The sequence below is a fragment of the Schistocerca americana genome, chromosome 7, assembly GCF_021461395.2.
Source record: "Schistocerca americana isolate TAMUIC-IGC-003095 chromosome 7, iqSchAmer2.1, whole genome shotgun sequence".
Classification (NCBI taxonomy): domain Eukaryota; kingdom Metazoa; phylum Arthropoda; class Insecta; order Orthoptera; family Acrididae; genus Schistocerca; species Schistocerca americana.
In genome coordinates this window covers 379,819,873-379,891,961 of record NC_060125.1, presented here as the reverse complement: position 1 = coordinate 379,891,961, position 72,089 = coordinate 379,819,873, and the positions used below count along the sequence as shown (strand labels likewise).

Below are 72,089 nucleotides of genomic sequence, written 5' to 3'. Positions count from 1 at the left end.
AAAGCCAAATTGTTGTATTCGTGCTAATTCAAATTTCTTCATTACAGGCAATGCTGTTGTAAATACAAAAATAAATTGTCGCATCTGGTTCAAAGCTAGTTTCTCCATTACCGATAATAGCGGTGAATGTACAAAGATAAATTGTCGTATACAGTGCAAATCGTGTATCTGTGTTCTGTCATTATTAAATTCTTTACATTTGCTTACAAATGCAAATTGCTCGAAATCTACGTTCTCGTCACTCAGTTTGATAACACGTTCAGGTTTGTGTGTGAATCTGTTCGTCTGTGTCATTTCGGATTTCAAGTTGCGTAGCTTTTCAGATTTTAAGTCGCGTGGCTTTTCGGATTTTAAGTCGCGTAGTTGCTGTAAATTGCTCACATTATACACGCTGCGTGACTCTGACACATGTTCATAAAGTGGCGTCTGTTGTGTATTATTAACAGAAGTGTTTTTCATTTCTGTTACTTCTTGTTGTAAATTTGATAACTTCCTACGTAACGTGTTGTTAGATGAATCGATCTCATTAACTGTCTGCTGTAAATTTTGAAATTCAGGCGTTTGGATAAATGAAACCGGTGCAGTATCGTCTGATTTATTGTCATTAGTATTTTCGATAGCATCAATACAACTGGCCAATTCATCACATTTTTCAGTCAGTATCTTAACCTGATCATCGGTTTTAGAATCAGACGCATTAATCTGTTTTTGCAACTTGCGCGTAGTTTCGCTCAGTTTCTTAACATCAGCTTTGATGACATCGCAATCCTGTGTTAGATCTAGTTGTTCGAATCTATCTGTCACTGTTTGAATATTTACTGTGTGTGTATCCGTTTTTGCTTTAAGATCAGAAATTTCATCCCGTAATTCCGCGTTCAATTGTTCTATGGTATTAATTTTGTCGGACACTGTAGTAATATTATTGTCTACATACGTCTTCGCTTTCGCGAATATTTTACGTTTGTCCTCTTGTCTCTGTGCAGTGATTGTTTCCATGACTTGTCGTTTTACTTTGTTTTGATCTTGAATAAATCTGCGGAAACGCGTATCACTGTTCTGTATGTGCTGACTAAAGCGCTCGTTAATCTGAGTGTTCTGCTGTTCGAATTTCGCGTCTATCTTTGCGTCCATAGTGCGCGAAAGTTCTACCGTCATTGCTTTAAACTCGTCCCGTAATTGTGCAGCTTTTTCAGAGCATTGTTTAGCGACTCCGCTAATTTCGTCTCTGAGTGTTTCTGTTGCGGCTGTTTGCATTTCTCTTAATTCTTGCGCAACAGACTTAATTTCTTCGCTATTTTTTTGAGAACAAGCCTCAATTTCCACGCGCAATTGTTCCTTAGTGTCATGGCACTGCGCGGCAACGGCTGTAATTTGTTCACTAAGTTGTTTGAAATTTTCGTCATTATTGTCAAGTTTCTCATTAATTTTATTAAATTTTTTATCCTGTTCACTAAATTGTTGTTTGATATCTTCACTCTGTTGTTGTAGCAATCTTACCATGATTTGTTCAAAGCCAAAGTTAGCGTTTATACTCTCTGTGCTGTTTAGTGGTGGATCTGGAACTTTCACGCTTACTGTAACCATTTGGTTATTCTGAGATTTAGAAAAAAGTTTGTCAGTCGAATGCACATTATCAGTCATTATTTCGCAATTAAATAAATCCGTCCTACTTTCTGTGATCTGTTCATTTTCATTAGACAGATTTGTCTGTACATTACTTGAGTTTTCCGAATCGGGTATGTTAAGCTGGGCAGCGCTCATTACAATAGAGCGTTCTGCGTCATCAATTGTCAAATTAACAGACGAGACAATTGAGTTCGTTTGTTCATCATCAAGGTAGAAGTCATCATTAGTGGTTGGAATGCACTGATTGTTAGTGAACGCAGGATTGTCATCACCACGCTGCGTATCACAATTACTATCGGTCACGTTGTTTAAGTCGGTAATTTCATTCACAATACTTCGCGATACACTATTCACAGTCTTTCGCGGCATTTTTGCAATAGTCACAATTATTCACAAAACAAAAAAAGCACAATGCAAAAGCAACACACAAATACAACAAAGCAGCAAATTGCCGTTGACCTGTAGAAAGAAAGTCACAATATTATTAAAAGCGTTGCGCCAAATCCTAATTATATCTAAGCAAATAAGAGCAGATATCTGACTGTTGTTCAAAAGACTCTCAACGAAATACGATCCTGGACTGGGTGTCGCCAAGTGTAACCTCCCCACCGTAATTTTAAAAGAAATTAAAGTGACAATACTTAATAGAAATGGGAGCCGAGTGTAACCTCCCCGCAAAATTTATAATAATTGACAATATTATTTAGGGATGCTAATGGACATTGCTCTTTGCGTAACCTGCCCACAATGAAATGTATTGACAACGGCAACAAAAATGTGAAATACGCAATCTGACTCAAATATAAATTCTTCACAAAATCTAAAGTCCGTTCAGTGACAAGAAAATACAATTAAACCGAAATATCGGTCTTTGGCCCTGTGTAAAACAATCAGAATTAAAGTCTTACCTCAGAATAAATGGATGTCACATATCTGCTCTTGTTGTTGCGCACCGCTTGGAGGAACTGCATTGCAAATAATAATATTCTCCTTTTTTTTTTTTTGATTCTAGTGGAATTTTTCTTCAAAAGAAGTGGAATGAAATGGGAAGTGCAACGAAATCTTGAGTTCAATAAAAAATTAAATTTTTGAAAAAAATGCTTTTGAAATAAAAAATTATTATTGAGAGACTTGTTGGAGAATAATTACAATAAATAAAATTTTTCATTATCTAATGATTATATTAATTAACAGTATACCTTATTCCTCATCTTGACCATTGTTGCCGACCGCCTACATCACACAACCGCACTGGGCTGCTACTACTGACCGACCGCTTTGCATGACGACTACAGACCGAGTACTGCTCTCAACTAGACAGAGCTACAGACTCGCAACGACTGACTGACTGCTACTCTGCATAGCGACAACTAACTCGCAAAGACTACTACTGACTGAGAACCGCTCGCAACACTCGCGCGGTCAAGCGCATACTCTCTGGTCACAGATGCTACAATGCCTCGCCATCGCTGCTGCGTTACATACGTGTTTCACATGACTGTGCTTAAACCGGCACACAGTACTTTTAGCGCAACGCAATCTGACTTTCAATAATCCCTACAAAAGAATGGCCCTGACTAACATTTACCTATACCTTTCATGAATCACTTATCTCACAATAATCTTCGTTACCCAAACTACTGCAATACAGCGAGCGCCACTACTGCCAGCTAAATAAAAGATTCTAACTGCCGAAGCCCCCCCATGAACCATGGACCTTGCCGTTGGTGCCTTGCGTGCCTCAGCGATACAGATGGCCGTACCATAGGTGCAACCACAACGGAGGGGTATCTGTTCAGAGGCCAGACAAACATGTGGTTCCTGAAGAGGGGCAGCAGCCTTTTCAGTAGTTGCAGGGGCAACAGTCTGGATGATTGACTGATCTGGCCTTGTAACATTAACCAAAACGGCCTTGCTGTGCTGGTACTGCGAACGGCTGAAAGCAAGGGGAAACTTCAGCCGTAATTTTTCCCGAGGACATGCAGCTTTACTGTATGATTAAATGATGATGGCGTCCTCTTGGGTAAAATATTCCGGAGGTAAAATAGTCCCCCATTCGGATCTCCGGGCGGGGACTACTCAAGAGGACGTCGTTATCAGGAGAAAGAAAACTGGCGTTCTACGGATCGGAGCGTGGAATGTCAGATCCCTTAATCGGGCAGGTAGGTTAGAAAATTTAAAAAGGGAAATGGATAGGTTAAAGTTAGATATAGTGGGAATTAGTGAAGTTCGGTGGCAGGAGGAACAAGACTTTTGGTCAGGTGATTACAGGGTTATAAATACAAAATCAAATAGGGGTAATGCAGGAGTAGGTTTAATAATGAATAAAAAAATAGGAGTGCGGGTTAGCTACTACAAACAGCATAGTGAACGCATTATTGTGGCCAAGATAGACACAAAGCCCATGCCTACTACAGTAGTACAAGTTTATATGCCAACTAGCTCTGCAGATGATGAAGAAATTGATGAAATGTATGACGAGATAAAAGAAATTATTCAGGTAGTGAAGGGAGACGAAAATTTAATAGTCACGGGTGACTGGAATTCGTCAGTAGGAAAAGGGAGAGAAGGAAACATAGTAGGTGAATATGGATTGGGGGGAAGAAATGAAAGAGGAAGCCGCCTTGTAGAATTTTGCACAGAGCATAACTTAATCATAGCTAACACCTGGTTCAAGAATCATAAAAGAAGGTTGTACACCTGGAAGAATCCTGGAGATACTAAAAGGTATCAGATAGATTATGTAATGGTAAGACAGAGATTTAGGAACCAGGCTTTAAATTGTAAGACATTTCCAGGGGCAGATGTGGACTCTGACCACAATCTATTGGTTATGAACTGTAGATTAAAACTAAAGAAACTGCAAAAAGGTGGGAATTTAAGGAGATGGGACCTGGATAAACTGAAAGAACCAGAGGTTGTAGAGAGTTTCAGGGAGAGCATAAGGGAACAATTGACAGGAATGGGGGAAAGAAACACAGTAGAAGAAGAATGGGTATGTCTGAGGGATGAAGTAGTGAAGGCAGCAGAGGATCAAGTAAGTAAAAAGACGAGGGCTAATAGAAATCTTTGGGTAACAGAAGAAATATTGAATTTAATTGATGAAAGGAGAAAATATAAAAATGCAGTAAGCGAAACAGGCAAATAGGAATACAAACGTCTCAAAAATGAGATCGACAGGAAGTGCAAAATGGGCAGGGATGGCTAGAGGACAAATGTAAGGATGTAGAGGCTTGTCTCACTAGAGGTAAGATAGATACTGCCTACAGGAAAATTAAAGAGACCTTTGGAGAGAAGAGAACCACTTGTATGAATATCAAGAGCTCAGATGGCAACCCAGTTCTAAGCAAAGAAGGGAAGGCAGAAAGGTGGAAGGAGTATATAGAGGGTTTATACAGGGGCGATGTACTTGAGGACAATATTATGGAAATGGAAGAGGATGTAGATGAAGATGAAATGGGAGATAAGATACTGCGTGAAGAGTTTGACAGAGCACTGAAAGACCTGAGTCGAAACAAGGCCCCGGCCCCGGGAACTACTGATAGCCTTGGGAGAGCCAGTCATGACAAAACTCTACCATCTGGTGAGCAAGATGTATGAGACAGGCGAAATACCCACAGACTTCAAGAAGAATATAATAATTCCAATCCCAAAGAAAGCAGCTGTTGACAGATGTAAATTACCGAACTATCAGTTTAATAAGTCACAGCTGCAAAATACTAACGCGAATTCTTTACAGACGAATGGAAAAACTAGTAGAAGCGGACCTCGGGGAAGATCAGTTTGGATTCCGTAGAAATGTTGGAACACGTGAGGCAATACTAACCTTACGACTTATCTTAGAAGAAAGATTAAGAAAAGGCAAACCTACGTTTCTAGCATTTAGAGACTTAGAGAAAGCTTTTGACAACGTTAACTGGAATACTCTCTTTCAAATTCTGAAGGTGGCAGGGGTAAAATACAGGGAGCGAAAGGCTATTTACAATTTGTACAGAAACCAGATGGCAGTTATAAGAGTCGAGGGGCATGAAAGGGAAGCAATGGTTGGGAAAGGTGTGAGACAGGGTTGTAGCCTCTCCCCGATGTTATTCAATCTGTATATTGAGCAAGCAGTAAAGGAAACAAAAGAAAAATTCGGAGTAGGTATTAAAATTCACGGAGAAGAAGTAAAAACTTTGAGGTTCGCCGATGACATTGTAATTCTGTCAGAGACAGCAAAGGACTTGGAAGAGCAGTTGAACGGAATGGACAGTGTCTTGAAAGGAGGATATAAGATGAACATCAACAAAAGCAAAACGAGGATAATGGAATGTAGTCATATTAAATCGGGTGATGCTGAGGGGATTAGATTAGGTAATGAGACACTTAAAGTAGTAAAGGAGTTTTGCTATTTAGGGAGTAAAATAACTGATGATGGTCGATGTAGAGAGGATATAAAATGTAGACTAGCAATGGCAAGGAAATCGTTTCTGAAGAAGAGAAATTTGTTAACATCGAGTATAGATTTAATTGTCAGGAAGTCGTTTCTGAAAGTATTTGTATGGAGTGTAGCCATGTATGGAAGTGAAACATGGACGATAACCAGTTTGGACAAGAAGAGAATAGAAGCTTTCGAAATGTGGTGCTACAGAAGAATGCTGAAGATAAGGTGGGTAGATCACGTAACTAATGAGGAGGTATTGAATAGGATTGGGGAGAAGAGAAGTTTGTGGCACAACTTGACTAGAAGAAGGGATCGGTTGGTAAGACATGTTTTGAGGCATCAAGGGATCACAAATTTAGCATTGGAGGGCAGCGTGGAGGGTAAAAATCGTAGAGGGAGACCAAGAGATCAATACACTAAGCAGATTCAGAAGGATGTAGGTTGCAGTAGGTACTGGGAGATGAAGAAGCTTGCACAGGATAGAGTAGCATGGAGAGCTGCATCAAACCAGTCTCAGGACTGAAGACCACAACAACAACAACAACTGCCGAAGGCACTAACTACTGATAGGCACAGTTAGCAAATGAAAGATTTTGATGGAGAACAAACAATGTATTTACCTTAATAGTGTTCAAAAAATATATATAGCAGTTCATGACATCCATTCTTACAAATTTACTGTCTCTGATGGACACACGTCCAGATCATCCACTCTCAAAACTCCGCCGTTTCTCTCCCCACGTCCACCACTGCTGGCGGCTCACCTCCAACTGCGCAACCCTCTGCGCTGTTAACATCCAGCTGCCCAACGTTACAATGGCGAGTATTACAATAATGCCAACCAGCCACAGACTGCACACAGCACAGCCAGTGATTTTCATACAGAGTGCTACATGGCGTTACCAATATAACAACCTAAACACCCTACTTACAAATGTTGTTTTTGGATGACGCTTGAGTTTGTGTCCGATGATGTCCCATAAGTGCTTAATTGGAGACAGATCTCATTGTCGAACATGTCAGGGGAAATGTTGACACACTGTAGAGCACGTTGGGTTACAAAAGCGGTACGTGGACGAGTGTTATCGTGTCGGAATACATCCCATGGAATTCTGTTCGTGAATAGCAGCACAACAGGTTGAATCACAAGACTCACGGACAATTGTTCAGTGATGTGCGTGCGATAATCACGAGAGTGCTCCTGGTGTGATAGAAATTGCAGCCAACCCCATAACTTGAGGTGTAAGTCCAGTGTGTCTAGCAAACGGGTAGGTTGGTTGCAGGTTCACGACTGCCCTCCTAACCAACAAACGGCCATCACTGGCTCCGAGGTAGAACCAGCTTTCATCAGAAATCGTAACAGACTTCCACCCTGCCCTCCAATGAGTTCTCACTTGACACTACTGAAGTTGCAAATGGGGGTGCTTTGGGGTCCGAGAAAAGCACTCTGTAGTCTGGCTCAGAGGTGTCCTTGAAGTAAGCGATTTCTAACAGGTTCATTGTGTCACTAGGTGCGATCTGCTGCTCAAATTGCTGTTTCAGATGCAGTACAATGCGTCAGAACCACACGCCGAATACGATGGTCTTCATTCTCGATTCTGCCGTATGACAGTCCGGATCTTGTCTTCTTGCGACCGCTGCCAGCACTCCTCTGAAGCCTTTCTGCAATATCACACAAGGAACATCCAGCTTCTCGTAGTCCCATTACACGGCCTCGTTCAAATTCAGTGAGGTTTCATTAACGTTGTCTTTGTAGCCTTAAAGGCATTCTTGACTAACATGAACTCACAACGTCCAATCTCAAAGGTAACCAAAGCTCACGAACGTTACAGCTTGTATTTAAAGGAAATCTGATTTGCATCCTGATATTGGCGCAGCTACCGCCACTCTTACGCGACTGGCACGATATATTGTACTGTGAAGACCTGACTTGATATTTGTGCATCTCTTTCTCACAGTATTTGATTATAGAGAACTGCATAACATTCGAAAAGTTGGAGTTTACTATTAACATTACCTGCTACGTTAGTAAAATACAACCTAAATAGAAAGGTGCAAATACTCTTACCTGCAGTACACTTGAAATTATTTCTACATCTGTCGAAATCCACCTAAGATAAAAATCCTGCCTACTCCCTAACACGATTCCTCAATCCAGTCACAAATTTTGCTTTGTGACCAACGTAATAGTACTTTTGTTAATGATCGCTGGTGAGGTACTGAGTCAAATACCAGTCAATTCAGTGATACGTTACATTTCATTTCCAACTACTAAGAATAACTGGCGTGATTACCCTTGCATGCAACACGTCTAAACTATCTTACGAAGAACATCGCAACTTACGAATGTCAAAGGAATAGGTAAATTAATGAAGAGAAACAGAAATAAAGAATAAAATGAAATATTATTCGACTCCAGCATACAGCTGCCAATGAAACTGACAGAAATTATTTACTTGTGTCCGTAGTTGCTTTACAGATCGTGAGAATATTTTCGTTGTATCGTTAGAACTACAAGAAAGTGCATCGAAGACAAACTGGGTGGCAATGTTATATCGGCAACACTACTAAACACAGACCACAACATACACTTAGAAGTATGAAAATAAACAGAAAATAGTGGTGTGCGATAAAATGTGCTGTGTAAAACATAAGAAACGCATAGTTCTGCAGAGCAGCTAAAAATTAGACTGCAGGTATCAGTGTCTAATGAAGAGAAACACCAAAGATGTGCTAGCAGACGACATTTATAGATGTAGGAAATCACCGTAAGTAAAAAGCAACATATCGTTAGCGAACTGTTTACCGAGCTTAAAAACAAATCAAACTGCAAGTATCTTTAATTACAGACCACTGTTGATGCTTCGCCTCAATAAAGCTAAACGAGTCTGTGAAAAAAACAAAAAAGCAAAAAAAACGCATTTTCTTATAGTTACAACGGTAGAACGAAAATGCTGTCAGGAAACCGACAGACATTAGTACTGTTTCCCACAAATTTTTATCAGAAATGAAGAACACATGTTGCGCTAATGGGAACACCGCAACTGCTGATATGAGCTTGAATCTTTACAGTGTCTTACTGTAAGTATAAAACAGTACTTATTTGCGAGCAAAATTTTTGGATAGCCTTTGTTTATATTTTGTTTCCTTTTTTTTGTTTTCTTTAATTTAACTGTATGTTTTGCGAATTCCGTAAGATTGAAATAAAAGTTGATGATATGTCACCCGTGTGATTTCTCTCTTCCTCTTCGCAGAAAGAACAAGCGCTCCGAGGGAACGGCGTCTCACGACTCGTGGTGCGGATGAAATAATCACTTCTGGAGCTGTTGAGTAAATAAGAGTTTTTTTCTGTTTATCAAAGCAGTCAGACGAAAGCTGGTCGAGCCTAGTAATTACTATAGGGAAACTTTTTATGCTGTCCGATAAAACTCGTCCATTTTGTAAATTACACCTCGCAATCCAGAATATTGGATATCAGTGATCTGACAGAAGAAAGAGTGAGAACTTTTATCTAATTAAAAGTCACCCCCAACCCTACTATGGATTCCTGTTCCCGTATAGAAGGGAATAAAATTCCTTTGAAAAAGTGACTATGATGAGGACGTTTGTTATGAACGAGAGTTTTTCAAAGCATAAGCCAATGAAAGTATACAGGAACTCAGTTTCGCTTACTATGAATTATTGAAGAGGGTGCTGTCACCTCTCAAGCTATTGACACAGTTTCAGGTAAACAACGTTTCGAGATACGCAAACGACAGACCAGTGCGTCACTAAAACAGAAAGCAACTCCCGGCCTGATACTGCCGTGCTGCCACACTACAGTAACGTGGTTGTCACAGAAATCGACGGAAGGAAACAGGCTTCTAACGTAGCAGGTGAGTCTCGCTTGTTGAACAGCACCCTGAGGTAGCCATCGCCAATTATTTTGTGTTCGGAATTGGGTTCTTAAGAACACGTTCTACAAGTAATTTCTTGTCATGTGGGTTCACAGCTTCTACCAATTCTTTAAGGGGAACGGATGCGAAATTGCAATATATTGCCGGCCGGTGTGGCCGTGCGGTTCTAGGCGCTTCAGTCTGGAGCCGCGTGAGCGCTACGGTTGCAGGTTCGAATCCTGCCTCGGGCATGGATGTGTGTGATGTCCTTAGGTTAGTTAGGTTTAAGTAGTTCTAAGTTCTAGGGGACTGATGACCACAAATGTTAAGTCCCATAGTGCTCAGAGCCATTTTGCAATATATTATAAAGTTCAAAGTTTTCAAGACAGTGTCACGAAATTTGACACAGCTGTTATGAAATGTTATATAGAAACACACATAAGTTTTCATTATATATTATTGAAACTTTTTCAACCGGGTGCGTACAGATGTTCCTTTTAATGCATTTCTGTACTGAATTTGATTACTGTTATAAATATCTGTGGAACAGAAGTCTGATATCTTGTTTTACTGAATTTTTACAGCTCTCCAAATATCTGCGAAAAATGCAAACATTTTTACGACTTTTCTCTTACACAAATGCCTAACTATTTTATTAAATGAAAATGCCTTCCAGAGAATATTTCATTATAGTATTGACTAGTTCCAACCCAAATTTATGTACTCTAACGTCACTGGTTTGTGAGGAAAAGGTAGGGTACATAAAGTTTTCAAAACGTAAGTTACCGGAAAGCTAAATGAAAGACTTCACAGAGTTTGTATAAGGTCTTACCTTCTATGGGTGGCTTAGTGCAAACCATATGCATATCCTTTTCATCCTCGAGCAGTCTTTTCCTCTCTTGTCTTCTTTGGTTTATCTGATTTTTAAACTTAGTAATGTCAGCTGCAGTAGCTATCCTGTTATTGATTGGCAGTGTGCAAGCTCTTGGATCAAACCCTAGGGTTCGCAGTCCGCAAAGATTATTGAAGTGTAGTAATTACACATTACTGGAATGAGGCTTGCTGAAGATTGTAATAACAGATCCACACACAACTTTCGGAAACTTTACTCCGTTGATATCATTTTTAAACAAACACCATAAATCAAAGAACACAATATGAGTGGCAGAGATTCTATTCCACAGCGTTTCTGATGTACTACACAAACATTCCGTGCATGGTGATCGTAAAAAAACTGGAAAATTATATCACCTCCGCTTCCCTTCTTGTAGACTGGTGTGAACAGTGCTTTCTTCCTACACTCGGCATTGTTTCATGTTCGATCGATCTAGAATGTAACTTATTTCAGTAAGAGAGAGCTATCATATGACATTTAAAGCAGTTTGTTTTGATCTGAAATCCATCCGTTCTTTACTGGTGGGTAAGCATAAGTGGAAACATTATAATTCGTCCACATTACTCAGGGTAGTTCATGTATTTACTATTGGCATTGAACACATCTGAACTATGTTACCAACAACGTCGTATCTTACCAATGTCAAAGAAATCAATAAATGTATAAACAGATGTAGAAATAAAGAATACAATGAAACATTTTATTAGACTCCAGCCTACACTTGTCCACGAAACTGACTGTCCACTATTTGTTATTAGAAACGAGGAACACATGTTACGCTAATGGGAACATCGTAATTGCTGATATAAGCCAATAAATTAAAACTGTACACTGTATTTCTGTACTTAGAATGCAGTACTTCCAAGCGAGCAAAATTTTAGGGTAAATTTTAGGACAGCCCTTTTTTTTTCAATTTTACTTTAAATTTTGCCTGTTTCGTAAGATTCAAATAAAAGTTTATGATTGTCACCCGTGTACCTTTCCGCAGTAATGAATAACCTGAGGAAATAATTAAAGACCAACAAATGGGCGTGGTTCCGTGCTTTAGCCAGTTATTATTTTTATCACAGTTAGGAGTTGAATAGGAACTTAATATTCAGGAACTGGAATTTCAAAGCAAAGTACTAAATGAGGAGCCAATAACATTTTTTCACAAGTTTTGTCACTTTCACCTAAGTCCCCATTGAAATGTCGTCATCTTCCGCTTTTAGCTGTCAACTGTTCGTATTTTGATAGGGCAATTTTGGCTTATATGCCGTCAACAGCGTAATATTCTGTCGCATTATGGTAATGAAACATGTTAAAAATAACAACGTCCTTGTGGAGCTGTGCTACCCTAAACAGTAGAAGAGTCAAGGACCATTATAAGTGCCGCGAGTAACGTCATCTGCAAAATGGTTTTATTTACATGCAAGTTGAAATACAGCTGTGACTACAGATTTTTTTTTAATACAGCTGCGGTATGAACGCATGCAGTATATAGGGTGTATCATGGTTAACAGCGGACAGGGATACGACTGAAAGTGTACTATGATAGAGGTAGCAACTTCCTAGTAAATACGGGAGACAGTTGCGAATGCGTGCTTGCGAGCTGTTACTAACTTCATCCTGAAATACTGAATTGATTTTCTAACAAAAGGTTGAAATGGTTCAAATGGCTCTGAGCACTATGGGACTTAACTGCTGTGGTCATCAGTCCCCTAGAACTCAGAACTACTTAAACCTAACTAACCTAAGGACACCACATACGTCCATGACCGAGGCAGGATCGAACCTGCGACCGTAGCGGTCGCGCGGTTCCAGACTGTAGCGCCTAGAACCGCTCGGCCATCTAACAAAAGGAGAGGAGGAAATGAAATGAAAGTTCACGAATTGAGAGGGTATGGGTATGTGACTTTTTTTTTCAGTGATTACAAGATCGAGTCAAATTCACAAAGAATGTGAGACAATGACAAAGATTTACAACATACTGCACCCCATTTTACCTTTATACATGCACTTACTCGCTTGGCAAGACTGTCATAAAACCGTTCCTCTCCTGAAGCCAGCTGAACCACAACTGTTATAACTATCCCTCGATATCCGAGATACTGGCAATGGGACGGAGCTGACTGCGCTGGTCCCACACGTGTGCTATTGGGGACATATCTGGGAATATTGCTGGCCACTGGAGTACCTCTACATCACACAGATAGTTCATAGAGATAACTATATGTGCGGACGAGAAGTGTCTCGTTGAAAGATGACAACAAGATAGAGTCGCGTGAGAAGTAACACTTCAGCACGTAGGATGTTCGTTTCATACCACTGCGCCCTTAGAGTTCTAGCAATCGCTACCAGGCGTGACCAACGTCATACCAGATGGTTCTCCACACCATGACGTCAGGCGTAAAATTGCTGTGCCTCACCAAAGCGCTGGAAGAGTGGAACCTCTCCCCAAGTCGCCGACGATTGTCATCCGTGGTAGTGCAGGAACGCGATACATCACGAAACACAACGCGATTCCATTCATCTCAGCAGTCCGAACTCCCCGGTCACGGCATAACTCAAAACTCAGCCGTTTATATTGCGGTGTTAACTGCAGCTTAAGCGTAGGACGGTAAATGTCTAGTCCGACTGCTGCCAGTGTCCGACCAGGGGCACGGGATGACACACACTGAGGCGATGAGTCCATTACTTCTTCTCTGATCACAACCCCTGATATCAAGAGGTTACGATGTGTTTGGCTCACAAAACGGGTGGCCTCCGATGTGGTGGTCAGAAGTGGTAGATCGAAATCTTGGCGACGAACACGGCTGCCTTCACGTGTCCGTACAGTCCGACATCGGGCCACTGTCACATTCGAATATCCGACAAGTGTAGATACTGCATGATTAAAATTGCTGTCCAAATAGAGATACACAATGAGTCCCTTATCCTTGGTAACGTTATCTCAAACGAGTAAGCAGCACAGTGATAAATTAACATCTGTTGCTGTTCACATCTCCTGTGTACCCTACCAAACTTGGTAACAACATTAATGTACTCTACTGGCCGTTGTACCTGTCATAGAGATATGCAACACTAATCGTTCGCATTCCCGCGATCAACGGGTAAATCCGCTCGAGTTGTACTTGACTAATTCTTTTATTTTGGTAAACTCCTACAGGATCCGGGTCTCAAAATGTGATTTCCTTCTTCAGGTGGTTGAATTCGACTTTCTTGTACGCAGTCAGGCGCCTGAAGACGGAACTTTAGTTGATGATCTATGGTTAGTCCGACCGCCCGGTTAGCCGAGCGGTCTAACGCACGGCTTTCCGGAGCGGGAAGGAGCGCCTTGTCCCCGGCACGATTCCGCCCGGCTGACTTGTGTCGAGGTCCGTTGAGCCGGCCAGGCTGTGGATGGCTTTTAGGCGGTTTTCCATCTGCCTCGGCGCATGCGGGCCGGTTCCCCTTATTCCGCCTCAGCTACACTATGTCAGCGATTGCTGCGCAAACACGTTCTCCACGTACGCGTACACCACCATTACTCTGCCGCGCATAACGTAGGGGTTACACTTGTCTGGTATGAGACGTTCCCTGGGGGGCCACCGGGGGCCAAATCGTACAGCACTATGGGACTCAACTTCTGAGGTCATTAGTCCCCTAGAACTTAGAACTAGTTAAACATAACTAACCTAAGGACATCACACACATCCATGCCTGAGGCAGGATTCGAACCTGCGACCGTAGCGGTCTCGTGGTTCCAGACTGCAGCGCCTAGAACCGCACGGCCACTGCGGCCGGCACTGCGATAGTCGTCGTGGGGTTGTGGACCACTGAGGCTGCGGCGGTGACGGAGCCTCTCCGTCGTTTCTAGGTCCCCGGTTAACATACAAGATACAACGTGGTTAGTCCTATTCGTATAATTATTTTCAGTCCGTGATCTTACTTGATCTTAACCGTTGTTTTGCGGAATTCTCTGGTGAAAGATACTAATAATTTTCGGCCCCTTTGTTCCAACCATGCCCGCATCTGACACACTTTTACCCACGTTTGAATCAGGGCTATTAGCATAAATACATAAATTATCTGTAAATTTGTGAAGGTAACAGCTTCCTGTAAGTCACTTCCTGTACGTCAATTGCATACGACGAACACCAGGTGTGACAATCAGAGCCCCTGAAGCAAACCAATGCTAGAAAACCGGAGACTTGGGTCTTCGAAGTGCCCTCGATCTTTAACTGCTGGTTACAGAGGATGTGTAGTAAGTTGTGGGCATATCGTTCGCAAATTACTTACTTATTGGAGTGAGAAGAGATACATTATCACAGGCATCCCTTATGTCGGTATGCTAGGATACCATTAAGTTGTTATTACCGCTGAAACACCATTGAACATAAGTTGTTAGTTGAAATAAATGGTCAGCTGTTCCTATACCATGTCCGTTGCCAAACCGATCTTTGTTTTCAGCCCACCAATCTAACCTACATTTTGTAATATGCTCATATTGTTTATGAGGAAAACAGAAAAAAACTGACTCGAGTTAAGGATTTGAATTATTCGACTTCTCGACAGGCACTATCTTCAGTAGAAGGATGTTCTCCAATAAATCTATACTTCGTTATGAGTGTTAATTACTCTGGCTTATATTCTAATGTACTTTAATGGTCTTGGCACTGTTTAACGCCCAAGAAGTAAAGTCTTCTCCATCCCTGGCATGATATATCATCTTCCGCGATCGATCGGGATATGGTATAAACTTCGTTCTGTGACATTTTCTTGCGTTAATGCAAAAAAACATATCATCAAACAACGCAAATTCACTGACTGAAAACTGCATTATGGGCGTTTGCACTATCGTCCACCTAACTGATACCTTCAAATTTACTAGTCCTGCAGAAACGGGGATATATTGTACAGGTCTTTAGGACAGGGTCGTGTTGATTCTGATTCTTATTTATGGAATTCAGCTGCCACATCCGTTTTCCCAAGTAACTGAGATTCGTATTAATGATTCCCAAGTCTGGAGAGGTAAAGCAAAGGAAAGACTAAACATAGAAAGACTCAAAGAGGTAGGAAAGGCATCAGAGTTGGAGAACAGATTTATGGAAAAATGGCAAAGAGGTAGTGTTGATGAAGGTGTTAATGACAAGTGGATTAAAATGAGGGAAGGACTCATGGACTCTGCCGAAGAAGTACTAGGAATTAGAGTACCCCAAAGCACCGGAAAGAATGGATAACAGAAAACATGTTGAAAAAGGTGGAAGAGCGCAGAAAGTGGAAAAGTGTAGAAACTGAAGAAGGCAAAAAGAGGTACAGGAAACTGAATAATGAATTAAGAAGAGAAACTGAAGAAGCAATGGAAAATGGATGAAACAGAAATGTGACGAAATAGAGAAAATGGAGAGAGAGGGAAAGTATGAAATGATGTACAGACTGGCTACTGAGATAGTTTTTGAACGTAAAAGAAAGAGGAATAACATGGAAATAGAAAGAGCGGATGGTACTCTAGCAGAACAACCACAGGACGTTTTAAACAGATGGCAAGAATATATTGAATGTCTGTATAAGGGGGGATAAAATGCAAAGCGAAATTAAGGTTGAACAGGAGCAACATGTGCCGGAAGATGGAAAGGGATTTACCATCTTGGAAGCAGAAGTAGAAAAGGCGCTGAAGGAGATGAAGAATAGGAAGGCATGTGGAATAGATGATTTGCCAGCAGAACTGTTGAAGAGTCTGGGAAACAAGGCAAGAAAAAAAAGAGAAATACTAAAAAATGTGAAGAGCACCGGACCATCAGTCTAATTTCTCATGCAGCTAAAATCTTGCTGAGAGTGTTGAGCAGAAGGTTATATGGCAAGCTAGATAGAGGGATTGCAGAGGAGCAGTTCGGATTTAGAAGAGGAAAAGGAACAAGAGATGCTATTGGCCTGCTAAGAACTATAGGGGAAAGGTATATGGAAAAGGGTAGAGAAATCTTTGCTGTGTTTATAGATTTAGAAAAGGCTTTTGACAGAGTTCAGTGGAACAAGCTGATGGATATCTTGAAGAGGAAAGGAGTAGATTGGAAAGAGAGGCGACTCATACAGAATCTATATTTACACCAGAAAGTAAGGATAATGATTGGAAATGAAATGTCAGAAGGAAGCAGCATTGGACGAGGTGTTAGACAAGGGTGTTGCCTTTCCCCACTGTTGTTTAACGTATACCTTGAAGAGATTATTGCGAAAAGTTTAGATGGAAAAGAGGAATATGTATTGGTGGAAAGAGAATAGAATGTATAAGATTTGCTGATGACATGGTATTAGTGGCAGAAAGTGAGCGGACAGTGAATAACATGCTCAAAGATCTGAATGAAGCTTGTGTGGAATATGGGATGCAAATAAACACAGCAAAAACAAAGAGTATGGTCATCAGTACAAGACGCAGACTGTCCAATATTAAAATAGTACAATCTACCATTAGCCAAGTAAGTCAATTTAAATATCTCGGAAGCACAATAACTGAAGACTTGAGACGTCACCAGGAGGTGAAAACTCGAATTGTCATAGCAAAGGAGGAATTCAACAGAAAGAGGAGACTCTTATGTGGCAAATTATATAAAGGACTAAGGAAAAGGCTTGGCAAATGTTTTGTCTGGAGTGTGGCACTATATGGGGCAGAAACATGGACACTGAGACGAGAGGATGAAAAAGGTTAGAAGCATTTGAGATGTGGATTTGGAGGAGACTGGAGAGAATAAGCTGGATGGAAAGAGTGAGTAATGAAAGAGTATTGGAAAGGGTTGGTGAGAGAAGATGTCTGCTGAAGGTTGTAAGAGAAAGGAAAAAGAACTGGTTGGGACATTCATTGAGAAGGGAGTGCTTGCTAGTAGATGCTTTGGAAGGATTGGTTTGTGGGAGAAGACTGAGAGGAAGAAGGAGATACAAGGTGATAGACGACATAAAGGGAAGAGGAAATTATGCAGACCTGAAGAGGATGGCAGAAGACCGGACAGCCTGGAGAACTACCATGTGGAAACCTGCCTTTAGGCAGAACACTGATGATGATGATGATGATGATGAAGTTCTACATCATGATTCAGTACCTAAACAGTGAGTGACCGCGCGTTTGGCCGCCATTAGTCTTTTTGAAGGATAGGACTACGTCGGAAAGAGCTATTGGGATCTTTTAAATGTCATGTCATGTCTAAATTTGCTGCTACGGTTTCCATTCGGCTTCATTAAATTGTCCTTCCGTTAAAACTAGTAAGGCTAAGCAAGACCTCGTATCTAACTTGCCTCCGTCTCCTCGAGCATTTGAAGGATTGCGTACAGCCTTGTTCCTCCACGCTGTCGAGATATGCTGGTAATTGTGAGACCCCTAGTTTCGTAGCATAGCAATCTAATACTTGGTTTCCAACGATCGTAATTAGTCACGAACGCTGTTGAGTATTCGTTCGGGACCTCTATGGCGTGATTCTACTCCTTCATCTCAGAAGTATTTGGATGGTTAAAGATTCAGTGCGCACTGCACCTTAGCTTTCATCGCGAAATTCCTGGAGGCAGGTTCTTAAGGCAAGTCGGTTTTCCACAATAACAATATTTCTGTCAATGTAATTGTCTTCTGAAAGGCCTTTTGTATAGTAATACCACAACAACTCTATACATGGGCCGTTATTAACGTGCTGCTAATCTTGGTCTATACAGGGGCCGTCTTCCAACGCTGGTCAAGAACAGCATTTGCTTTCTCATGCATTACAAACTGTTGCTTTAATATTAAGTTAAATAGACAAGCATCAGGCGTTGTTACGGCATGTCACTAATACACTTCATACGTAACTTACCTTTGATGTCTCTTCTGTGTCAATGCATAACTAGTAATTTGAATTTCTGGTTTATTGAAAATATAGGCGCTTGTTTACCAGTTGCAAGGACATATCCACTGCAGCTTTGATGTTTCCGTTAGACGTATAACCTTTTCTTTTGTATAAATTACCTGGTAATTTTTTCCACCCTTTCACGGCGTTGATTCTGAGTGCATTTCTTCGAACTGGAACCACAATGACGCCCACGCTAACAGCTTGCGGTTTCGCTCTGTCCTTCAGACGTTTTATAGGTAATTTCAGAACATTACGTTCACTGGACCGTATGAAGATTTTCTGCGCCAGTGGACCCTTTCTATGCTCGGCCATTGTTATAAAAAACTGTCTCCAGAGTGAGTCCTCCAACCTGCCATGAATACTGAATTCTCAGCTACAAAAGATGCGCTCCCGGAGGCTACGATGCTTTCAGACAATTTAAGATAAGAATGTACATAGCAAAATCTCGTTAGGTGGGTATGCTTCGCCGTAAAAGGTTTTAGTAGAGAAAGATTTATCAAAAACAGCACTGACTCGCAATAGGAAAAGTTTAAGTACACTAGTTAATTGAATGGGCAGTTGTACCTCCCACATGGTAACTTCCTTTTCCCATTATCCTTGTAATTGCCGGCCGAAGTGGCCGTGCGGTTAAAGGCGCTGCAGTCTGGAACCGCAAGACCGCTACGGTCGCAGGTTCGAATCCTGCCTCGGGCATGGATGTTTGTGATGTCCTTAGGTTAGTTAGGTTTAACTAGTTCTAAGTTCTAGGGGACTAATGACCTCAGCAGTTGAGTCCCATAGTGCTCAGAGCCATTTGAGCCATTTGAACCTTGTAATTACGTGGAATCAGTGCTTCAGCAACTTCACTGCACCTTGTAAAGCAGTGTTCTCCTTTACTGAATTATTCATACAGGTATGCAAAGTGTAGGTACAGCATATTCAGTAATTTTAGTGATCAAAAAGTTAAATCGTGTCAAATTACGAAACGCTCGCGTGTATGGTGCATGAAAGATCCGTTGTAAGGTGAAGGGACGGCCTTCCTAACTGTGTTTTCCTTACACGAATGTACCGTTAATTATACTGCTCTACACATATTCATCATGTACGGTTCCACGGCAAAGATTGCGCCCCACAACAGTGATGTAAGTCAGGAGAGAAAGAAAGTCAGCATTGGTTGGAATGTCATCTGCCTTTTTCTTATTGCATCGCGGATCCAGATTTCAACTAAGTGTGCAGCTACCGTCAGTGCTTTAAATACAAATAATATAAGAATCAGACGTAGAAACAGTGCATTGGTCAAACCCCATGTCACAGTTGTACACAATTACAGTTCTACAATCACATACCTTTATAATTAGTCATGTAGACTGAACGTAATTATAAGGCCACGTCTTCCAATCTAACTTAGACATGTACAAACATTAGCCTAACTGAGGCCGCTGTTTACAGATCCATATAGCTAACCTCCTTTTACGTCATACTGCATAGCCAACGTCGTCTACTTATTGTCTATATGCAAATGAATAGTTCCAGCTAAAAACATTTTATACCTAAAAAATACAGGGAATCCCGACAGGATTTATAATAAGGGACAATTTTTTCTGCAGGCACACAAATCAAAAAATCATTATGACAAGAGTTACATTACGTCGTATTGGGGAGTTAACGTCCACTACTTTTATTGTCCATATGTGAAGGAATTGGTTAAACTAATATATATAGCGAATTCAGTTACTAATTATAATAAATTTCGCCTGGAGGAAGACTTGAGCCGGTGGAGAAGACAGAAGAATAGTCTCGAACAGAGCAGTGTACTTGCCCCGGTGCTTTTTTAACATTTTTATTTTTGACCAGCCTCTCTCATAGTACACTCAAAGTTTTATATTTACTGACAATCGCTGCCAAACGAGATAACTCCGAGGTCGTGGAGATCTGTCAGCAGCCCTGGAGCAGTCTGTTACCTATTACAGTCACCTCACACACTATCATCCCGACACTGAAATGTGTGTGTGTTCCCCCTGCAGAACAGAAAGGCTACAAGGACCTTGCTATTGACTTTGGAGGGCACTCCATTAGGACACTGTGCGAAACCGTCGTATCTGAGTGGCACGTTGGATAGAAGGTACGAACATTAAACAGAAAATTGCAACGGAAACAACGTAAACAACAGATTAGCAGAAATTAAAAGGGGTGTGCAGCCTTCGGTATTAAGAACTACAGCCCTCGTTTTATTGAGGGTGTCCCACATAAAACTGGTATGCTTCACATTCGAGATTCAAGTAACGCTGAACTAACTAAAGAAGAATAAATAGTAGTAACGTTAAATAGATGGTAGATGTAGTGGAAATGGGCAACCGGGCATCGCTCACTTCGTGTAGTATTGTTAACAACAACACAGTGTAATTCTGCTGGCGTGATGTTGTTAATTTCCATACTAACGTTCCGTTTAAGAACGTCTTTTGTGCGAGGATTGTCAGCATAGACTTTATTTTTTAGTGTGCTCCATAAATCAAAATCTTACATGGTAAATGCGGGGACCTAGGGGGAACAGAGGCTTCCACTGACATGTCTGTCTTCAGGGTACACGTTGTTGATATGGACCATAATTTGGTTGGATGTTTGAGCGGTTGCTCCATCTTGTACAGCATACAGCTTCTCTGCATCTGTTAATTGTGCGTAGAAAGAGTCAAAGACCTCTAGATATCAGGCCCTATTTAGGGTGTAACTGAAAAATGAGGGGCCAATTACGCGCATGCTAGACAACGCTCGCCAAACACATATCTTCTCTGAGTAGAGAGCTCTTCATGCAGCGACCAGTATCTGCAGTTTTGTGGTTTACATAGCTTGAGAAATGAAACCAGGCCTTATCTGACAACATGAAGTAAAGAAAGGGGTGCAAGTAACCTTACCAATTGATGTTGACAGTCAGTTACAATACTGATCCCCGAATTTCAACTCTTGCGCCACATTCACAAGACAGGCTTTTAATTTCATATCTTTACTAAAAGCCTGTCTTGTGAATGTGGCGCAAGAGTTGAAATTCAGAGATGACACGATGTACGAGGTACACCAACCTGTTGCGATAACCTCCTTACCGACTTGAGGGGGGTTCTCGTAATGTCTATGAGAAATCTCTCTATAGTTTCAGGGGTCCTCACTGTCGGCCGCCTATTCCCCTGCACATTCTGAGCGGATCCTACTGCCCTCCATTTCTTGCACAGGTCTTGAATAGTACTGGTCGTAGAAAGTTTCCTTCCAGGATTGTTCGCTCGAAACATTTCTTTACATTTCTTGTTGGAAGCTGACTTTATGTAACACAACACAATGTCAATTCGCTGCTCTGATGTAAACTGCCCCATTTCTGTAACAACTCAAAAATATGACCTTCTCACAACTGACGTAGGAACACAGAGAAGCACTCAACTTCCCGATAAAATGCAATGCATCGAAATTTCGAGACAATGTTGCCAAGCACTTCGACTAGAGATAATTAATCGGTACGTGAGGCTTACCGGTTTTATGTGGGACACCCTGCACTATTCAGCAGCAGAGTTTGCGTGCCTGATATGGAGTAGGTTGTGTAGTGCTAAGCAGGTCCACATACCTCTCACGGAACCGTGCCGTATCGTGACATGTTGCCAGAAAGGACCTAGACATAAGCGGTACTGTTTTTCTGGTACTGCACCACTTGTTATCACACGGGAAGTGTTGGTCAGAAAGGGGGAAACAGACGCGTTAACCTTGGCGATAAATCCGCTATACGGCCTCCTGAACGCCCACCAACGGTTGAAATCTAGGAAAAGCTTTCTTTTTATCTCATAGAGCGTCACAGTTAGAACACAAAGCACAAGACAGCACGTAGGAAGAAAGGATCTCGCACCTCGAAGACAGACCAATAGCCACAGAAGAAATCCCTCCGAGTCGCACCGAGAAGGAGTAAAAGACCCGGAAGTCTCTCAACAGTCTGAGCTCTGAAGCTGCAGACATGTGGGGGTGGGGGCTGTTGGACGACAAGGCTCCGTATGACTGGGGCACCTGCACCTGCAGACTACTTCCCACCCTTGCTGCGTGATCTGTGTCCAGACACCTGCTCTATGGAGGATCTACACAAGGCTAGCCTATACGCACTGCATTTGGTTCAAGACAATATAATCTAAAACACTAATATGCGAGGTGTCCAAGAAGTACATTTATAAATTTTGGTAACAGTTTCCTTACACAAAAACAAGAAATAATTCCTGGTAAACATGGGCTCTAAGATGCATACTTTAAGAGCTATCGACATTTGTTCAGTAGAAGAGAGAAGTTCACAATATCGAAGATGAAAAAGTGCTTGTAGCTCTTAATGTATGAATTTTATAGCCTACGTTTTCTGGACTTTTTTTCGATGCAAGGAATGTGTCCCCAAAGACTGTATAAAGTATTTTTCTAACACGTTGTATAATAGGGTGTAAAACAACTACATATGCATGTTTGTAGAGTTATTAGGTTAGATGAAATTAAACATTTTTGTATTTGACAGAAATGTCACAGGCGCACTGTTTCGCCTCTACGGATCCTAGAGGGTTTTCACGCTGTACTTCCCTTAGGCCAACGTTTACAGTTTCTTAGACTACTTCGTATGCAACACGTTGGCAGAGTCAAATCAGACTGCAACACTATTACGTCTTACTGCTAAGAAGGGAAAGTTTTCATTACTACTAGCAGTGTCCACGTCCCTGAGTGAACAATTACATTATTGTTGTTTATATTTCACTTACATGAAAGTTTTCTTGCACTTGCTGGCTGATTACGCTACAGTGAAGCTAACTAACATGCATCTCATTTATGGGTAGGCACGTTGCAACAGTAAGGTTGCAAGGCGCTTGTATGCAGATTTCCGGAGAGGAAGTTAATAAATCACGTAATATTTCAAAGATTTGGTTGCTGTCTTCATGAAATAGGATCCTTCATACCAGACGGATGGGAAGCTGGTAGATCCGGCAGTCCACGAACTGTTCGTTTGGAGGGAGCTGTGTTATAGCGAACTGACGTCAACACCAGCAATAGCGTACGATCCATAGCCGAGGAACAAAATACCTGCGACACCAATGCATGGAGCGTTCTGCATGCGTCCGTTGAAGTACCAAGACGAACAAAACTTACCGCCTAACCTACATAGAGGACTAACTGAAAGAGACTTCTGAAAAAGATACTAAAACCATGTAAAAGCTCAACATACAAACAATTACGCTAAATCAGCACTAACCACCCACATTAAGGACACTGCTCACCCATTACACGATAACGCGAATGATATTAATGCATTACATACATACATTATTGATACAATGCAGAATAGAAGGATTACATTTTTCGGCCCAATATCTCGCCTACCAAATACTATAATCCTGAAGCTACTTTTTGACTACTTCTGGAACAGTAAAACCAAAAACATCTGGTTTAAAGAAGTACAAAGTGATCTAGATGAACTGAAATCAGCACACACCAAATTCAACAAAGAGAATAGAAACTGCTTCAGAAAACAAATACACACGGCTGAAATTCAGACAGTCAGAACGGAAGAAGTATGTCATATCTGCAGAAGAACGAGTAGCCAGATCACAGCGAATGAAGAAATTTTGGGAAACGAAGAAATTGCTGACTGCTAAGACCTAAACTTAATTATCGTAGACTCTGTTGTATTATGTTTGATTTTAGTGCTCCAATGTGGGCGTAAGCTACGTAAATAAATAAATAATTAATTACATACAATTGAGAAGGGACACACAATGGACTTGTATGAAGAACTAGCCATTTTCATTTATTGTAGATGTTGTGTGATATATGACAACAAGTTGCTAAATGATAAGCCAGAAACTAACTATAAATTTCTTCAAAAATTGTTCAGTGTGCAAATATTATTTTAACATAGCAACTAATAAAGAACTACCAAATACAGTAAAATAAATGTGCTTCTATAAAACGTTTTTATTTCCATTGTTTGCACTATCTTATCAACTGAAATTTATCTCAGCGATTTAGAGTAAACATTCGAATGTAGAAGTGTCAGCTGATGTTGTGTTTTTTACCGTGCTCTATGCGCCAGACAAATAAATTTCCAGAATAAAATATAAGTAAAGACATCAATGAAAAGATTTTAGTATACAACTCCTGCACTGAAATAGCGTTAAATTTCTATGCGTAGTCTCACTGGCACACCCAGAAAATAATCCTCAACACACTTTAGATTAATGTACACGTAAATGTGATGCCTTTGACGATTACAGCATGCAACCAAAACACTTTGTGCCAGTAAATATTATTTAAAAATCGCTGAAGCAGTAAAAATTATTTAAAAAATAATAATCACTACTACTTATCACTTTTAATCTAAGAATGGTCTAAAATCGTAATATTGACACTGTCCTTTAACTTCACAAAGTAATTGTTATTGTGCATCTATGCTGATACACCCATCAGCGCAGTCTTATAACCACAATTTCAATATTAGTGCTCATAAGCTCTTCCCAGAGCATCGATTTCCATAGTTACGAACCAGAAAAACGCATATCGAAGCCCTGACGTATCATAGTAAGATATTTCTACTGTAATGAAAGAAATCTGTACTATCGTTACTAAAGCGTGTGTGTCCTTACTCTAGTAGCTATTTTTCCTTTCCTCAGGATGAGGGAATTCACGAACAACATGGAAGGCAGCCTGTCAGCGCGACACCAGGAGTCCGTACTCAAGTGGAACGTCCGGGTGCTGACGTCAGGCGGGTTGTGGCCAGCGGGTCCTCCACGGCTGTTCGCAGTATTCACCACCTTCGTCTTCGTTGTCAAGTGGACGCACATTCTGATGGCAGTGCGAACACTCTACTTGTCGTGGGGCGACCTCAACGAGATCACGCTGACACTCTTGTCCATGATCACCATGCTGGGCGGTGCTATCAAGATGACCCTCTTCTTGAAGAACAGGAGCGTCTACTACCAGCTGGTGCAGAGACTCGACGATATGGTCCGTTACCACGAGCAGTACTATGTGGGGAACGAAACGATGGTGTCTACTTTTCAGATGGCGAGAAAGAAGGCCTTGCGTCTCACGTTCATAACCCTTGGATACTTGAACGTGCTTGGTCCTCTGTGGTTTGTTATGCCTCTCCTCGAAGACACGTCGGAGAAGCACCTGCCGTTCATACCCATGCACGGACTCAACTTCACCTCGATACCACTGTACGAGCTATCGTACGTGACTCAGTGCACCGCCACCTTCTTCTGGCACCTTGTCAGCGTCGGTCTCGACATGTTCTACGCCAGCCTCATGATACACGTCACAGCCCAGCTCACCATTCTGAACGTGCGCTTCACCAACCTCCATCTGAAAACGGATCACTTAAGCTGCCGATCTAATCTAAGGCCTATTACAGCACCATTCGACAACAGTGTGCTGACGGAAGCCCACAGTAGAATGTACAGAGAGCTATGCGATCTCGTCAGATCCCACCAAAAAATTATCGAGTGTGTATCGTAGTTCAGACGCGTGATATTTTTGAGAAAAATTTTGCTTTTCTTGTAAAAAAAATACTGAAATTTTCTTTTTACAGATTCACAACTTACCTTGAGGATGTTATGAATTCAACAGTGCTGGTTCAGTTTCTTTCCAGCGTCCTCGTAGCTTGTGTAACGCTGTTTCAAGCTACTATTGTAAGTTTCGCAATACTGACAAACTACTAATCGTTTCGCTGTTATATATATTTCACGCTTATAGTAAATCACTATTTATATGCATTGTACTGGACTGTCAACTTTGCAGTTAGGCATTCCCATTAACGAATTACTTACACTTGAAAATGGGTGAGAATCTTAATAAAACTGTAAAAATTTTTGTCATGCCTCATACATTCTTCATTTTGGGAAAATATTTACGTTTTTGGAGTAATTAATGAAAGTAACGCATAGCATTGTTTTCACAGAAGAATCATTTTCAGAGGCATCTCTCCCTTCTCTCTCTCTCTCTCTCTCTCTCTCTCTCTCTCTCTCTCTGTGTGTGTGTATGTATGTGTGCGACAGAGAGAAAGAAGACTGGGGGGGGGGGGCGTTTCTGTGTATAAGGTTGTGATGCAGAAAAATCACAGTACTAAGTTGACTTTTAAAGTAGGCCTACAAAATATTTTTGTAGGATAAGCGCTGATTGCTATGTGTGACCATTGTAACAGAGTTTGCAATTATAATGACAATATTTTAACAGCAAAAAGCCTAGGAGTAGCAACATGTACTTAGCGTATCGTCTGCTGTACGAATATCTTTGCTTAGCCTTAACCGTGAGTGTTACGCGTATCAAAAGAAATATCATAAATCAGTAAGCGGTTAACTTATTTATAAGAACTAAAAAAATACTGATGATGTGCAATAGCTTTAATTAATCATTGACCAGATAGAATATCAGAGCATAGAGGAAAAACCAAATTAGTTTCGGCTTCCCGCGTCGAAGGTTCGAGTCCTCCCTCGGGCGTGGGTGTGTGTGTTGTCCTTCGGGTAAGTAAGTTTAAGTTAGATTGTTGTTGTTGTGGTCTTCAGTCCTGAGACTGGTTTGATGCAGCTCTCCATGCTACTCTATCCATACAGTAAAGCTGCATGTCCTCGGGAAAAATTACGGCTGTAGTTTCCCCTTGCTTTCAGCCGTTCGCAGTACCAGCACAGCAAGGCCGTTTTGGTTCATGTTACAAGGCCAGATCAGTCAATCATCCAGACTGTTGCCCCTGCAACTACTGAAAAGGCTGCTGCCCCTCTTCAGGAACCACATGTTTGTCTGGCCTCTCAACAGATACCCCTCCGTTGTGGTTGCACCTACGGTACGGCCATCTGTATCGCTGAGGCATGCAAGCCTCCCCACCAACGGCAAGGTCCATGGTTCATGGGGGGTTGTTGTTGTGGTCTTCAGTTAGATTAAGTAGTGTGTAAGCATAGGAACCGATGAGCTCAGGAGTTTGGGCAAATAGGAACTTACCACAAATTTCCAAATTTCCAAATTAGGTTACACAGTAGAAGGAAATACACATACAGTAAAGGTTTTAATATACGACTATCCATTTTGAAGCCAGTGAATTATTACAAAACGGTCAGTAATTTTCATTGTCGATGTAAATAAAATATTCGTATAATGGAGGTATTTGTTCATTCTTCCAATTTTTTTCTTCTGGAGGCTTCTGTAATACCTCTTTGTACACAGGAAGTTTCATTTCTGCTTCCGAATCTCGCTTATGTAATATCACTTTTCCTTCAAATACACTCCTGGAAACGGAAAAAAGAACACATTGACACCGGTGTGTCAGACCCACCATACTTGCTCTGGACACTGCGAGAGGGCTGTACAAGCAATGATCACACGCACGGCACAGCGGACACACCAGGAACCGCGGTGTTGGCCGTCGAATGGCGCTAGCTGCGCAGCATTTGTGCACCGCCGCCGTCAGTGTCAGCCAGTTTGCCGTGGCATACGGAGCTCCATCGCACTGGTAGCATGCCGCGACAGTGTGGACGTGAACCGTATGTGCAGTTGACGGACTTTGAGCGAGGGCGTATAGTGGGCATGCGGGAGGCCGGGTGGACGTACCACCGAATTGCTCAACACGTGGGGCGTGAGGTCTCCACAGTACATCGATGTTGTCGCCAGTGGTCGGCGGAAGGTGCACGTGCCCGTCGACCTGGGACCGGACCGCAGCGACGCACGGATGCACGCCAAGACCGTAGGATCCTACGCAGTGCCGTAGGGGACCGCACCGCCACTTCCCAGCAAATTAGGGACACTGTTGCTCCTGGGGTATCGGCGAGGACCATTCGCAACCGTCTCCATGAAGCTGGGCTACGGTCCCGCACACCGTTAGGCCGTCTTCCGCTCACGCCCCAACATCGTGCAGCCCGCCTCCAGTGGTGTCGCGACAGGCGTGAATGGAGGGACGAATGGAGACGTGTCTTCTGCCTTGGTGCCAATGATGGTCGTATGGGTGTTTGGCGCCGTGCAGGTGAGCGCCACAATCAGGACTGCATACGACCGAGGCACACTGGGCCAACACCCGGCATCATGGTATGGGGAGCGATCTCCTACACTGGCCGTACACCACTGGTGATCGTCGAGGGGACACTGAATAGTGCACGGTACATCCAAACCGTCATCGAACCCATCGTTCTACCATTCCTAGAACGGCAAGGAAACTTGCTGTCCCAACAGGACAATGCACGTCCGCATGTATCCCGTGCCACCCAACGTGCTCTAGAAGGTGTAAGTCAACTACCCTGGCCAGCAAAATCTCCGGATCTGTCCCCCATTGAGCATGTTTGGGACTGGATGAAGCGTCGTCTCACGCGGTCTGCACGTCCAGCACGAACGCTGGTCCAACTGAGGCGCCAGGTGGAAATGGCATGGGAAGCCGTTCCACAGGACTACATCCAGCATCTCTACGATCGTCTCCATGGGAGAATAGCAGCCTGCATTGCTGCGAAAGGTGGATATACACTGTACTAGTGCCGACATTGTGCATGCTCTGTTGCCTGTGTCTATGTGCCTGTGGTTCTGTCAGTGTGATCATGTGATGTATCTGACCCCAGGAATGTGTCAATAAAGTTTCCCCTTCCTGGGACAATGAATTCACGGTGTTCTTATTTCAATTTCCAGGAGTGTATTTTGATAACAATCATTGTACAATTCTCCATTGAATGGTTTCACGGGTGTATTTTTTTTTTAACAATATGTATCACTTTCGTGTCGTTAATCTTTTTCACTGTTTCCAACGTTAATCATACAGTAACTTCTTTTTCACTACATGTCACATGTGCTTCACTATTTACCCTCCTGTGTTTGATTGTCCGATACCTTTTGGATTGCAAATCGTAGTCATGTAACATCTGTTTGTCGATAGCAAGTTTCCATTTCCTCTATGTCTTTTATCTTCGTTTACAGACATTGGCTACAAGTGAGCATAGATTTAAATCGATGGGGAAAATTGAAAACTTCTGTTGGAACGGGATTCAAACCTGTGTCTCCTGATTAGTAGGCAGATGCGCCGACCACTGTGCAATCCAGATACAGTGGTCACCGCAACCGTCCGGACTACCCTTGCGCGCCTCCTGTCCGACCTAAATTCTGAGCTGGTCCACACACTACTGATGTAGTGCTTCTTGCCCATTATCCTCATTATTTGCGGCATTTCGCCGATTCCCGTAAGAGTTCGAACCTGGAGTGCATCTGCACAGAAGGTTTCACTGGCCGTCTCATCTTAATTATATACAGGGTGGTCCATTGATAGTGACCGGGAAAAATATCTCACGACATAAGCATGAAACGAAAAAACTACAAAGACCGAAACTCGTCTAGCTCGTAGGGGGAACCAGTAGGCGCTATGGTTGGCCCGCTAGATGGCGCTGCCATGGGTCAAACGGATATCAACTACTTTTTTTTTTTAAATAGGAACACCCATTTTTATTACATATTCGTGTAGTACGTAAAGAAATATGAATGTTTTAGTTGGAACACATTTTTCGCTTTCTGATAGATGGCGCTGTAATAGTCACAAACGTGTAAGTACGTGGTATCACGTAACATTCCACCAGTGCGGACGGTATTTGGTTAGTGATACATTACCGGTGTTAAAATGGACCGTTTACCAATTGCGGAAAAGGTCGATATCGTGTTGATGTATGGCTATTGTGATCAATATGCTGCTCGGTATCCTGGACGACATCATCCAAGTGTCCGGACCGTTCGCGCGGATAGTTACGTTATTTAAGGAAACAGGAAGTGTTCAGCCCCATATGAAACGTCAACCACGACCTGCAACCAATAATAGTGTTTTAGCTGCCGTCGCGGCTAATCCGCACATTAGTAGCAGACAAAATGCGCAAGAATCGGGAATCTCAAAAACGTCGGTGTTGAGAATGCTACATCAACATCGATTGCACCCGTACCATATTTCTATGCACCAGAAATTGCATGGCGATGACTTTGAACGTAGTGTACAGTTGCGCCACTGGACACAAGAGAAATTACGGAATGATGACAGATTTTTTGCACGCGTTCTATTTAGTGACGAAGCGTGATTCACCAACAGCGGTAACGTAAACCAGCATAATATGCACTATTGGGCAACGGAAAATCCACAATGGTTGCGACAAGTGGAACATCAGCGACCTTGGCGGGTTAATGTATGTTGCGGCATTATGGGAGGAAAGATAATTGACCCCCATTTTATCGATGGCAATCTAAATGGTGCAATGTATGCTGATTTCCTACGTAATGTTCTACCGATGTTACTACAAGATGTTTCATTGCATAACAGAATGGCGATGTACTTCCAAAATAACGGATGTCCGGCACGTAGCTCACGTGCGGTTGAAGCGGTATTGAACAGCATATTTCATGACACGTGGATTGGTCGTCGAAGCACCATACCATGGCCCGCTCGTTCACCTAATCTGACGTCCCTGGATTTCTCTCTGTGGGGAGAGTTGAAGGATATTTGGTATCGTGATCCACAGACAACGCCTGACAACATGCGTCAGCGCATTGTCAATGCACGTGTAAACATACGGAAGGCGAACTAGTCGCTGTTGAGAAGAATGTCGTTACAAGTACTGTCAAATGCATTGAGGTTGACGGACATCATTTTGAGCATTTATTGCATTAATGTGGTATTTACAGGTAATCAAGCTGTAACAGTATGCATTCTCAGAAATGATAAGTTCACAAAGGTACATGTATCACATTGGAACAACCGAAATAAAATGTTCAAACGTACCTACATTCTGTATTTTAATTTAAAAAACCTACCTGTTACCAACTGTTCGTTTAAAATTGTGAGCCATATGTTTGTGACTATTACAGCGCCATCTATCACAAAGCGAAAAAAGTGCTCCAACTAAAACATTCATATTTCTTTACGTACTACACGAATATGTAATAAAAATGGGGGTGCCTATTTAAAAAAAAACGCAGTTGATACCCGTTTGACCTATGGCAACGCCATCTAGCGGGCCAACCATAGCGCCATCAGGTTTCCCCCTTCAAGCAAGACGAGTTTCATTCGTTGTAGTTTTTTCGTTTGATGCTTATTTCGTGAGGTATTTGGCCTGGTCACTATCAATGGACCACCCTTATAAAAACGATAGTGGCCAATGAATGATCTCTTCAGTGTAGCACCAGACTCGAACTCTTACGAGAATCGGCGAAATGCCTCGAGTAATGAGGAGAATTGGTAAGGAACATTACATTAGTAGTGTCTGGATAAGCTGAGAAATTGGATCCGATGGGAGGCGTGCAAGGGTAGTCCGCGTAGTTGTAATGACCACAGTGTCCGCACGGCACAGTGGTCTGTGCATCTGCCTAATATGCAGGAGACCACGGTTCGAATCCCGTTCCAGCAGAAAATTTTCTCCTTTCCTTATTGATCTAGAGGAATGCCTACTGGCAGCCAACGTTTGTAATTCCTTTCTGTCATAATTCATAGTGGCTGCTGGATCAAAAACATGTACCTTTATCTTTTGTTTTCATTTTAATTAATTGGTTATATGAATTAATATTTTACAGTACCTTGCTTAATAGTATCTTACAAAATATATTAACGGAGATGGCCCTGAACACCTTAACTGAATGATAGTAAACTCACACTACTGTACTTCCATGCCTGTGGGATATGTTGACTAAATCTTCACTCTTATGACAGATTTTCAGTACAGAAAAAGCCATTTCTGCAAATGAAGAAAGATGTCAGTACATCATGGTTATTAGGCATGCTCAACGTTACTGGAAATTTTCAGGTTGTTACTGCTCCTCTTAAGATATATTGGCAATGTTCGTTGCTGATATTCGCGCTCTGACCGACTAGCTGTAGAAACATATATTGTCTTATGAGGAACATTACATTGCAAAATCTGTCCTGCCGCGCTGTATTCACACCGAGTGCTTATTAATGGTACCGACCAGTTCAAATAATTATATGCTCCCCGACGTATACGAGCTCAGTTACCGCTAGTTGCACACCAATGGCTATCCTTGTACTAATTATCGCTGCAGTCCATGTACGGCAATAGCTTCTCCCCTAAAGTTTTCGGTTTACGTAAGCTTAATAGTTCGAATCGGTACAATAACTGTCTAACGCGGCAAAGAATATTTATGCATGCTGCGCTCCGTTATTAATCTACGTAGTCGCAAAAATAAATATTTCGTAAACACACAATATTAAATATCACTCAGGAAATCCACTTTATGCTGGTTTATTCTATACTATTCACGTCCTATCATTGTATTAAGGAAGTAACTTTTCCCTAAGCTGTGAGGAATTAATAACGTAAGTTTTCCGTCAGTTTGTAACAAGATCCAGATTTCATTTGCTTCTTTAATGAAACTTCAGTACTTGCTCACAATTCAATACCAATGTTCACTTCCTATGTCGGTAAATTGCTGAGAGTCTATTACTCTGGGGTAAAGTTCAATTTTCCCTGTATGATAATCAATTTAAGACAAGTTCGGGTCTTTTCCTCTCTTGACTTTACGTAGTACTCAAGGTTGCTGATGTACCTATTTCAAGTTTAATGATTGCTAGCAGATCGCAAAATTTCCAAATATGCACAAAAACAATCTCGTCGCGCCTACGTACAAGAGCATACGTTGAGATATGACCTAATCCAGCAAGCGCTAGCAGCACATTAAAAATGTATGACATTTTTCTTTTGTATTAGGTAGTGTCCTCAGAGAGTACTCACAAAGAGTATTCTTTGAGTTCACTCGTTCTATTCCGTGATCTATAAGTAGACTACTTTGCGATCTACTATTATTTTAATTTGAAACTAATGGATTCTATTTCTTTTCTTTTCCTTTTCAAAATATTAAGTCACTTATACTGGATTTCCTTCCTACACACTTCCTACTATTCAAGTGATTCTGTTCAAGTGGAACTTGAAATTTGGATCTTGGGTTTTGGGACTTGTATTGGGTTTTGGGTACATTTTCAATTTTGCGTCCAAAGGAAGCGGCGTTAAAAGATGAAAATCGCAACACAGCGTGCCCAAGGGACGCGTTCGTGCAGGTGTCGGGATAATAATATGGAGAGGATAGTTCTGCAAGAGCCCCTACTGTTGTTGGGGTGGCGGAGAGTGGACTGTGGTGGAGCAGGACAGTCAGGGCGCACAGCACTAGTGATACAACACTGGTGGAACAAGAACTTATTACTTTAAAGTTTACAATAGTGTATTCATCCCTGTGTCGGCCCCAAGGTCAGCGGCAGTGCGCGCACGACCTTAGAACATGCTGTCTCAGCGATCTGAGGAGGATGTAGCCCTCCAGCACCCACCTCACGTAACCTCGGTATGAAGCAGGCAGCGCGCTTCATTGGCGGCAGGCGTTGCCCGGGCAACAGGCATTGCTGCCCAGGACGGAGAGAACACAGCGTCTTTGCAAAGTACTCACACAGACATCGAAGGGATGTACTCGGCTACTCTCTCAGCAGCTCTGCACACTGTGGAGATGAACAACACCACAGCCCTTCCACTAAGGAAGGCTGGGGTGTCAATGAGTGCTTACACGTACTATTCAGGGGCAGCAGAAGTTAATGCTCCTCCCAAATACTGCGACAAGTGATGTGTCAAACACTATCAATTCGATTAGCAAGCTGGAGGTAGAAGTCTCCAAGTCTTTTCATCAGTAGTTGTGAGGTCGGCAGCTCACCGTGACCTAATACAGCAGACCAGACAGGTTGCAGTCTCGAAGGCGGAAGTCATCTTGGGGAATGGTAACAGTACATCACAGACTCGACGGCATAACTGGTGTACTGTGGCGTAACCAATGACAAGGCTCAGAAGCTTGAGTATACACCACTGCTTGTCTGAGGCAATGATGTTACGTCTGGCGAGTGATGCCCGAATGTTGCCTAGTTTTCTGGGCTCATCAGCGGCCTTCACCGCCCTCCCATTTCACAAGAATTGCTTTCAGGGTTTCAGCTTGTTGCTTTTCCACTATGTCCGTAGGCTGATGGGTGTTGTTGTCAAACTTTTTCTCTGTATTACGAAATCAAGGTGTGCTGTTAAAATTACATATTATCTTCTTTCCTTTGAGGTCACGTGGTCGAGTTTACAATACTGGACACTAGCTGGCACGAAGTGAGGCAAAATCTTCCTGGATGGATCTCTTTTCTTCAATATTGCCTTTCTGCCTATCTCTCGCTTCGGTTGTGACATCGGGTGTTGGCCTGATTTGCCTTGGCCTGTTGTTGGCTGGAGACGACGTTGAAAACATTTTACATCTGTCCCTAATGCATTTCTGCTGAGTAACAGTTGGGATGGGTGCTTCCAAAAGGACTTCACCACGAGCAGATTGTAGGACTGTTCAGATTGATCTGACGAAAAGACTACAGGCAGAGATTGCCGCAGTTAGTCATATTAAACCGCTGGGAACACCCGGGAAGCTAGGTTGAGATCTCGAATCACCTTGCATAGCTTACAGCTGAGACCATACCACAGACAACAGAGGCTTACATGAAACCAGGGTCAGCTGCGACATTCAGTGACATTCCGCGGTACTCACGGATGAGTTTCGCTTCTGTTTGTGACTGTCAGATCGACGATGATGTGTCTGACCTAATGAAATGACACAAGAAGCGATATTTCGAGGCCAGCAGCTGTCCGGCTTGTGGAATCATCGTGTGGAGAGATATTACATATGTCAACGGTCTGAATTTTTAGTTTTTGCTGGAGATTGAAAGCTTGCCAATATGTTGGTGACCAGATTCCCAAATGACATGTCCGTACAGGATAATGCTAGACCCAACACTGCAGTTCATACCACAAAGGCGCTTAGAAATGTACGGATCCCGCTTATTCCCGTAGAGCACATATGGGATGCCAAGGGATGACCACCCTCCTCCAGAAATAGACATGAATTGATACAGTAAGTTTTTCAGGCCCGGCAGTAACTTTCTCGACATAACATTCGGTCTTTTCTTAGGTGAATGTCTGTGGCTGTTAAGTATTTTGAAACAAGCATATTTGCGCCATCATCTGTACAGTTACATGTTTGTTTTCTACTGGTTTCAGCTTTAACTACAATCTCCACAGGAAAAAAAAACCAGTATAAATCACAGGACCAAAAATGTGTCGTACTTGACGAAAAAAAGTTTTTTTCATCCTTTGATGAATACTGTTTTTCTCGTATGAAGATGATAGATACAACTGAAATCGGTAGAGAACAAACATGTTTTGTACAGCTCAGGTCGCAAAGATGCATTTTTCATAACACTCGGGAGGTGTTTGCTGACATGCCACAATGAATAAACGAGAGCATCCTTACTCTTGGCCGTCACACCTGTTACTGATGTTGATGACTGGCATCGTTGTCTAATGGAATAAAAGCTTAATCATTTAGTACCCTATGTAATATGGAAGATCTCCACGAAGTTTGGTAAATGTCGATCTGGTGCTTCATGGTATAATACTTTCCGTTCCCGTCAACCATGTTTCCAAAATACTATTTCTATCTACACACATCTGTTGTATGTGTTGTCCAGCGAAGCGTCTCGCTTCTGTTTGTGATAGTCGATAGACCATGCATCTCTGTTCAGTAACCCTATGTGTGATGAGAAGTATTCTTGCCCCACCCTACGAAGTACTCGTCATCTGTCCTATTGTCGTGGGTGGGTTGAATGATTATCGGCGACTCAACGTACAGGCCCTACAATATCTGATTTTCTCGTTTTTATTATTTCACGAGATGTGTTGGGGAGGAAGAGAGATGCTGCTGTACTTGTTAAAAAATGGTTCAAATGGCTCTGAGCACTATGCGACTTAACTTCTGAGGTCATCAGTCGCCTAGAACTTAGAACCAATTAAACCTAACTAATCTAAGGACATCACACACATCCATGCCCGAGGCAGGATTCGAACCTGGGACCGTAGCGGTCGCTCGGTTCCAGACTGTAATGCCTAGAACTGCTCGGCCACTCCGGCCGGCTGCCGTACTTGTCTTCGGAATCTTAACATCCCCTAGATGGACAAAGCCTCTCTTTTAGCGTCTGCTACTGGAATTTGGTATTCTTCGTACAGCCGTATTCACATGGAACTAGACAGCTAACGTTAACGTGGAGGCGGGGGCGACTTCCACCTGACGAGAGACGGCAAAGTCAGCACACAGGACGAACTGGTTAACGTGATTTGAGCTCTCAGCGCCGTCTAGCGGCGGTCTGCGGCATCTGCTGCGACATCTGTTGCGTAAACCACACGGTTTCTTTACGAAAATGGACGAGCCTAAATTATCTGGGTTCATTCTGTTAGCGATTGACGGAGAACAGCGGAGGAAGTCGCGAAGAAGATTCTAGACAAGTAGATGTCTCGAACAGTGAATAATGTTCTACAGCGGTCTGACATACATAAAATTAGAAGTTGTTCGTTAACTTAGTTGAACTTTCAGTTTTATGTTGAATATCTACAGTGCCTAACGTTACTTTGTTCCGTGGGGAAAACCTCCCGTATCCTGATGTTCTCCAAACCCAACAAGCCTCCATCTGATGCCTCTTCCTATCGCCCTATATGTCTCACCTCGGTGTTCAGCAAGCTCTTGGCTCCATCCTTACCCAGAGCGTCCATCAACACCTCCACCAAAACCACCTCCTCCCCAACAAACAACGTGGCTTTCGACCTTCCTTCTCTGCTGATGACCAACTCCTACGAATCACTCATCTCCTTTCCCTCCAGCTGAACTCCCTCGACCTCGAAAAGGCCTATGTGTCTGGCATCCCGGCCTCCTGTTTAAACTCCAGACCTATGCCCCTCCTGTCAACTACATCCGTCTGATTGCCTCCTTCCTCACCTGCCGCCCCTCCTACGTCACCATCCATAAAGCTGATTCCCACACCTTCTACCCATCTGCAGGTGTGCCCCAGGGCTCTGTCCTCACCCCTCTCTTCTACCTCCTGTACACGGCTGATGTGCCCTAACCCCCCTCTCCAGTACACCTCCTGCAGTATGCCGATGACACCGCATTCCTTGCCCTCGCTTTTACCCTTCAACGGTCCCAACGCTTTCTCCAGAATCACCTTGACCTTTTTGTCGCATGGTGTAACCAGTGGCTCCTGAAAATCAATCCTTCCAAGACCCAGGCAAACATCATAGGTCGTACCACTCGCTCCTTCCGGCTCCTGGATTTTTCCCTTACCATTTGCGCCTGTCCTGTCCGCCTCTCCCCCGCCACCACCTACCTTGGCCTCACCATTGACCGCCACCTCACTTGGATCCCTCATCTCCGCGCCATCCAATCTGAAGCCCGCAACCTCCTCTGACTCCTCAAACTCCTCTCTGGATGGACATGGGGGTGGCACCCATCTACCATCCTCCACACCTACAAATTCTTAATCCGCCCCATCCTCTGTTATGCCCATCCTGCCTGGATATTCGCGCCCCCCAAACTCTATAAGTCCCTCCAGATCCTCGAGCGCCATGCACTCCGCCTATCCTTCCATATACGCCTCCCGTCTGCAATGCAGATCCTCTACAACCTCATTCCTATCCCCCATCTGCTCCTATTCCTCGAACATATCAGCATACTCTACACCTCCCGCCTCCTTGAGTCCACTCACCCACTGGTTGCTCCTCTCCTCTCCAATCGTTGCCCTCTGCACGCCTTTACTGTTGTGTCCCCACTACCCTCCATCTCTACACCCTTCATCTCCTTTCCCACGGTGGCTTCCATCAGCTTCCCCTCCCAGATGATGCCCTCTCTCCCTCCATTTATCCCTCGTATCAACTCTGATCCTCACCACCCCTCCTTTCCTCCTTTCTTTCCCCAGGCTCCCTCTTCCACCCTTTCATCCTGTTTTTGCCCCCCCCCCCCCGAGTCCTTTTGTATGCCCCTCCTCTGCCTTTACTCACTCCCTGTCACGCTTGCCCAGCACCCACCCCCTCTCGTATGGGTCCTCATCCTCCATCGGCTCGTTTCCCCCCTCTCCTCCACTTCGTTTATCCTCTCCTTCCCCCCCCCCCCCCTTTTCTTTCCCATCATCTGTCCATGTTCCCCTCAGCTGCCCTTGGCTGTGGTATGCCATATTTGTGCCAATTTTTTAGTGTAGTGTTCAAGTGAATGTTCAGTGTTCAGCGTTGTTCGTCTTTCCAAAGTTCTGCCAACGGAAATCATGCTGTCGCTGGGTGTGAATTTTATATCTCTTGCAAACAGAAACCAGATTGTCACCGTATTTTTTTAATTGCCTGTCTATTATTTTACCTGTCTGCTTCATATGTATTTTATTAGCATCATCAACCCTTTGCTTTATGTTTTAAGTTCCACAATTTTCCGCCATTTTACGATTTAAGTCACCGATTTTATCACCTGCTTTTATTATTTATTATCTTCATCTTCTTAAAACAAAGCGGCGTACTAAGCTGCTGTCAGCCCGCTCCCTTAGAGGGGAATCAAAACTCAATAAAGAAAAAAAATTACTTTGCGCCTACATAATATCTATATTTTCGATGTTGCATTAACTACCATCACTCTGAAGTAACGTACTTCATTACGCAGATTACAAGATCGAGAGTAGTTTCCAACTTTCATCGGAATGGAAGAGCAGATTTTTTCGAAGCTGCTCACCATCAGTGGAAAAGATGTTTACCGACAAGATACAAATATGAGGCAGACCATAGAACCATAACTTACACAAAGCTTCATAAGAGCAAAAACTTTCAGCCTGGAACTTGTGTTTACATTCTGAAATAAATTGGCAGTTTAAGATTTCTGGCTCCTGGCGGAACAATCCAATCTTTGGTCTGTGCAATAAGAATTGCCACAAATACATTATTTATAATAAATAAATGCTATTCAGTCTGTACATTGAATAAGTAGTAAAAGGAACCAAAGAAAACATTGGAGTAGGATTTAAAATTCAAGGAGAAGAAATATAAACGTTGACGTTTGCCGATGACATTGTAATTCTGTCAGAAGCAGGAAAGGGCTTGGAAAAGCAGTTGAAAGGAATGGACAGTGTTTTGAACAGAGGACAGAAGATGAACGTAAACTAAAGCAAAACAAGGATACTGCAATAAATACTAAAGTCAGGTGATGCTAAGAGAATCAGATTAGGAAAAGAGACACTTAAAACAGTAAATGAGGTTTGCTATTTGTGCAGCAAAATAACTGATGATGACCGAAAGCGAGAGGATATAACATGTAGACTGGCAATGTCAAGAAAAGCGTTTTTGAAGAAGTGAAATTTGTTAACATCGAATACAGATTTAAGTGTCAGGAAGTCATTTCTGAAGGTATTTGTCTGGAGTGTAACCATGTACGGATGTGAAACATGGACGATAACTAGTTTAGACAAGAAGAGAATAGAAGCTTTTGAAATATGTCGCTACAGAAGAATGCTGAAGATTAGATGGATCGATCAAGTAACTAATGAGAATTGGGGAAACAAGAGATTTGTAGCACAACGTGACCAAAAGAAGGGATCAGTTGGTAGGACACATTCTGAGACGCCAAGGGATCACCACATCAGTTTAGAATTTGAGGAAAGTGTGTGTTTGTGTGGGGAGGAGGGGCGGGGTTAAACCGTAGAGGGAGACCAAGAGATGAATACAGTAAGCAGATTCAGAAAGATATAAGTTGCAGTAGTTATTCGGAGATGAAGAGCACCAGGATAGATTAGCATGTAGCTACATCAAACCAGCCTTCGGACTGAGGGCTACAACAACAAATAACACAGACTATTGCAGGTACTATTTTTATTAAATTGATAAGAAAGGTCCAAATACTTTAGAAAACAAAACGAAAAATTTTTTTAGTGAAGGGAGACACGAATCTCTTATCTTTTGCTTCGGAGTCCACGACGCTGTCACCTTTTTTCTGTAAATCTTCCAGCTACGGCTTTAACATGATATATATGGTATGCTTTAGATAAAGACTGTATCTACATATGTCGTTATTTGATATTTAACTATGATGTCTGCCACCGGTAGCTGAATGATGAGCGTGACGGATTGTCAGTCCTCTGGGCCCGGGTTCGATTCCCGGTTGGGTCGGGGAATTTTCTTCGCCCAGGGACTGGGAGTTGTGCTGCCCTCATTATCATTCTATCATCCTCATCGACTGCAGGTCGCCGAAGTGGTGTAAAATTGAAAGACCGGCACCCGGCGAACGGTCTGCCCGACGGTGGGCCCTAGCCATACGATTAATAATTAAATTTAAATATGACAAGTTGTATCAAAATGACGCCCTTTTGATAGATTATCGTTGTGCCGTGGCACTGAAACGGCATTCTTTCATAGCACACAAGTTACAACAGTAGAAATATTAAATACGGGGAACCCTTACCTCCAGATATACAGTTTCCCGTAATATTATTATAATAAATCGTAGCTCCCCCCCAACAACCATGGACCTTGCCGTTGGTGGGGAGGCTTGCGTGCCTCAGCGATACAGATGGCCGTACCGTAGGTGCAACCACAACGGAGGGGTATCTGTTGAGAGGCCAGACAAACGTGTGGTTCCTGAAGAGGGGCAGCAGCCTTTTCAGTAGTTGCAGGTGCAACACTCTGGATGATTGACTGATCTGGCCTTGTAACACTAACCAAAACGGTCTTGCTGTCCTGGTACTGTGAACGGCTGAAAGCAAGGGGAAACTACAGCCGTAATTTTTCCCGAGGGCATGCAGCTTTACTGTATGGTTAAATGATGATGGCGTCCTCTTGGGTAAAATAGTGCTCCATTCGGATCTCCGGGCGGGTACTACCCAGGAGGACGTCGTTATCAGGAGAAAGAAAACTGTCGTTCTACGGATCGGAGCGCGGAATGTCAGGTCCCTTAATCGTGCAGGTAGGTTAGAAAATCTAAAAAGGGAAATGGATAGGTTAAAGTTAGATATAGTAGGAATTATTGAAGTTCGGTGGCAGGAGGAACAAGACTTTTGGTCAGGCGAATACAGGGTTATAAATACAAAATCAAATAGGGGTAATGCAGGAGTCGGTTTAATAATGAATAAAAAATGGAAGTGCGGCTAAACCACTATAAACAGCATAGTGAACGCCTTATTGTGGCAAAGATAGACACGAAGCACACGCCTACTACAGTAGTACAAGTTTATTTGCCAACTAGCTCTGCAGATGACGAAGAAATTGAAGAAATGTATGATGAAATAAAAGAAATTATTCAGATAGTGAAGGGAGACGAAAATTTAATAGTCATGGGTGACTGGAATTCGGTAGTAAGAAAAGGGAGAGAACGAAACGTAGTAGGTGAATATGCATTGGGGCTAAGAAATGAAAGAGGAAGCCGCCTAGTAGAATTTTGCACAGAGCACAGCTTAATCATAGCTAACACTTGGTTCAAGAATCATAAAAGAAAGTTGTATACATGGAAGAAGCCTGGAGATACTGACAGGTTTCAGATAGATTATATAATGGTAATACAGACATTTAGGAACCAGGTTTTAAATAGTGACATTTCCAGGGGCAGATGTGGACTCTGACCACAATCTATTGGTTATGAACTGTAGATTAAAACTGAAGAAACTGCAAAAAGGTGGGAATTTAAGGAGGTGGGACCTAGATAAACTGACTAAACCAGAGGTTGTACAAAGTTTCAGGGAGGGCACAAGGGAACAATTGACAAGGAATGGGGGAAAGAAATGCAATAGAAGAAGAATGGGTAACTTTGAGAGATGAAGCAGTGAAGGCAGCAGAGGATCAAGTAGGTAAAAAGACGAGGGCTAGTAGAAATCCTTGGGTAGCAGAAGAAATATTGAATTTAATTGATGAAAGGAGAAAATATAAAAATGCAGTAAATAAAGCAGGCAAAAAGGAATACAAACGTCTCAAAAATGAGATTGACAGGAAGTGCAAAATGGCTAAGCAGGGATGGCTAGAGGACAAATGTAAGGATGTAGAGGCTTGTCTCACTAGGGGTAAGATAGATACTGCCTACAGGAAAATTAAAGAGACCTTTGGAGAAAAGAGAACCACTTGTACGAATATCAAGAGCTCAGATGGAAACCCAGTTCTAAGCAAAGAAGGGAAAGCAGAAAGGAGGAAGGAGTATATAGAGGGTCTATACAAGGGCGATGTACTTGAGGACAATATTATGGAAATGGAAGAGGGTGTAGATGAAGATGAAATGGGAGGTATGATATTGCGTGAAGAGTTTGACAGAGCACTGAAAGACCTGAGTCGAAACAAGGCCCCGGGAGTAGACAACATTCATTAGAACTACTGACAGCCTTGGGAGAGCCAGTCCTGACAAACCTCTACCATCTGGTGAGCAAGATGTATGAGACAGGCGAAATACGCTCAGACTTCAAGAAGAATATAATAATTCCAATCCCAAAGAAAGCAGGTGCTGACAGATGTGAAAATTACCGAATAAACAGTTTAATAAGTCACGGATGCAAAATACTAACGCGAATTCTTTACAGACGAATGGAAAAACTGGTAGAAGCCGACCTCGTCGAAGATCAGTTTGGATTTCGTAGAAATATTGGAACACTTGAGGCAATACTGACCCTACGACTTATCTTAGAAGAAAGATTAAGGAAGGGCAAACCTACGTTTCTAGCATTTGTAGAGAAAGCTTTTGACAATGTTGACTGGAATACTCTCTTTCAAATTCTGAAGGTGGAAGGGGTAAAATACAGTGAGCGAAAGGTTATTTACAATTTGTACAGAAACCAGGTGGCAGTTATAAGAGTCGAGGGACATGAAATGGAAGCAGTGGTTGGGAAGGGAGTGAGACAGGGTTGTTATTCAATCTGTATCTTGAGCAAGCAGTGAAGGAAACAAAAGCAAAACGAGGATAATGGAATGTAGTCCAATTAAGTCGGGTGATGCCTTAGGAATTAGATTAAGTAATGAGACACTTACAGTATTTGCTATTTGGGGAGCAAAACAACTGATGATGGTCGAAGTAGGGACTGATGACCACAGATGTTAAGTCCCATAGTGCTCAGAACCATTTGAACCATTTGATGGTCGAAGTTGAGAGGATATAAAATGTAGACTGGCAATGGCAAGGAAAGCTTTTCTGAAGAAGAGAAATTTGTTAACATCGAGTATAGAATTAAGTGTCAGGAAGTCGTTTCTGAAAGTATTTGTAGAGGGAGACCACGAGATGAATACACCAAGCAGATTCAGAAGGATGTAGACTGCGGTAGGTACTGGGAGATGTCGACTCTTGCACAGGATATAGTACCATGGAGAGCTGCTTCAAACCAGTCTCAGGACTGAAGACCACAACAACAACATCAATTAGATGGGTAGATCACATAACTAATGAGGAGGTATTGAATCGAATTGGGGAGAAGCGGCGCTTGTGGCACAACTTGACTAGAAGAGGGGGTCGGTTGGTGGGACATGTTCTGAGACATTGAGGGATCACCAATTTGGTATTGGAGGGCAGCGTGGAGGGTAAAAATCGTAGAGGGAGACCAAGAGACGAATACACTAAGCAGATTCAGAAGGATGTAGGCTGCAGTAAGTACTGGGAGATGAAGAAGCTTGCACAGGATAGAGTAGCATGGAGAGCTGCATCAAACCAGTTTCAGGACTGAAGACCACAACAACAACAAATCGTAGCTAAAAGGGACGTTTTTTTTAGAGGGATCTTCAGTTTTCTAATGCTGTGAAATAGCTTATACTTATGCCAGTGAACTCTGCGATGAAGTAAACCCACCAAATACGTAGTTTAACTCAATACAATATGGCGGCTCCTGAGTTCTGCTTGTGACGTAAAACGACATCGCGTCTCGTTGGCCACGTTCCTCTCCATGAAGCAAAACTCTGACATGCCAAATTTTTCATTTCACGTTTGCAGTGTAGGGGAACACGGAATTCCACACTGCGATGTCACCAGCTCCTCATCCACATGTGTTTTCACGTCCCATGAGACGACCGCTTAACTCTTGCGCTTACTAGAGGAACCCGTGACTAAACGTGTAGCTCTTTCTTGAATCTTCGCCACGTCCTCTATTAGTACTATCTGTGGGTATCAACGACTGATTATAAATGCTAACCAGTCACTCGAGCGAGGGTTTTATAAACAGCTTCTTTTACAGACGAACTATATTTCTTTAGTATTCTTACAACGAACATCAGCTTGGAATCAGCTTTTCTTGCACTAGTATTATTTGATCATTCTACATCAGGTCGCTTTGCGCAATCACTCCTAGGTATTTCATGGACATTGTTGTTTCCAGTGTTCTGTCGCCAATAGTGTAAGCGAACTGTATTTTCTCTCTCCGCAGTGGGTTACATATATTTACATCATTTAAGGAACATTTGCCAGTCTCGGCACGAATCAGCGATACCATTCTCCATCCAATAGCAGCAGAGGCCAAGAAAGCTACATTCGATATCGTTACAGAATCGTCTGAGTCTCGGGTTTAAGGCTTCCACTCGGTTTAATACTACAGGAATGTGCACAGTTCGTAGAACGATGCAACAAAGAGTGAGCCACGCTTCCACCCTGCGGACGAGGCTAGGTACTTTCGTGAGTTCAGTGATCTAAAGGAACCGAGACGGCAAACGTCGTTCGTACCCAAATGAGTTCCTATTTACTGGAAGTTCAACCAGTGTGTCGTTACGGCCTTTCCCACAACTCGGCCGAGGCCTCCTGGAAAACACACCGAGTGCACACTAGTCTTACTTCAAGAATTGCCCGCTAGTTTACTGTTGGGATTACGCATCTAACGTTTGAGTTCCCATTGACCAACACACTGATCTGTTCTTGTCTGGACTTGATGGGAAAATCAGACACTGGCTCAACAGACGAGGCATCCCGTGCTTTCTTAGATGTGCTGTGAACTCTGAACAGCACCTGATTCCCGTTTCTAATGCGTAAGGGTACAGTCGTGCGGCCAGATGTCACTTTCACCTCTCGGCTGAAGGTTTGCAATCCATTTACCACAGAATGAAGACGAACCTGTCAGATGTAGCGCATCAGAAGTTGCAGTGACCCCGGGGTTTCCTGGAGATGCCCGAGGCATCAGAAATTATACAACTTTTTCCGCGTGTGCCTCAACGTCGCTGCAATCCAAGGGAGCAATCTGAAGTGTGTCCACCGTGGCTAAGGTACCTTCAAGCTGTTTCCGGACAGTGGCGGATTCCCCTTTGCCTCTGCATACAACAAGCTCATTCCCATCATGTCTTGCCATGCAAAACTAAACAATATTACGAACACAATGTAGTAAACAAACCTTTATGACATTAACTGACGAACTACAACCTACTTCACAGTGGTGCTGCAAGAGGCATAAATATACCCTACTAAAATTGCGGTGTAAACTGAACTAAAGAAAAAACAGAAAGTAGCACTGTTGCCTTTTAGACAGTCCTGAAGTCGGTACTATTAAATACGGTTACCAAATAAAATGCGTGTTCCGGCTGAGCGGTTCTGGGCGCTTTAGTCTGGAATCGCGCTGCTGCTCCGGTCGCAGGTTCGAATCTCGTCTCGGGCATGGATGTGTGTGATGTCGTTAGGTTAGTTAGGTTTAAGTAGTTCTAAGTCTATGGGACTGATGACCTCAGATGTTAAGTCCCATAGTGCTTAGAGCAATCTGAATCAGTTTTGAAATAAAATGCGAATGGTGCAACATGAGCGCTTGTTAACCGAGTACAGCTGCTCAGTACACACACAAACTATTCTTCTTCCTTCACTGGATATATGAATGCTTATTAATTATTTATCACTTCATCCGTTTTCCAGAATTCTGCGGGAAACACTGTCGTCAAATGCTGGTTGTATCTGCCTATGCCAGCTTTCCAAATCTTCGTTTACTGCTGGTGTGCGCACGATCTCGTGGATCAGGTAACTATAACTTCTCTCTCTCTTTTCTTTTCTTTTCTTTTTTTTGGTCCCTTCATCTCCTACTAAATAGCAAAGGAATACGTGTCAGGCAGCTATTAAAAAGTTTTATTTTTTAGTCCTTCAAACACCGTGTGAGCTGATATATAAATTTAATCATTTACTGGCGAGTACGGAGTGGAGAGTAGGGAAAACAAGTTGTCATTTCAGGACAAATGGGAGAAGATTTCCATTTCCAGAACTCGCGGATGAGAAATACCACCTAAGTCCTTAATTGTAACTGAAGGACTGGAACGATTTCTTTCGCAACAATGTTGTTTGTTGTCACACACAAAAATTTAATCTGTTTTTCTATTGGCTGACTGTTGTATGCTGCATATAATGAGGTCTTCCGCTAAATAACGTCGAGAAAGCATTATTGGAAACACTAGAAGGTTCTTGAAGAGATCCAGATTGGTTTACATGCTGGCCAATAAGTTGTATATAGTGCGGCAAACACACAGTTGTTTCTGTGAAAAGAATAAATTTGTTCTCATGCAAATTGTAGTAACAGTGGGAAATTAATGCAGATGATAAGAAAAGGACTCTGGAATTTTTAAAAAAAAGGAAAGGATGAAATGATTTTCTGTCTAATACTTGCAAAGGAGGCTATTTTCGATAGAATAAAACTTCAGTGATTAAAAGTAACAACAGACTTATAATCTAGTCCTCTGCAGTAAGTTCAATGATTCAACACGTCGGTCAAATGTGGCTTCTTACAGTTGAGATGTTGTTACAGATTTACAAAGGCCACTCGGGCTAATCGGCCATTTCACTACAACATAAGGAACACCGAGTTATGCGTATGCCCTATATGCAGTCACATAAAAGAATACGGAAAATCAGTGGGCCATGGGACATGAGATCCGTGACGAAAATAATTACAAATAAGACAATAATCGACACACCACTGCGAATGAAGATCATAATATATATGCATTACCAACGGCGTTATACAAGAAAAGTTCAGATAACGCCAAAGGCAAGAGTTAAAAGTATGTCTTTAAAAATAATGAGTTTCTGGAGAAGTAACAAAAAATACTAAATGGCCTCACCACATGAAAAACCCCTCATAAAGCAAGTGGTTAGCCTCATAGCCTCTAACACTTTTGCTCTTATACTGTTTCGGCCAGGAGCATCACAACAGAATGGGTCTCAAATGACTAAACCGTTAATTCAGCAGTAACAATTCAATGCTTACCTGATTCAACATAGAGCATGTGCTTAGTTGGAATTCCAGTACATCATCTGTGAAATCTGTCTCAGTAGCCTGTGGGGAAGAGCTTAAGGGCTGTCCGAAGGTAATCTTCCATCCATTGCGACGCACCAGACACGTGCCGAATTCCTACTAAATACCAGACTTCCTCGCGGTACGTCAGTTCCCACCGTATCCCACATGGGACTGCAGACACTGGGTACGATCCGTCCGTCATGGCGCAACCGCTTCAGTACTCAGGAGTGATCAACACCAGCGTAGCATTGCTTACACGCCCGTATCCTCTCAGGTGACGTCAAAATGGCGCATACGAGTCATCCGTGCAACGTGTCGACTGCTATCGAGTTTCGTGGTCAAATAGAGTAAGCCGTGCGTGTTACGGAACGTTTGGAAATTAGTCTGAACATTGTAAGAAGTGAGTGTGGTTCGCTGTGGCCTGCTGTACTGATGCATTCACACCGTAGCGAAGAAATGGAAACGTGTTTATGAGTTACAAACCAGTGAATAAGTCAAATGGTTTCTCATCTTAGGTGGATTTTATCTGTTTCTTGACCCTGTTTTGATTATTCTGTTTATTACTTCGAGAACCGTTTATGTAGCATAATGTGTGCTTTACATTTACAGAATTATACGTACGTGGTGTACCAAAATAATGAACGCGCTATTACCTTACTACATTTCAGAAATCATTGTTTAGAACAGTAAAAAACGTGCAAATACTGTCATTGCCAACGAAAAATGGCAATTTGCTATCCGGTAAACAGCTGATTTTCCAAAAGAAATATACTTACCTATTCAGAACAGTGTCGTCATAAGACAGTTCATTTTTGCTTGCTGGGAACATACGATTTTAGACAGTTCGTAATTAAATAATATTGGTCTTACAAAAGGTGATACTAGTCCCAAAAGAAATATAAGTTTTATCTTCTTTTATTTCTGTACGTTATTTTTCTGTGATTATACAGATGAATTTCCACCATGCAAAACCGAATCTCAAAGATCATAAAACAAACACCACGAGGATGTCATAAAAGTCTTTAAAAAAACTGTGTTCTTCCAGTGCCCAATCTACTACGGTCAAATTAGTAAGAATACTTGCTTGTTACACAGGAATAATGAAATACCGTGTTACTACACAAACAGTATACAGTTGTAAAAAAATGGGTAAATGATTTGAAGAACAAGCAGCATGGAAATTTGCTATACTGTGCACAGCTCTCTCTCAGCAGGAAAATAAAGAGTGAATGACACTAACTGTGTTCTACTTGTTATCAGACATATCTGTTCAACCTACACAGCCGAATGAAATATTTAGTTTTGTACATGAATCCAGGTCATCTTGAATTTCTTCTCGTATGACTGTAACTGTTTGGTTCTTGAAAACTGTAAATTTTGAGCTCAAAGGACAAAATACTGTGAACCTATTCTTAGCTTTGTAAAGAATTGTTGTAGTCGTTCTTACTGTGAGACTCCTATAAACTTTATTTTTACACCCTTCAGCATCATGACATATGTAAAATTTGCAACGCCTCATGCAAAGTCAGCGATAATTATGCAAACTCCTTTAATCTATAGGCTATTTATTGTGTTATACAGTGTTCATTCACAACAGTCCATTATTTGTAGAATAACACTTTTTGTTCTGCTTCCAGCTCTATATATAACACTAATGCTAATGTATGAGATATCTTAATATGTGATATAATGATAAAATAGTATATGCTACTGTGTGACAGAAGAAGACCAAACGTGAAAGACTACGTCCTCTGAGTGATGTTACATTAATTGTGATTAGGAGAACAGACTGCTATTTAACTTACAGATGACAATGGAAGCAAACTGCTGCTTCTGCTATCTTCTTTAAGATCTGTAGCAGTCTTCCTTGTCAATGAGAAAATCAGGGTGTAATTTGACTTTCTTGTTGATGCCATGATACACATTGAGAGTCAAAGAAACTGGTACACCTGCCTAATATCGGGTAGGGTCCCTCGAGCACGCAGAAGTGCTGCAACACGATGTGGCATGGACTCGACTAATGTCTGAAGTAGTGCTCTAGGGAACTGACACAATGAATCCTGCAGGGCTGTCCATAAACACGTAAGAGTATGAGGGGGTCGAGATCTCTACAGAACAGCACATTGCAAGGCATTCCAGATATGTTCCACAACATTCATGTCTGGGAGTTTGGTGGCCAGTGGAAGTGTTCAAACTCACGGTACCTGGAGCCTCTCTGTAGCAATTCCTATGTATGGGGTGTCGCACTGTCCTGTTGGAACTGAGCAAGTCCGTCGGAATACACAACGGACATGAATGGATGCAAGAGAACAGACAGGATGCTTATGTACGTGTGACCTGACAGAGTCTTCTCTAGGCGTATCAGGGGTCCCATATCACTCCAACTGCACACGTCCCACACGATTACAGAGCCTCCACCATCTTGAACATTTCCCTGCTAACATGGAGGGTCCATCGGTTCATGAGGTTATTTCCATACTCGTACACGTCTATCCTCTCAATACAATTTGAAACAAGATGCGTCCGATCAGGCAACATGTTCCCAGTCATCAACAGCCCAATGTCGGTGTTTAATGGTCCAGGCGAGGCGTAAAGCTTTGAATCGTGCAGTCATCAAGGGAACACGAGTGGGCCTTCGGATCGCTGATGTTTCGTTGAATGCTTCGTACGCTAACACATGTTGATGGCCCAACACTGAAACCTGCAGAAATTTGCGGAAGGGTTGCACTTCTGTGAGGTTGAACGATTCTCTTCAGTGATCGTTGGTCCCGTTCTTGCAGGACGTTTCTCCGACCTGATTTCTGACATTCACGGTACACTCGTGAAACGGTCGTACGGGAAAATCCCCACTTCATCGTTACCTGGGAGATGGCGTGTCCCATTGCTCGTGCACCTACTACAACATCACGTTCAGACTCACTTAAATCTTGAAAACCTGCCAATGTAGCAGCAGTAACCGATGTAACAACTGCGCCAGACGCTTGTTGTCTTATATAGACGTTGCCGACCGCAGCGCCGTATTCTGCCTGTTTGCATGTCTCTGTATTTGAATACACTTGCTCATACTAGTTTCTTCGGGTCTTCTGTGTATACAGATTCTGTGTTTCGAAACTCCATTAGTACTAGACAATAAAATAACTTAATAATGGCGTTTTCAAGTCATTCTTCCATAAATATACAAGAGAAAAGGGATGGGTTGCAACATATGAATCGTGAATTACTTTTCAGCATATGGTCCGTGTGATATATTAAACAATTTGACTGAACGTAGACCAAGTACAGACAAAATAGCAGCATTCACAAAATAACAGTTGGCGTGATCCCCTGCTTTACACAAGGATTCAAATGAAGTACATCAGAGCATCAAATGAAACAGCTACATGGGTTGGTTGGGAAACCATGGGGAACATGATTTAGGAAACAGATCGAACGCTCCTACACCCGCTCATACCACAACCCACCAACACACTGAAATGAACACTATATTATTACTACCAAAACTACCACAGAACACAGTGACACCTCAGCAGAGAGTATCTTGACTAGAGACGTCCGATATAACGTGGTCTGATCAACAAGTGGTCACACTTGGTACAACACATGCGAAGAAAAGCCATGGTTATAGTGGGACAAAATTTATAGACAAATTTCAATGTGTAAAAACGATCAAGGAATGCTGAAGGTACGAGCAGTTGTAGGAAAACTAATAAAAAAACGAAGTAAATGCAATCAAGTTCCACAAACAGTGAAAGTACTCTAAAGCACTCAATTCTTGAATCACGAAATAACTTGTCTAAGCTCACACACTTCGACACTACAGACTGAAAGATGCATTCATTTTACTCTGCTCGAACGTGGCTGAGAAACCCAAATTCACACGACGAAAGACTGATTAACAACATATTTCAGTAGAAATAGGGAATGCATTTTATACAGTACTCACGCATTGAAAGAGCACCCATTTACTAGGTTAACAAAGAATGGACTTAGACTTTACCTTCGACCACATGACAGTACGGCTGCACGAGGCCAACGACTTCCAAGTTAAAAAAATATAAAATAAAAAAAAATCGTGAAGGATCTAAAATTCAGTCTTAGGCCTCTCGTAATTTCGTTTAATAAATTTTTCCTGTACAACGTAATTTCGTTTATTTTACTTACCTCGTATACTGAGAATGACTCAGCTACACTACCAGTCTCGGAAGCCAAAGTCCTTCTATTCTGCTCTAGCGATCGAGCCTAGGTCACTTATAATCAAAGTATTCTCACTGAAGATCTCAAGAATAATATTAAGTCTTCACATGAAATCATTTCCAAGATAGCTAGTATGATTACTCCTGACTACCAAAGATACTGACATAAAAATGATTGAAATTCACATACTAAATAAGTCAGATAGCTCCATCTGTGGGTTGCCCACATATCAGCCAGTACTCACCACACTTCAGCAGAAAAGTCACTCTTTCAGTTGTGAGGGACCACAAAAATGCAGACGTCTTACCTGCCAACATAAGTCTTCTGCTTGCTATTGTACCAACTCTGATGACCCAGATAGACCTCATTGTCTTTCTATTGCCCCTAAGGCTGGAGGTGCGGGTGATTCTATATTTGTAGACAGCTACTGGCTACTCTCACGAAAAGTCACATTCACTAGTTTCAGTCACGCACCACAAGTTAAGTGGTGGAACGACAATGTGGGGGTGATTCAGGTGTCCACTTATTTGCAACATACTAAAGAAAAGAAAAGACATGTCCATGTAAACGACACACTTCCTTCTGACAAGGGAAGCTCCCTATTGCACCACCTTCAGATTTAGTGGTAAGAGGGCTCAGTGTACAACCCGTCAAATGAGAACACAAATCAAGCATGAAAACAAGGAGATGATGTACTGGACTGTGAAGAAAAGAAAAATAGGAACAGTGAACAGTCCAAGAACAAGAAGTGCAATGTGGAGCACCCGGGAGGAGAAATGGCGCCATGATTAAGTGGTTACGGCGTTGGACTGTCAAGTGGACAGTTGGCTTTCGGCCGTGGTCGCGTGCGGACCGGCTCCGCGCGCCGGACAGCACACCGCAGTTGTTTACTTCCGCGTCGCTGTATTTCGTGTTGTGTAGCGTCCATTACTACTGCACCTCATGGCGCACTGTTACCGCAGAGCGAAACTTAAAAAACGTTCCAAGCCGAACTTGCACGACTACACGCTTATGAAATTGAACCATTCGTTCGTGAAGAGCTACGTCTGAACCCCCAGGAACTGATAGGTATTCACTTCTCTGTCACTGGCAGTGTCGTCTATATTAGAACAACGACGGAGGAAGCATAAGCTGAGGTAGTTCGACAACACGCACACGGACTCAAGTTCAAGCGTTCTGACGGGCATATTGGAGAGGTAACGGCAGATCACACTGGTTTCGGTCTTCGTATAATTCGGGTCTTCGAGCTCCCTTTCGTAGTGCCACAAGATGCGGTCGTCAAAGCTTTCCAACCCTTTGACAATGTTGTGGGGCACATCGCGGAAAAATAGCAGACTTTCACGACACATAACGTGTTGAATGGTGTCAGCCAAATCAAGTTCGAACTCTCTATACATGTACCATCCTATCTGCTGATAAGAGGCGTGCAAGCCATCGTTATGTTTGATGGCCAGCCGACGTTTGCTTCAGGTCCCGACCAGTGACTCAACTTCCAAAGCGACGGTTACTTCAGGAAATGCCTGTTCTCCCCCCAGCACTGCGCACTGGAAATGAAGCTGCGGCCACGGCCTTACCGGCACCATCTCCTCCGACGGCTACGAGACCACCGCCTCTCCAGAGCTTGATGACCAGCCCGCCTGCTGTGATGGACATCATTGCGAGTGCGGTGCCTACGTCTGCTTTTCTTCAGACGGGAGCGACCTCGAACATTGAACGTCCACATTCTGATACAGAACAGCACCTCCGAAAGCAGCGGTCGCCCCGAAAACGAAAGAAGAGAAGTCAAACGCCATCCAACGACAAACATCTTCATGTGGCATCACAAGCAGTGGGGCGAATACAAGACAGTAGTTTTCCTTCGAGCGCCCTGACGACAGGAATGGCCGCTCCTTATGTCCCATCTGAGGAACAATCCCACCCGACAACGATGGATCGCATGGAGGGAGAGTCCTGAACCCTGCGTCATCACAACTCGTCCGCGATGAATGCGACAGTCGCTTACCACCTGTTCCAGTCTCCTGGGCAGATGATGTCGACGATGGAGCAGATTGAGCTGGTGGCCCTCCCGTCAGACACTGCCTCTTGGAGGTGCCTGACCCACCTTCCATCCACTCTGATTGCGGCTACAGTGGCAAAGCCGGATGTTACAAGCCAACCAGACATCTCTGACAGAACATCTGTGACAATGGTGGGAGCACGCCCACAACACTACCGCATCACGATGATGAATCTGGCCACCGTTCGGGCTTCGCACAATCTGGCAATCTTCCGAGTGACCATTTATGCTGCTGATGTCCACGTTGCCCTCCTCCAAGAAGTGATCGTTACTGATTTCTACGCCCCCACTGGCTAAGCGGCACACATCTCCCATGATTCTGACAATGGTGGTGGAGTCGCCATCCTCCTCCGTTCTAGACTCCCTGCTGTAGTGTACCTTCCTAATGATAGACGTATGGCTCTCACGTTGTTCGGCATCCGCATCCTCAATGTATAAGCCCCATTTGGCTCCAGTCGATGTCGTGACGGATACACCTTCTTTGCTGACGAGGTAACGTCGCTTTCCGAGAGTCATCTGGATGAAATGGTCCTCGGTGGCGATTTCAACTCCACACAAGGGCCTTATGACCAACTTGCAGATCATTCCCCATGTTTTGACCTCTCTGTCATCATCGACAGACTTCAGCTTGTTGACACATGGACAAAGGTTCATGCCACCCGTGTACGTTTCACATACTATACGGCGCAGTCGTCCACACACCTCGACCGTATATATCTCACACATTCAGTTGCTGCCGATACTGGACATGCCGAAGTATGACCTATAACTTTCTCTGACCACGACGCCTATATCTGCGATGTGGTCCTCGCCTGCCAACAGGTGTGGCACAACCGTGGCCTGTGGAAGTATACCTTTCCCACCTGACTGTCCCCGATTGCCGAAGGATCGTTGAGGATGTGTGGGCCCTCTGTCGTCGACGTTGCCCTGCATACACATCCACCTTATACTGGTGGCTATCTTGCACGAAACCAGCCCTACGCAGGGCACTGATGGGATATGGCAAAGACTTCAAAGCTTGGCAAGAGAGCACCATGGACTTTTATTACACGGTGCTTCGTGACTGCACTTCGATGGCACTCTCTCCTGTCCGTCAGACGATAGTGCATCGTGCTAAGGCTCAGATACTTCACTCATGCGACAACGCTGGGAAGGGGCCCTTGTCAGATCCTGCAACTGTGTCAAATGCCTCACGAAACGCCATAGAAGTACCACGTCCTCACAGAAGCCCGACGTCGTCGTTGAGTTCTTATCCACGACCTCACCGATGCAGAAGGACGACGATACACTACACAAGGCTCCATTGGTCATGCTTTCTATTCTCATTTCCGCCGGCTGTACGCTGCCGTCCCACATCCCCCGACCCTAATAGACGAAGTAGCAGCACTGACTGTCAACAGCATCCCAGAGTATGTTGCTCAAGAACTTCAGGAATAAGTGACCTCCGATGAAGTCCTAGATGGAGGGTGTTGCCAACAAGTCTCATGGATCTGACGGCCTCTCCCTCGAATTTTACATGTGTTTTAGCTATCTTTTGATAACTACTTGGACGTCCATCTGTCGCGAACTGATGTCACCCACGACGACGATCGGAGCCCCCTTCCTTGATGGGGTCATCATCCTGGTCCCTAAGCCACATGGGCGATCACGGATCTGTGATTACCGGTCCAGCACTCTGCTCAACAGTGACATAAAAATTTTTATCTGTTGATTGGCCTCACGACTCAAGAAGGCAGCAAGATACGTCACCTCCCTTGATCAGACTTCGCTGGGCGTTGACAACAACATCCATACGGCCCTTTGCCGTTTCAGAGACATGATCCTCGCACGGTCGCAACGTTCACCTGGCGCATTAGCATCGCTTGACTTCAGTCAGGTATTCGACCATGTCGACCATACCTTTCTGAAATGGATCCTCCAACACATGGGTTTTCCGGCTCGTATAGTAACAGCGGTAACGCTACTCTTGAATGGCGCGACTTCAAGAATACTCTGTCATGGTCGCCTCACCGAGCCTCTAACGATCGAGCGGTGTGTCCGACAGGGTTGCCCACTTTCTACGATACTGTATGCTTTGGCATTAGAGCCGCTTCTCCAGGGGCTTCGCCAACGCCTGGTGGGCCTGACATTGCATGGGCACCGCTTCTGTTGTACAGCCTATGCTGATGATCTAGTTCTTTACCTCTGCAATGAAGACGATGTTCACGCGGCTCTGACTCGGGTGGCGACGTATGGTGAGGCATCGGGGAGTCCTCTTAACATTTCCAAATCGAAGATTCTGCTCATTGGTGAGGGTCTACCTGAGCGATTTGTCGCTCCTCTAAGTGTGGCCACCAGCGTCCGCTGTTTGGACACTGATTTTATGAATGACCTCCGTCGTTCAGGGGCAACGAACAGTAGACGTCTCCTCCAAGCGCTTTTGCATGAATAAGGCCGGAGTGGCAGTGCGGTTCTGGGCGCTACAGTCTGGAGCCGAGCGCCCGCTAACGTCGCAGGTTCGAATCCTGCCTCGGGCATGGATGTGTGTGATGTTCTTAGGTTAGTTAGGTTTAATTAGTTCTAAGTTCTAGGCGACTGATGACCTCAGAAGTTAAGTCGCATAGTGCTCAGAGCCATTTGAACAATCTCCTCCAAGCGATCAGGGCTGGCCGTGTGGATCACCGGCTTAGATCCCTCTACATTATACTGCGTGCGCAATACGTGAATGTTTACCACGCCTCACGCATCCTCCATGTGGAACAAGTGTTCCCTGTCCCGATTACCCTCGCACATCGTATGTTGATGACGATGGTATCGTTTGTCTCTACCGGTATTTTACTTAAAGTTCAATATTCCTGTATCTTTTGTCTGTACCGGTATTTTATTCAAAGTTCAATAGTCCTCCCGCGGGAGGGTGGTGAAGTGTGCTTATTCCATGTGCCAGATAGAGTTACTGTACATTTTGTTAGCTCCCATGTGAAAGTCTGGCGACTCTGCCCGACGAGCCTGAACGGACTCCTTTTGCATGAATAAGCGCCAATATCCAAGTCAGCCCCAGTCATGTTATCAGACATTCCATCCTCTTTTATCACTTTCGCCACTTCTTTCTTGACTTAAGTTACATCCTGCATCCCTTACCGCTTTCATGTGTACTCCAGACAAAGACTGTAAACGACACATTACAAATGTGTCGAACCCCCAACCCCATCGAACACATGTTTCCCCCTGATCATATGGCACCGTGTGTGGAAAGCGGTACATGTTGGTTATCTCGACACCAGCGTCCAGACCATCTGGTATATCACCGTCAATGGCAAACAGGTCAATCAGTTTCGTTTGCACCGCATCCGCCTCCCTGTTACACCCCTCTGGGTTCACTGTGGTGTAGGGGACACGGAATTTCATCGGTTCTCTTGTGATCCGTCGTCTAACGTCTGGAGGCTCGCGCAGCGTATCTTGACTTTCCTAACCCGACAGACACTTGCTCAGATCGCTTTCCTGACGCTTTTATTCCCGAATGTGATTCATTACCCCGCAACAAAAACTAACGCTGGGAATTGGATGAGTGGTCACATGGTCCGCTACCATTTTCGCCCTGACGAGAAACCAGAACTAGGTAATTGGACGTACCTTAAAGATCGACACTGTACACTTGCTCGCAGCCCCAGATACAAGCAGTTCTTTTCCAGATTTCTACGGAGAGCATTTCATGACCCGCCTTCCAGCTGAAACGTCGAAGCCATGAGATGCTGATGCTGTTTTGCCGACATAATGTTCTGAAAGCACTAGAAACGGTATCTCCATTAAATTTTCGAGAAGACACGTTTTGATGATCTGCCAATCGAAAGGCGCTAGCGACTGCTGAAATTCTGGTACGTAGACTTAATTAAAATACATAAAAGAATAAAAAAATTAAAAAATAAAACGCAAAAATAAAAAAACCAAAAATGCAATAAAATAAACTAAAATAAACAATAGCCCATTCACAACTACTTTCATTTTCATCGCTTCTCTATATATTCTTCCCCCCTACTTTCTTCATTTCCTACACCCTTGTAGTAATAGATTAGTTGTTTTAGGATAGGCCTAGATAGGCACCAACGCCTGAAGAGGTTTTTATTAATTTTTTTTATTTTTTGGTTAGGACACAATTGTTGGTGGCAATTAGATTTTTTTTGTAGTTTTCCCTTTCCTGTCCATGGTAGAAAAAAACAAGTGCAGTACTCGCCCGCGAAAGGCGAAGGTCTCGAGTTCGAGTCTCGGTCTGACACAAAAAAAGGTGGGTGAGCCACGATTTCCTTTTCTTTTTCTTTATTTTCGCTTCATTCAAATTTGTGCCTGTGCGTAGTGTAACGTCCGCTTCCAAGAGCAAGGTGTGAGGTAAGGGACCTATAATGACAATTGATTCTGCGCAACTATTCATTAACAGCCTAAAGGAAGTGGCTTTCGAATGAGAACTGCAAACGTTTGATGACAAGGCGACAAGTCAATACACCCTACACCGGAAAACACTTCTGGTGTGTCATACACAGCATGAGTGACATTACTTGAGTCATATGACAGGATTGGTAAGTGAGTTAGATATGCCTCCTTACCCTGCATAGGTGTTCGTAAGAATGTGAATGTAATCACTTCCAAGCAAATGCTGAAAACTTAGTAGTTTGTCACATAAGCTGCAACAAATGAATGCAAAAGTTTCACAATCACACAGTTTCTATATGTTCTGTCGAAACATATGTTTTTAAAATTTTTGAAGCTGCGTTCCGTTTTGGAAGTCTTAACGCTTGGATTCCTTTGTTGTAAAATAGTTTACATCTGTTTATTTGTTGTTTTCATTTATGTGAGACGTATACACTAAAGCACCAAAGAAACTGATATAGGCATGCGTATTCAAATTCAGAGATATGAAAACAGGCAGAATACGGCGCTGCTGTCGGCACCGCCCATATAAGACAACGCAGTTGTTAGATCGGTTATTGATGCTACAGTAAGAGTTTGCCAGGATTTAAGTGAGTTTAAACGTATTGTTATAGTCGGTGCACGAGCTATGGAAGACAGCGTCACCGAGGTAGCAATAAAGTGGGGAATTCCCGTACGATCAATTCACGAGTGTATCGTGAATATCAGGAATCCGGTAAAACATCAAATCTCCGACAACGCAGTCGCCGGAAAAAGATCCTGCAAGTACGGGACCAAGAGAATTGTTCAGTGTGGCAGAAGTGCAACCCCTCCGCAGATTGCTTAAGATTTCAGTGCTGGGCCATGAACAAGTGTCAGCATGCGAACCGTTCAACGAAACATCATCGATATACGCTTTCGAAGCCGAAGTACCAATCGTGTACCCTTGATGACTCCATGAAACAAAGCCTTACACCTCGCCTGGGCCCGTCAACAGCGACATTGGACTGTTGATGACTAGAAACATGTTGTCTGGTCATAAGAGTCTCGTTTCAAATTGTATCCTGCGGATGGACGTGTAAGGGCATGGAGACAACCACATGAATCCATAGATCCTGCGTGCCATCAGAGGACTGTTCAAGCTGGTGGAGGCTTTGTAATGGTGTGGAGCATGTGCGGTTGGTATGATATGGGACCCCTGATATGTCTAGATATGACTCTGACAGGTGACACGTACGTATACATCCTTATAACACTGGAACCGGTATCACGTGGCTTGTGCAATCAAATACCAAATTTGGTATATTACGCACTATGCCCCAACAGAGCAAATAGTGCTGTCTCGGAAAAGCCAAGCATAAAACTTCCGTCTGCTACTACTACACCATAACCTCTAAGCTGGATGAAGTTCGTATAATGAAATTATTTTTATGAAAGCAATTACAGTATGAAGAAGCAGAGCAGTGTTACACTATGAAAGGAATTTAGTTGTGCTGACCGTGATATACCTAACGGAGGTGGCTTAGCGGAAGTGAAAGTCAGAATTACATAAATATTTAAAAAGTAACAAACAATATTTTACCTATCTTCACTGTTCAAAGAATAAAGAAATCGGTCGCCAGCCTAATTAGGCATGAGAATGATTGACATTCTTGTTCAAGAAAATAGGTATGAGTAACTTTAACGGACAAACACAAGCTATAATTTGCCACAGGCGAGTGCAATGAACTCTGGCACCTGAATACAGTATGTTCACGTTAAGGTTGGAGCTAACATATCAGAACAAACTATTTACACAATTATAACAGATAATGAAATGATAATTAAATGGACACCCTTGCTGCAAACAGGCGTTGATGTACTTCATTGGGGACATGTTGAAAATGTGTGCCCCGACCGGGACTCGAACCCAGGATCTCCTGCTTACATGGCAGACGCTCTATCCATCTGAGCCACCGTGGGCACAGAGGATAGTGCGTCAGCAGGAACTTATCCTTTGCACGCTCCCCGTGAGATCCACATTCCCAACATGTCCACACCACTACATTCGTAGTGCGCCTAATAGATGTTTGCCCATTATACTCATTACATGTAAGCAGGAGATCCCGGGTTCGAGTCCCGGTCGGGGCACACATTTTCATGTCCCCAATGAAGTACATCAACGCCTGTTTGCAGCTAGGGTGTCCATTTAACTATCATTTTTAGTAAAGCTGCATGGTCATCCACGGTAACTGTTCTTTCGGGAACAGATACTACCGTCATACATAGTTAAGAAAATATGGCTTCCGGCCATTGACCTTCTCGTGCCAACGCACACGCTATGCCCGAACTCGTACGGGACTTGGTAGATTAATCTGCCACGAGTAATGAGTATGATGGGCAAACATCTATTAGGCGCACTACGAATGTAGTGGTGTGGACATGTTGGGAATGTGGATCTCACGGGGAGCGTGCAAAGGATAAGTCCCTGCACACGCACTATACTCTGTGACCGCGGTGGCTCAGATGGATAGAGCGTCTGCCATGTAAGCAGGAGATCCCGGGTCCGAGTCCCGGTCGGGGCACACATTTTCAACATGTCCCCAATGAAGTACATCAACGCCTGTTTGCAGCTAGGGTGTCCATTTAAATATCATTTCATTTCTAGTAAAGCTGCATGGTCATCCACGGTAACTGTTCTTTCGGGAACAGATACTACCGTCATATATATAACACATAACAAAACACGCTATTACCTTGAGGACTTAGTCAAAGTGAATGGTCTCAATAACGTTACTATTAATATTCACTGTAGAATCGTAAACTGGAGATAGGTTTAATATTACTTTTCAAACAAATTCGAATCTGACATGAAATATGGATATGGTTCACAGCAAACTTAGTTACTGTGCATAGGTTAAGCTTCTCAATACTAAACACCTTTCTACTTAGAATGCAAATTAAATGGAATTCACTAACAGATTACTTCTCACTGTCTTTTGAATAAAGAAGTTACTATTTTCATAGATAGTGGCCTTTCTATTAATCGTTATCTAGCATGAGCACAATAGACAAACACCATTAATATGCACTTTTAATACACAAGAGAGAGCCAATATTGTACAGAATTTGACTTGAATAGCAAGAGTAATTGAAACTTTCTGTAATTAAGTAATTTTGAGCATTTTAACTACTTTAAATGGAGGAGGGCCTTAATCTTGACCACTGTAGCAGAGCAAACTAAACACACTTTTAATACACTAAAGAAACAAGCCCTTAACAAGCATGAACATATAGCTTTTAACAGTAGTAGTCCTCAGCTTTTAATGCAGTAGAACACAACTTGATGTGGTTATAAGACAATAGATCACCTTTGAATGATTTTCAACAGACTGCACTGTGATCCTTTAATCTGCAAAACTCAATAAGCCACAGTTTTTAGAACATTCACTTTAGAAGTTGGCAACAAAATATTAATAAACAGTTTTAATAGAAAAAAATTATTTTCAACACGCATCATTTACTTTAGCTCACTCTCTTGCCGCATTAACTTTAACTTTCTTTTTACTATGTTCAAGCGGCATTAATTAGTAAAACACTGGGCCTTAATGTTCTTTCAGTAAGGACACTCGGTAATCACTTTAGCATAGGAAGGACCCTAAGTGGAAATGTGACAGAGGTACAAAAAAATCAAGGTAGGTATAAGAGTTCGAGTATAAGTTATCTTATATTTGCGCACACTAAAACATCCAGTGGGCTGATCCTTCACCATACGTTTCTACTATTCCTTGGTTCCTTTTCAGTGATTGCGCAATGTGGTGGCGATTGCATGTTGGTAGGTGGATTTGAGGATAGAATTGCTGGACACTGTCACTTCTTGGTGGCGATGATAGATATCAATTCCAGAATAGTTCCAGCTCTTCATCCATCCATCCGGGGCATTGGAAAGTGGCACGGAAAGCTACTCTCGGCACCAGCACAATAGACAACTTTTACATGAGCAGTTGACAGTTTGGTAGCTCGTCCCCGACTGACTCTTGGTTCCACCTTTCTATCCATGCCCACCACATTTTGCGTGCGCCATACAGTTCCGTTCCCGAGGGGAACCACAACAACTTTTACATACGAAATAACTAAGAACCCTAAGTGAAGGTCAGCAGTTTACATAACAGTAACCAAACATATTAAATAAAACAGAACGTTTGCACATATTGACATTTCTACAAAAAATTATTCACACAAAATTACAAATATATACAATAACTTTTGTCTCCCTCCAAATGAGACAAAGAATTTAAATGATACAGACACTACATTGCATAGAATCAAAGTTTTTTACACAGAAAAGAATAACCACTCTCATGGTGACAATTCGATCCAACAACATTTACAGAAACTCAACGATATAACACTAAACAAAACAAAAGGCAAAATAAATCAGTACAGCATTAGAGCTATGGTGTTACATGATGTCTGATCACCTGCACTCATTCATGTCGTACTCTTACTAATTTACTGACAGCCCTGCAAGTTTCATAGTGTCAGTTTCCTCTAACACTATTTCAGACATTAGTCGAGTCCATGCCACGTCGTGTTGCGGCACTTGTGCATTCTCACGGGAGCTCTAGACGACGTTAAAAAATATATCGGCTCAACCACTTGTCTATAGTGTAAAGCACTAAGATTGACGCGTTTCGGAATTCAAGCTTCCGTCATCACAATAATAAAAAGTAAAAGAACCTGTTAAAACTCGCTAAAATGGAACATGCACCAGACACAATAAAACTGATAATAAAATTAAAACATCGTGGCTACTTCCCTTGTTGCAGCCGTGTGGAGGTGCACCTTGGAAGACACGGCTGCTACAAGGGAAGTAGCCACGATGTTTTAATTGTATTATCAGTTTTATTGTGCCTGGTGCATGTTCCATTTTAGTGAGTTTTAACAGGTTCTTTTACTTTTTATTATTCTGATGATGGAAACTTGACTTCCGAAACGCGTCAATCTTAGTGTTTTACACTATAGACAAGTGGTTGAGCCGATATATTTTTTAACGTTGACATTCACAACCACGACCTCTGATCCAGCATGGATAAAATCAAAGCTCTAGACGATATTAGGCTGGTGTACCAGTTTCTTTGGCTCTTCAGTGTGCATGAGAGGGGTCTGATGGGGCCCTCTGAAACGATATCAGCCGGCGCAGCACTCACATTACTCACACTGCACCTCACAGCTCAAAAGCCACATACTTTTACCCAAAAAATGGTGCCCAATGTCTGACTACAAAAATCCCTGTAGCACAAATCTTGTCACTCAGTTACTTCAACACGTGGGGCCAGTGGAACGGGTAGATGGCTCGTACAGCTACGGAATGTGTTTGACGAAATTTCTCGTGAGTCACTAACTGCAGTGGTGTCCCACCCTGCCGCAGGGTCTGGAGGTCTGCACGTCGGCCTTCCTGAGCGCCTGGGTGGAGGGCAGCCGACACCTGCGACGCGGCTTACTGGTGGTGATGGCTCGAGCCAGGAGGCCCCTCGAGCTCACCGCCGGCCGCATGCACCCCATCAACCGCGCCACCTTCGTTTCGGTGCGTACAACGGCACACTGTACATCAGAGAATCGATCTCTCTTTACTTCAAAATGTTTCCCTCCAGTGGAAAGAACGTGAAATCTGAGTTGGTGGTTCAGTAGTTCCATAGAAGATCTCAAGCTCCCTGACTTACATTGTCAATACTTCTCAATACCAAGATCGCTTTCTGCTAGTATGCTTGATACACTTTGACTTGACTGCCAGTGGAGCTAGCCGAGTGAGTCACCATTCGTGTCTTGGAGAGTGCCAGATGAATATTGCATGGGGGCTTAATTAAATATAATGCAAATAATTTTAATTTTAGTCGCTGTTTGTCCGATTACGAAGTCTCGTAACCGGTTGGCCCTGACTAGTATTACTCCGCAATCTGACTGCATAGAACAACAACAAAGAATGAAAGGAAATTTCCGTTAACACAATTAATTAATTAAGTCCCCAGCAACTATAAAAGCTACCAAACAACAAAGCACAAGTGTAACTGTTCTGTGTGTGGAAGTGTGATTCAACGTACACATCTGGCACGGTTCTTCCTCAATACGACAAGATGCTTTAAACGCCATTTACAATGAAGTAATTAAAAAAACCAGAAATACTATAATTGCACATAGAAACCAGAATTACACTCTAATACATGAACACAAGCCAGATGCTTTGTTGACTGAACCTGTGACCAAGACACATGGTTAGCTAGGAAAATTAAAAAGAAAATTTAAAAAAATGTTTTTTTTCTTCATATATATTAACGAAAAATACACTCTAATCATTACACCATCCCCATTCGAACAGCATCGGTTGTCTAGCCCATCAGAACAACTGCACACGACATTCTCACAACTAGTACTGCTATCGGCATCCTCTCAACAAGCACTGACTACGGCAACCTCAGAACTACAACTGCCCACAGCAACTTCTGAACAAGCACTGCCAGTGGAGGCGGCGGAATAAAACTCTTTGGCGCAATCTCTGGCGCTGTGACTGAGTGTAGCCACGTTTCAATACCTCCAATTAGCTAGCTTAAGGGAAGCCGAAAGGATGAAAATGCAAATTTAACGTTTTTTGTTTTCTTCAGTATAAAATCATTTGGAGTTTTCTGAATAAAACAAATCAAGTTTCACCCTTCTAAGTGAATTCTAAGTGCGTTTCTTATCGCTGCAAAGTTGACACGCCTCGTAAACGGTTGTAGCGAGTTGGTGTGTCACCTCTGACGGCGCCGCTCGCTGGCTGCAAGAAGGGTATCTTTGCGGAATTAGACAATGTTTTGTTTTCCAACGTTGCATGGCTAATGTCATCAGACGGGTTTACTCACCTACTAATTTGAGGATTTAATGGAGTAGCGTTTACCGATATGAACGGTTACTTGTCTCAGGGATAAATGCTATAACGTGTAAATAATTTAATTTGGATTGGGATTCCCAAAAGAGTGTTTGTACAGATAAAAACATTGCATTTTGGAGTGTATGATGCGGTGGCAACATACAATGAAGGAAACATTATCAAATGTGATGTGCCGAAACGTTTAGGTTTCCAACCAGGACATATCACCATTTCCACAATGCGCCTAATTGATGAAGAAAGATTAAGAGGTGCTGGAAGAAGAGACAAAAGCCTACAACATGCAGCAGAAGGGAAGAAAAGACCAGTGGAAAGGAAACTAACACTGGAAAAAGAAGAGGATGCAAGAATGTATTAAGAAACTTTGGAAGTCATTTCCCGTAACTTTAAAATTTTCCTTTTTGAGGAACATTTTCTCAAAAACTGCTAACAGTATATCAATGAAACTTATACACAATATTGTTCACTTCTTCCCCTTCATTTTTATAACAAATTGTAAAAATATATTGTATAATTCAAGAGTTATACAAGAAAAAGTGCAAACTTTTAGAGAAAAAAATAAGCATCTGTTTAAAAAAATTGTAAAACAGGAACCAATAAATATTTCCTAACATGACATTATAACTTTGTAGAGAAATATTCACTGAACATGTACTACAAATTTCAGAGCAATATGTTTAATGGTTTTAGAAAAAATGTTCCTTCTATTTGATAAAATTAACATGGAGGAGATGGATCGTTCCGGCTCCCTTAAGCATTTTTGTTTTTGTTTTTCTTTTGTGTCCTCTGTATTCTGGCTGGTTTGACACAACCCACGATGAACTCCTCTCCCGTGGAAACCTTTTCATCTCAGAACAGCACTAGCAACCTACGTCCTCAATTACTTGATGTATTCCGATCTCTGTTTTTCTCTACACTTTTTACTGTCTACAGCTCCCTCTAGTGCCATGGAAGTTATTCCCCGATGTCTTAACAAATGCCTTACCATCACCTCCCTTGTTCTTGTCAGTGTTTTCCCACATATTCCTTTCGTCGCCGATTCTGCGCAGAACCTCCTCTTATCAGTCCATCTAATTTTCAAAATTCTTCGGTAGCACCACATCTCAGATTCTTCGATTTACTTCTGTCCCGTTTTTCCCCACAGTCCATGTTTCACTACCACAGAGTGCTGTGATCCGAACATACATTCTCAGAAATTTCTTTCTCCTGCTAAAACATCTGTTTGACATTAGTAGACCTGTCTTGGCTAGGAAAGCCCTTTTTACAAGTGCTGGTCTACTTTCGATGTCCTGTCGTTTTGGGCTATTTTTTTGCCTAGATAGCAGAATTCCTCAACTTGGTCTTTTTCGTAATCACAAACTGTGATGTTAAGTTTCTCGCTGTTCTCGTTTCTGTCACTTCTCATTATTTTCGTCTTTCGTCAATTTATTGTCAGTCCATATTCTGTACTCATTATACTGTTCATTCTGTTCGACAGATCCTGCAATTCTTCCTCACTTTCAGTGGGGATAGCAATGTCGGCAGCGAATCTTGCCATTGGTATCGTTTCCTCATGAATTTTAATCCCACTCTTGAACCGTTCCTTTACATTCATCGTTTCTTCTGTGATTTGTAGTCTGAACAGTAGGGGCGAAAGACTACAGCCCTATCTTACGCGTATCCATATAACCCGTTGTTAGTCTTCTGGTTTTATTGTTCCGTCTTGGTTCTTGTACATAGTGCATATTACCCGTCTTTCCCTATAGCGTACCCCTATTTTTCTCAGAATTTTAAACATCTTGCACCATTTTACACTAACTTTCTTCCAGGTTATCAAAATCTATGAGCGTGTCCTGATTTTTCTCGAGTCTTACGTCCATTACAAACCGCAACGTCAGAACTGCATCTCTGGTGCCTTTCACTTTCCTGAAACCAAACTGTTCATCATCTGAGAGATGCTTAGTTTTCTTTTCCATTCTTCTGTATATTTTTCTTGTCAGGAGTTTGGACGCATGAGCTGCTGAGCTGATTGTGCGGTAATTCATCACTTAAGCATTACTTCAATGTGGACGGCACTCTTGGTGCTTCGACATCTTCTGCGAAGGGTAAAAAGAACGAAGTAAGAGGAGTTGATAAAACTACTCAATTTGTTCTTATTCATGGACCTACTTTATTTTGTGGTGCGAAGTTAAATTTTTCTTTAATGAAAGTTTCTTTTTCTTCCAGTTTGGGTAACGGATGGCTGACTGTAGCTTTCGTTGCTTGTAACAATGCAGGAAGAGCCGGTTTGGAATCCTTTGAAACTCGCGAAATATTAGCTTACCGTACTATACCTGTTTCTGAGATTATTATTGCTAGTGAGGGTTCCTACCTTTTACCGCACGGGAGTTTGTCTTTGTCTTGTCGTAGACGTTGTAAGATAAATTCCGATTGTAGTATTCACTTATGGGTGAAGGCTAGTGGTCCTTCTTCTTTGGAAGATTGTCGCATTGTGGGTGATTGTACTTTATATAATCATTGAAAGCAGTTCTCAAATTCGGCCCTTTTAAGGGCCACAAATACTACACATTGATCTTGCCAAAAGCCGAGAAGCGATTCTTCTTGGTGTTTTAGCTCTCTGGGGCTAAGTATTTGCACGAATACATGTTTTCACTACGATATGTACTGATAAAATGTTCTTGTACTTCCATCCGTTTCACGTCGTTCAAAATGCGCGAGCGTCCGACAGAGTGGTGTTCGGCCATTGTCAAGTGGTGGCGGTCGTGTAGTTTCTGCTACCGCCCTGCAATAGCCGCGCTACCACCTGTGAAGTAATTTGCAACCTGTCCAGTACCGGATACGACAATTTTTTTGTTTTAAGATCGCCGCATGCGTTTCAGCATTCCGATGGCCGGGTCCCAAACTGTACTTAGATGCAGACCGCTGGCTTTATCGATGGTGTTTTCAGAAATTTTTATCTCCAACACCCCATATACAACATATCCCAGAAACCATTGTACATTTAACAATAAAATATATCGTTGAAAGCAGTTCAATGTCCGTTTCCCAGAGCACGTTCTGCTACCTCTGATTTCCCAAGACACAGCAGGCGGAAACACCGCTCGTGTTCTACAATGCACCGATTCTACTCAGTACCACTTCATCACTTATCTAATCTAACCGTGCACTGTCACATTTCGAAAGCTTCTATTCTCTTCTCGAGTTAACTGCCTATTTTTTACATTTCAATTCCATAAAAGGCTACACTCCAATCAAATACCTTCGGAATAAGAGTTCGCACTAATTTATATTGAATATTAGAGATTTCTCATTTTCGAAGCTCTTTTCTTGCAGTTTTATCAGGCATTTCATATCATTTCTATTCGATCCTTGTCAGTGATTTTGTTGCCGACGTAGAAAGTTGCTATCATCTACTTTTAGTGTCCCAAAAAGTGGTATATATATATATATATATATATATATATATATATATATATATATATATATATATATATATATATAACAGCCTTCGATTTCACTTTTTGGGACACTAAAAGTAGATGATAATAACTTTCTATATATATCACTTTTTGGGACACTAAAAGTAGATGATAGCAACTTTCTACGTCGGCAACAAAATCACTGACAAGGATCGAATAGAAATGATATGAAATGCCTGATAAAACTTACCTTATAAATAAATAAATAAACTTTTTTATTTTAAATTCAGTGCATTAGTATCTGTAAAATGACTCTTTCATATAGTGTTCCCCAAAAAATGACGATAATTCCACTTGGGACCTGTGGTGCATTAGCTTATTTGTTTTAGTTGTAAATATTTGTCATATATTGTTGTTTTTATGACATGTTCCACATCCTGGAGGACCTCCTCGCTACGGATCAATTGGAATGAAAGTAAATCTAATCTAATCTAATCTGTCATAGTTAAATGCTCTAGTAAATCGATAGCACGAACACACACACTCACACACACGACATATTTAATGCACAGGAACAGATAGGTGGAAAAGTGGTAGGGAGACATAAATGTATAATATTGTGTCAACGAAATTCTTCATTTAAGAAGTTTTATGGGAATTTTACTGCTCACAATAAGCTCATACTCACATGGGCCTTGTGTCTCACAGCTACAGTGAAGTAACTCCTGACTAACTTTGCGGTTTTGTGTTGTTTCAGCTCATCAATGCTTCCTACACATATTATGCCGTGCTTCGCCGAGTTAACGACCGCTGAGATGACATCAGAGTATCAGGCTCTGCTTCAGTAATCAGTAACGTAGTTACGTAGTAATGGAGTGTGTTGGATAATTCCACGACACTTAATTATTACTAGTACAACGGCTAAGACAAGGATTATTTGCGTGCGGTATAACTGCTGTAAGATAATAAACAATGTTGTAGTGAAATTGCTTTTGGATATGTAAAACCTTTAGAGGTGTCAAATGAAGCGGAATGAGCGTAAAAAGTTACTGGGAAGGAGACTACCATCATCTTTGACAGTCTTATAATCAGTGTACGATTGCAGTTGCATCGTAGTATTCATAAATGTATTTGGTACTTAGATATTACTGCGTTATACCCCAATTCTTGGTATGCTATCCTTCCTTGTATGACGTATTTAATCTGAACAGACTGTCAAAGCATTGGCCCTGGTACGGCTACGAAACCCCTGATGCTGCGAAGCAAACGATATGAAATGTCTATGTTCCATCTTCACTCAGAAATTTCGTGTTGAATAACGTTATCTCTCTGCCTTAAACGCATAATCCACTACATACCAGTGCTGAATTCATTAAAAACTATTAACTAATCAGCTCGTTAGTTAATTACATGTTCCACAGGTCATTTGAACGAATCCTTTATCACAATTATGTGGAACGAATTAGTTTACAGAATATGTGTATATCATTAGCGTCAACTGTAATGAACACATTATAATTTTATTGCTGTTCATTGAACTAGCCTTTCAAAGAAGACTTTTTATCTCTATCTTTATTAACTTATTTATTTTTTTACTGGCTGCCAGTTTTTAAGTAGAAATTCGTCAATCAATAGAAGGAGTTGTACAGGAGAAATGATTTTAAATTAGATTTAAAACTTGTTTCGCTAATTGTCAGACATATTATGTTATTGGGGAAATGATCAAAAGTTTTTCTTTCTGCATATTGAACCCCTCCCTGAGCCACTGACAGCTTGAACAATGGGTAACAAAGGTCATTGTCCCCTCTAGTGTTCTATGTATGCACATCACTGTTCTTCTTAAACTGCAATGGATTATTTATGACGAATTTCATTAGCTAGGTTATGTACTGTGATGGTGCAGTTAAAATGCCTAACTCCTTGCAGAGGTGCCTACATGACATCTGTGAGTGAACACGACTTACCATTCCTGCTGCTCGCATTTGTGCAATCGATACTTCCTTTCTAAGTGAAGAGTTACCCCAGAAAATTATTGTGTACATTATTGAGTGGAAATATGAAAAATATTTCAGGAGGTTGGTATGTTTATTTCCAAGTTTAGGGATTATACGAAGAGCAGAAGCTGAAATTTGCTGCTGGGTATATCGATGTATCCCGCTTGTGGATTTTTGGCATATTGTTTCGCTTGGTTAACTTGGGATTATTTTGCTTCAGCCACTTCACTTTCTGTTTTGTGACTGTGTGTCAGATGCTTTTTAGAAGTGTCTATGAATTTTTCTAATATCTTTTGTCAGGTCTCTGGTTCACTTTAACAGTTGTTTTCTAGAAATTGTAGGGTTTTATTTGTGTACTGCTCTTTTTCATTACCTCTGTAGTATTGCTTTTGTGATGAGAGCCCTGTTGTTTCTAAATCTGTTCGTTATTTCTCTTGACGGTTTCTCTTTTGAACTTATTGTTCATGACAGTACGACATTTTTGTTTTCCTTTATTATGCACCTAATTTCTTTTGCAACTAACTCTCTGTAAGACCTGCATTGAAGTTTGAGTTACAGTTTCTTTCTTGTTGTTTCATTATAAGTTCATTTTCTGTCATAAAATTCATGTACATGATTGCTCTGCAGTTCATACTTAAGTGCCTGGAAGATATTCTCTATTGCCTTGTGTACAATGTGTGTATTGATGCTGTATTAAGTCCTATTTCCAGCGAATTTATTTTTTTGTTGGTCAGTTGTACATCAGTAAGTTTGACCAGATATTTATAACACATGTGGTTTATTTGCCTTCTGCTTTCAGATTCAGACTTTTTCTTGCTTCAAAAGTGTGTCTAGTTTTTGTTTTTCACATTTTATTTTTGGTAGTTTTCATGAATTTTGTTGGCAGTATTCATTAAATCTTTCAGAGAGTTTGATGCGATTTTGTAGTTCCATATCAGTACTGTATAGTTCGATATTGAGTTCCTACTTTTTGATATCTATGCATTAAAATTTATATTTTAAAGAGCTAGTTTCAGCTTTGTGTTTGGAATTTTGAACAGCAGTTGACATACAGTTTATACTGATATGCATAAATATGAAAGAAAAGTTGTTACTTTCTCTCGAATGGCGTTATTATAGCACTAGTATTGTCTGCAAAAAGTGCCAATTTTTCTTTTTGAATGTTAAGTGGAAGGGCATTCACATACAGTACATAAGGAATAGGAGTGTAATGAAAACTGAACCCTGTGGGACCTCATTTGTGATTCTACCCCAGTCTCTGAAATTTTCTCCCTTTCCAACATCATCAAAATTATTCAGCTCAACCATCTGCAGTCTGTTTGTCAAGTATGAATCAAACTAGTATGAGAGAGTATCATGATCTACACAATTGGAGACTTTGGGAAGATCACAAAAAATAACAACAGGCGATAAATTGTTATTTAAGTCTGGTACTGTTTGACAAGTGAGTGCATAAATACTATTCTCCATAAAGCAACCTTTC

General features: G+C 42.3%; 1 protein-coding gene and 1 non-coding gene across 2 annotated transcripts; one reads left to right on the top strand and one right to left on the bottom strand.

Moving 5' to 3' along the window:
• Positions 1-25,287: 25,287 nt before the first annotated feature.
• LOC124622957 (odorant receptor 43a-like) lies at positions 25,288-69,426 on the top strand. The gene is made up of 4 exons (XM_047148748.1): positions 25,288-26,072; positions 26,207-26,306; positions 63,724-63,879; positions 69,370-69,426. The coding sequence occupies exons 1-4, from the start codon at positions 25,288-25,290 to the stop codon at positions 69,424-69,426; spliced, it is 1,098 nt and encodes a 365-aa protein (XP_047004704.1).
• Positions 60,202-60,276, bottom strand: Trnat-ugu. Its single transcript has one exon. It is a non-coding gene; the product is annotated as a tRNA-Thr (tRNA).
• Positions 69,427-72,089: the final 2,663 nt, after the last annotated feature.

Coding starts and splice junctions, on each gene's coding strand:
- LOC124622957 (XM_047148748.1), top strand. CDS start 25,288: ATGAGGGAATTCACGAACAACATGGAAGGCAGCCTGTCAGCGCGACAC. Junction 26,073..26,206: donor ACGGAAGCCCACAGTAGAAT/GTACAGAGAGCT, acceptor TTCTTTTTACAG/ATTCACAACTTACCTTGAGG. Junction 63,880..69,369: donor ACCGCGCCACCTTCGTTTCG/GTGCGTACAACG, acceptor GTGTTGTTTCAG/CTCATCAATGCTTCCTACAC.